This window comes from Oxyura jamaicensis, chromosome 1 (genome assembly GCF_011077185.1).
Source record: "Oxyura jamaicensis isolate SHBP4307 breed ruddy duck chromosome 1, BPBGC_Ojam_1.0, whole genome shotgun sequence".
NCBI lineage: Eukaryota > Metazoa > Chordata > Aves > Anseriformes > Anatidae > Oxyura > Oxyura jamaicensis.
The window spans coordinates 127518580-127590668 of NC_048893.1; the positions used below are offsets into that span (position 1 = coordinate 127518580).

Here is a 72089-nt window from a genome sequence, read left to right on the forward strand (position 1 = left end):
CTTATGATTTAATGTTATTACTGAAAACCTGTAAAATTGAGATAAAATACACATCTTTTATGAAATCCATTATTTCCAATAGATTAAACACCATTAATTTCTTCTTCTAGTATTTCTCTGGCACTACATGTTCAATAGTTTTCCCAATCACAGCACATCTCCCTTTGTCGTTTTGGGGGGTTTGCCTTGTCATCTCAGTGCAATCAGTATATCTTTTAATTTACCCATCTTCATTGTGAATAGGGTTGGGTTTTTCACCCCCCTCTAATGGGTACCTGCCTACTTTAAGAGTGATGGGAACCCAGTCAGCATTTGTGGGAAGATCCTTACCTTCTCTAACCACTTGTCTGCTCATATAAGACTTGTGAAGGTGGTACTCACTCTTTGATAGACTGAAGCTCTAACATCAACCTGTTTGAGCTCTAGGGTTGAGTCTGCATCATTACTGAAGTGCAAACAAGGAGTAGGAACATGGGGTTACTCATCTCACAATTCAGGTACCAGGCAGGCAGCTAAAACTAGATTCAGGAAATCAAACATTTTTAGTGAACACCCACGTGCACAAATGTATTTGGCAATGGTAAGAAGTCACCTATTCACTTATTCCAAGAACAGTTCATCCAAATAAAAACTGTGTTTCTTGGAGAATTTATCTATAAAGCACTGACTTTGGAAATGTGAAAAAGAATCAGACTACAAAGGAAAAAAAATAGCCTCTCCTAAAAAAAACAGAAGTATTATCTTAATTTAATGGTGAAAAAACTTTCTAGCTTTTATTTTCCAGTTGTGTGTTCTCTGAGGTATAGGAAATATATAAATTAGGGGGAATGACAACAAGATGCAAAAGGCATAGGAAGTTATGTAAATATGTCTAAAACAAAGAGCTTCTGTTGCCTTGAGACATGTCAGAGTGCGTACATTAACATAATTTAACTTACAAATACAACTGTCTTTCTTGCAGGTATGATAAACTTGAGTCAATGCTTCACTTCATTTTATATAAACCCAAGTATGCCATGACAATGTTTGAAGCATTCAAATGCAAAAGTCCAGAGATCTCAAGGCAGGAGCATTGGTTAGGAGTCTCCCTGCAGCACCTTAGGAGAAAACAAACAAACAAACCAAACACATTCATGTGGTGTTCAGGGAGATTTTGCAGTGAGAGGAAGGTCACTCCCAAGCCCACTGCCACAATACTTAAAGTAAGGGCAAAGTGAGCATTGAATAGCTGTTCCCTCTTTCCCTTTCAGTTGTAGTTTTAGTTCATTCTGACTTTTCACTGAGCAGACCAATCAATTTCCATTTTTCAAATAATTCTTTTTGGTCTTGAATATCTTGCATTGATAGATCACTTTCAAATAAGACTGTTGGAGTTTATCTCTTTCTGCTACATTTGTTGTTACTGGAAAGTAGAACTCCATAACTGCCATTAGGGCAAAAACTTTCCCAAGGTATTTTGTGAAACAAAAAGTTATTGGAAAGTTGTTACTTCAGTGATGACCCTTTCTGATGCACCTCTACATTCAGCAATGTTTCCAAAAGCAAATGTCTAAAGATCAAGCCCATGGGTGCCAGGCTGCTCATTCTTCTGGCAATGTTTATGTTGCTTGTGTGCAACACAGAGCCCCAGCTGGAGTATCATTGAAGGAAGCACAGACAGTGATTCCTCCCACATTTAAATTCCTTGTAAATTTGGATCACTTACCCTTTGCAATCTTCAGATTTGTCTTAGATCAAACCAATGAACAAAATCAAAAAAAATAAAAATCCAGCACACAAAACTGTATTTATATCGTTATTTTAGGAGCACTCCTGTGGTGGCATTCGAGATTGCTCTAACTTACTCAGCTGAGTCACTCAATGTATTTGTGATAGCAAACAAGCATTATATCCTCAAATATAGCACTTGAAACTGAGAATGAAGCCTGAAAAGATTTTAGCTTAGAAACAAATAGAATTTCAAAGATAAAATTACTTCTCTTTCACTTATCTAGCACTTCTTGGAGACCTCATCCTTAGAGTTCAGAACCAGAAATATCAAAATATCCCATGCTCAGCACAGCTGGGGATCATTTAGCTAATAAAACAAAGATACTCTCCAAAATTCCTAGACTGAAGATTAATACTTTTTTGACCCTGAGCTTTCAGACACTGGCAGAGTCAGAAACCTTTTGCAAAATTTCCCTCCCTCCCAGGTTTCAGCTGAAGAAAGCAATAAGCCATCATCGTTTGCTGGAGTTTCTGCAGTGGGATGAATAACCGTTCCTCAACTGAGCTGACTCCACATTTGCTCTCAGTTCTCAGCAGGCATGAGGTAAGAAATTTTAGGTTGTGTTTCAGTGAATGAAGCTTAACAAGGGAAAGTGGAAGACCAATAATTTATGGAGCAGAAAATGGTGGTAATTAACAAGCATGATAATTATCACCATCTAGCTATTTTGACAGGACATCTGGGACTATACTTAATCCAAAAGAGAGATGCTAGAAGTATGCTGGAGAGTCCTTATGTCGCTGAAACCAAACAATGAAGTTGACTGCATTCTACAAACTTTTCATGCTACCATTCTGATAACCTGAGAAACTTGCAAGAAGTTCTGGCAAGAAAGAGTGATAATTCTTCTGAAACAGGAGGAGCATATGCTTCTACATCAGGGTGCTTGCCATTGTGACTCTAAAAATACAGAGAGCTGTATTTTTTTTATTTTGTTTTTTTAGACTGAGATCAATTAAAATAGCCATGCACTTAAACTGAAAGATAGCCAGGAACTCTGAAAAATATAAATAAATAAAAATATTTTTTTAAAAAGCCTTGTAGCAACATGATACAGTAGTTATGGCAAGATGATCATGTTGGCATGAATGCATCATTTAAAAACAGTGCAGCATGTCTCTGAAGAATATAGATTAACTGAGATTTATTATGCGCTCACTGCTCACTACCCCCAACTGCTATTTTAGAAGAAAAAGCCAATATGTTAAGAAAACATTTTAGAAAGCATGAAGAACATTTCAAAGTTCCAGTAAAATAACTGCAACCTTCTAGAGTTTGCTTAATTATGCATTTTCAGTTAACCCCTAAGTCAGTGATTTAAAACTTGGACTGAACATCTGAGAAAAGCCTAACATTTGACTGGAAATAAGATTTTTTTTTCCCCACAGTAAGCATTTGACTTAAGTATTTTTGTTTTATGGGAAGACTCCGATATGTTATAAAACTACGTTGCCCTGCCAAGTTAAGATGCTTTAATTAATTTTAAAGCAGCCAGACTTGCTACAATCACCAGAGAAAAACAAAATATGAAAAATGAAGCTGCAACAGAGAAAGCTTCCTCATTTTATCAAACCAGTGATTTTGAAGTCTATTAACAACCACAGGGCCAAATGGGATGTGAAATCATTCAGACCGGTGGATCCAGAAGTCCTTTGTCACAGGAGGAGAAACTTAAAGTTCAACAGCAGATCGGCCATTATACTGAAGAACCACACTGACTACAGCCAGCCAGTGGACAAACTTTTTCTATAATATGTTATGGAAATAAGTACATTCCAAAATGCAGAATAGAATGTTTATGAGATGATTGCAGGAATAAGGTTCAGCATGCGGCAGAAATAAGCCTCACCAAGTACATACAGTCTATTTTTATGAAAATAGAAATATGAAAATAAAAACGTTAAGGATCAAAATGTTGCTTTAAGATGCTAAATTACACTTTTCCTTTTAGGGAACCTTAATTCTTTATGGATTTAAGCCAATAGCAAATGTGATAGGAAAGGTGAACATGAACCACAGGCTCTCCAGACCTAGCCACCAGATTTCCCTCACCCACCACAAGCTGCTTTCGCTGCTCTGTAGATGACCATTATTTATTTGTGAAGACATTCTCAATCTTTCAACAACATTGCTTTGACTGTTTGTCAGTTACAACAAAAATGAGTCCTTCCTAATTAACTGTCCAATTTCATATGGCAGCTCTGGTGATTGCCCATAGCCAGACATTATCTTGCAATAAAATGCATGCCCTAGGCCCCTACCAATTGAAGTCTTGATAGGATGACGATGACCTCAGGGTACGAACAGCTTCACTTAACAGCCTTTCTTCAGTATTTCCACCAAAATATTTTCCAAGTTTCTGATACCTGCACCTGTCTTTACAGATACACTGGTGAACACAGAAGCACATAAAACTTTGACAAGATTTCTCTTAAAACAAACACACACATACACATTATTCAGTCAGAGAAGCAAACAAAGATATACGGAAAAGCAAATAAAGTAACATCTGCCTCCGTATTTCTACCACTTTTCTTGGATTTGTTCAGTGTTTGCAGAGACTCCAGTGTTTTTCTGAAGCCTCATCTCTTCTTGTCCCTGCAACCTACTTGTACCTCTCTTTTTCTGCTTATAAAATAAATAAATAACATCCTTTTATAACTACTGTTCTCCTTCATCAAGCAGAAGGCTTTGATAGCCAAAACTCTGGTCATCTATTTCTTGGCTACCTGCTCATCTGGGATAGTAGTGTTCGCCTACCCTTTATCCAAGGACAAGAAACCCATACAGTTTTGTAGCCCTCTGCTAAACTCAACAGTTTTCCCAACCTGCCTTAGGTGTGCCAAATCAAAACAAGCTGGTCGTGTTGTGTACATGAAAGCATACATCACATGTGGGCAGATAAATTCAGTCACACACCAACCTGTCACATCACTGGCAGATGGGAAGTCAACAGGTTTTACAGCAAACTAATTTTGTCAGAGCTTTAGTAAAGAGAAAGTCATTGGCAAAACAAAACACCAGCCAAACCTTATTCTTTTAAAATACAGGCAATGACAAAACCGGGAATAACAGATGCGAAGAGTTTTGCTTTACTGAAGCAAAATACTGAAGTCTCTAATGCAGTGAAGCAAAATGGTTATGGATGCCTCTCCCTCAGGTATGTGAGAACCAAAGACTACTGTTAAGAAATTATTTAAACTGTTTGCCCCCAGTTATATGACATGGGGCATTGTTACATAAGATTGTTCTTGCCTCCTGGTGAAATCAGTGTCTATGGACTTGTGTGAATACATTTACATTTTTAGCATCCCCTTAATCCACAAAAGAATCAGATAGTTATCAAAGTTGCATCTTGCCCTTGAATGTTTGTGTATGTGTGTGTGTGTGTGTCTGTGTGTCTGTGTGTCTGTGTGTCTGTGTGTGTGTTCTGGTTTATTCTGTGGTTTATCTGTTGTCCCTGCTTTCTTTGTAATCTTTTGATACCATCTGTGAATTCAACTGATGTGCAAATTTTCTTCTGTTATTATTTTAGGTCATTTAATATAAGAGAAGCAAGTATTAGTCTCAACATTCAACCCTAGTGAGCTCTACTTCCATATTTTACCACTCAATTGTTTTGGTTTCTGATTGTTCAGACAGTTTTGCATTAAAAACACAATTATTCATGTTTTTATTTGTTGTTTTTTTTGTGTGTGTGTGTGGTTTTCTTTTTTTTTTTTTTCCTGTGGTTGTTGTTGTAGTTGTTTAAAAAAAAATCTTTAAATTAGATTTCCTTGATGAAATCCCTCAATTTTATTTTCTTTTGCAGAAATCTAGCTATGTTTAGTCCTTTATCTACTGAAATCACAAATGAATCAAAGAAAGCAATCAACTGTGTCTGGCTTCCCTTAGACCCATGTGGCCTGCAGCATATGAAGTTAAACTCATATATAACTGCTCACACAATTATATTAGTACTGACTGTACAGGCAGAACATATATTATATACTTCTATACATACCATTGTTCTATACATACTGTATGGATGCTGGGATATGGAATTTGTCCACAGCATAACAAAATTTTACTTCTGACTTACTACAATGATGCTTGCTTACTCTTGCATTTTTGAAGATACAAATGTTGAGGATTTTTACTATTCCTTTAATTCCTATTTCTTATCTCTTCTTCCATGTTAAATGGAAAAAGAACTCTCTCAATATTTGTTTGCTTATAAATCTTTTCTTAATATGAGGGTTCAAAATGAGGAGTAACAACTTCTAGAAAATATATATACGTTTCTAGCCAAAGTATAAGCATTAATTTAAGAACTATTCCAGTATTTTTTAATACCACATAAAGAGGTCTGATGCTGGTCAGCTACAATTTTCTCCTCTCGAACAACACTTCATTACTAAAATACAGTTTCCACCATGAAGCAGGGAGAACAGAAAGTGCTGGACTATGCAAGATCAACTGGACTCCTTGCTGCTCATATGATCTTGTGCTTTGTCAAATGTTATCAAGACAGGATAGCACAGATTTGCTCCATGCTAACCACTTGATGATCTACATTAACCCCAGTGTGCAGGGCAGCGTGCACATCTTTCTATTCCTATATGGCTATGGCACTCAGGCAGCCGTACTTACATTTTTCAAGCTACTTATCAGAGACAAAGGTGCTGACTTCTCTTTGTTCTAGCACATTACAGCTAAAGCACAATAAATGTTACAAAGTGACTGGAAAAATACCTAACATAACCCTGCATTCAAGGAAATGGTGTTGTCAAACTGTGGAAGATAAAAGTTTTAGAAAATATTTTGACTGATTTGCTCTTCTGCTTTCATGTCTGCCACTCATAGCTCCACAAGACTTGTCAAATGCATTTTCCTAAGTGGAAGATGTGAATTTTCTTCCTGTTTTGCTCGAGACAAAAATCAAGGAAGAAGGAGGCGTCCACAGGAGTTTTCTGTGATCTTTCCATAACCTAAATATTTCTCCCTCTGCACTTGGAAGCACAATTAAGAAGTCTTCATTCAGAGTTTGAATCTTTAATCATGGTTTTCCTAATAAAATCCTCTCTGGTTTGATAGACTTCACAGTAGTTCTTTTCAAGTGAACCCCAGACTGATTACTTAACAGACAGCATTATCTAATTAATTATTTAGAGAAACAACTACCAAATTACACACAGAGATTGAGCAGCATATGGCAATTCCGTTTTAATCCCCTACTCCAGAGTCTAAATCACAGGTGGAGAACTATGCTCTTCTTTTAACAGCACCATGCAGACCATGCTGTCACCTCATACAGCAGATGTTCTCCAACATCAAGATGACTTCCATAAATCTGCTCCAACCTCAACCATCCTGTGAAATTCAAACACAGGTCCTCAGTAAGATGCCTCCACTAGCCACTGCCCCACAGGCACTTCCCTCTGAATCAGGCAGAGATACACATGGGCAGCCTCTCTGCTGGTCAGTCTGTGTGCTGGTCCCCAACCTCAAGGTGTCATTGACTACTGACGTATCCATAGGTGACATCGTAGGCAAACTGTTCTTGATTAGTAATCCCTGCTTGAGTAGGGGGGTTGTACCAGATGATCTCCAGAGGTCCCTTCCAACATCAGCTGTGCTGTGATTCCATTTCAGGAGAGGCAAAGCCACAATATGAATTTTGCTCCTTGCTTTTCATCTGTTTTCAACGACATATTGCATACTCATTAACCTGTTATTTGCCTATTCTCTCCTTCCAGTTAACTGTTGCTCTTCACATGTTCTGTGTAATTTTTTATTTTTTCCTCAAGCATCTATCTGTCCTCATGTCACGGTTTTCTGAACGCTCTTGTAATGTAAGTAGGTAGTGTAGTAGCGTAGTATCTTATAAGGGGCTCAGAACAAGGGTGACATATTTACAAAAATCCTCTAAATAAAGGAGAGCAAAAGTATTAACCAAAATTTCTAGAATGCCCCAAATTACTTTGAATTTACACAGATAGCACAGGGAGGGATCATCTCACCTAAGTGTATGTACACGTAGGAGTGTCAACCTCTTTGCTCTAAAATCTCTAAGCAGCGATGGCAAAGTTGAGGCTCAATAGCCTCTTCTACACACCCAATATACCACGATCAATCACACCATAAAAGTACTACTTCTTCCCAAAGACTATAAAGTACCACTTTAGTCCACTCAGGAAGCTCACGATGTAGGCTCAGTATTCCTCACGTAATTTACTTCAGTATCTCCTAGCAGGCTGGTGACAAGGCTGTATTTGCTTCCTGAAACTAACAAGTGTCAAAAAAAATAAAAATAAAAATCCAAGAGCTACAGGGAGAATCAGAAGAAGCAAGTGGAAACTTTACTCAATAATGGAAAAACCTTATTCTCCAGGGGGATAAGGCCTCCACCTTCCAGGTCTGTGGCTCTCAGTCATTTCTGCGCAGTAATACCATGTTGGAAGCTGAGTGGAGGGTGGCCTCACACACCGTGGTCTGTAGAGTGTAAAGGATCTCTGTCAGGTGAGTAGTTATCAAATGCAGATTATTTCCAAAGAAACAGGCATCTACAACCATACAGATTGCCATACCCTACCTGGAAAGTGAAAGGTTTGGTGGATTTCTCCCTTTAGCTTGCACAGATCTGACCTCAGCACAGATTGCTCTTGAGACACCCACTGTCTTTGACAGATATGGGCCTAGGGGAGGAGTGACAATATGTTGTCTCTTGTGCTGCAACCTGAGAGACAAATAATTCAACAACAAGCAGGATTAACAACACAAACAAGCTATTATTCTTGCACATACAGCACAGAAGCTGCGGAATTCACATCTTGTTTCCTGTTTTCTTCCAATGTACAACTCCATCAGCTTCATCATCATGCACAGGGCAGTTCTGTTACTATGGTAAGCAATTTATCTCTCACTTTATTAATAGTCATTCCAAACAAGTAAAAAAAAATTGAATCTACAAATTTAGATTTATGCCTTTGGCAAAGACAGACTGTTTGTTAGATTAGCAGATAAAACCGCCCTACCCAGAAAACCTTGCTATCTCAGGCTTGTGTTATGCTCTCACAGATGTTCGCAAATAAATTCAGCCTCTGATTATTTTCAGATTAATGGCATCCTGCTCTATTAGAGCATTGCCAAATCATCATTTTATTGCCAGTCTTGCAAGGTTTTGTGCCTTTTTTTTTTCCTCCCTAGAACTCCAACTCTAAAAGATGTGATTAGCCAAAAAACTCATCTTTCCTTTCTAAAGTCTCGAGCAATTCTTGTTGCAAGCTTGACTCACGTTACCCTAGGGGCTCAAAGAACAGGAGTTAATCTTCACATTTTCTTAATCACTCTCAAGACTTTTAACAGTCTGACTCATGATTTTAATGCCTACAGTTGGCAATACTGCATATACATTACATGTGTCATACCATCCATCTGCCAGTAAGCAAAATCTTTACGAAATGTCCAATTAGCTACTACTCATAGTGTTTCTAATAGATTTTTTTTAGAAAAACACATAAATCTGATGCCAAAGAAGTTATATCACTGCACGAGTCACAGCAACAGAAAAATTCCTCATTATTCTGACTAAAAACAATTAGTAAAATCTACCTCCTACTCAGTCATGCAAGTGAAGCCTAAACACAACTGAACTACTTTGGATCTCTTAAGTCAGCAGCCTACAAAACAGAAGGCTGTAAGAGTGAAAAGTCTCACTAAATATCAGCTAAGCTTCCATCCTCTTTATCCCTACCATTAAAATACAAGACGCAACTTGCGAAGGTTTGTTCCACTTGAAGCGTCTCCCACAGCATGTTTCCTGACGCCCCCAACCCAGCAGCTGAACACCATGAGCACGTTCTGCTCAGGCTGAAGACGTTCCCAAGAGCTACAGGTTACCTTGGTTCTTCCCCCCAGGCAGACAACTTTGCCAGGTCAGCCACGTGGCAGCAGATTTGTCATAGACTGCATTTCTAAGAAGCTCCTGTAAAAAGAACAAAAAAGCAGAACATCTCTTCCCTTCATAATGCAGGAAGGTAACATTTCACATGTTTAAAATTGATGGCAAAATTTGATGTTTTGATTACTCACGCTGACATTTAATCAATTTTACACTTTGGAGAAAGGCCCTAATTTACTGTACTTGCCATCAACTGACCGAGACAAATCAGAGCCATATTTAAAATAGAAAACATTCATACACTTGAACTACTTTCAATTATATTTAAATTATCCTGCAACACCATACAATTTACCTCTCTAGTTCTGGCTTTACCAACAAAATCCAAATTATATTTAAGATGTATTTGATGATTATACCTTAAGAAGAATCAGAAACATCTAGATAGTCAAGAAACCTGTTTGAACCTTGCTTAGCTGAGTCAGAACCATTCCCATCTTCTCCGTGAATCTCATAAGCATTTATTTTCTAGAGTATTAGAAAAGCGTAAGGAAAGAAGAAAGGAGTAAAGTCAAAAAGCACTTGGGAGATCTCTTTATTTCAAGGAGTTTAAGGATTAATAAATTAAAATACTAGATTTGTAGTTATTAATAGATTATAATTGAACACTACAAAAACTTTTAATAAATTAAACATCTACTCAACATTCACAGATATTAGAGGCACAAGTATACTACTGCTTTGATGCAAGTGTCTGCTGCTCACTTTGCCAGAAACAGAACCCATTTATCTCTACATTTCTTGCTATACAGATGTTTCATAAACTTTATTCTCCAGCATCACAATGAAATATCCACATATTGTACAACTCAGAGCCTTAATTCCCGGGTTGTTTTCCCCATACCCAGCACCTTGTGTTAGAGTTATTCTCAAATCAAAACCTTCAGTCATTTCTAGCATCAAAATGGCAGAGAACTTACCCCACTCCTCAGCAGATACTTTTAAAGGCCTGCATTCATGGCAAGATTTATCAGTTTGCATCTCATGAATTTGTTCGTTTCCTTTTTAATGATGTTACCCATTTCACATGATGTGATCAACCAACTGACGTCCAGGAGGAACAACATGCACTTTGTTTTTTTCAAAAACAGATTTCTCCTTTTCATCTTTGGAGATGTGTTTATACTCCACTGATTTTATTCAGCTTGCAATAATCCTTAGCCTTAATGCAAAAAAGTCAGCTGCTATATGAATTAGAAAGGCGAAAATACATAATGCATGCAATAGAGAGGATGCATTGAGTTAGATCTTAGTAAGCATCTACATCTGCCACTCAGTCATTGCTAATAGCATTTTCCCATGGCAATATTATATTCCAAACTTTTTTTTTTTTTTTTTTTTAAAGCACCAAAACTGAAGTAGAAACTGCACTGGTAGTGTTTCTATAGTATACTTACCTGTCTGTCTGTTTTAGTACCTGTATTCACTAGTTTCATACAGAAAAATGGTAGAGCCATACAAGAAGTTGACAATCCCTCCAAATTCATTGTGTCATAAACAAGTGGGAAAAAATGACTGTGTAAACAGATCCAGACTGTGCTGATTATGGTCAAACACATCAAGAAAGTAACATACCATCAAGAACCATTGTTCCAAGGAAGCTCATTACACTGTGATGCGTTTACATAGAAAAAGAAGTAATTAGCTCAGCTTGTCAATGCAATTAATTGCAACCACCTCACACCACAAAGGAGATTCTACAGTATACAGGAACACAGCACAAAAATACACTTCCTGATGCATTTGTGCTAAGCGTACTTACACATCGTGACTATCTGGCATTTTCTCCTTGAATTTAGAAAGTAGGATTTATGTACTCATGTGAAAGCTTGCAATTTAGCTCTGCTAATAGGTCAAGGAGTTAAAAGTGATTAAACCCACAAGGCCAGAAGTTAAGATCCAGGCGGCTGCCCAAGTTTTGTGCAGCTAACTACCACAATACAGGTTTGACTTGAGAATAAGCTAATGATAAATACACATTGCTGCCTTCCCCCCCACCTTGAAAAGCTGGTGTTTCCACTCCTGTTCACATGCTTTTGAGAACACATTTATGACTTCAGAGGACATTTATGACTCCAGAGAAACAACAGATAATTTTTCAAAAACTTAGTATTTTACATATCTGTATATATCTCAACTCCGATAACCAGCTCCCTGTTGTATTTCCCAAATACCTTGATAACACTTAAGATTCAGACATGAAAAAAACAGTAATGGCTTTTTATTTCCAATCAGCTTTCTATTTCCTCTTGTGACTACAGACGGTCTCCCCCACATAACAAAGAGCAAGGTCGTCTTGCAGCACTGAGTGACAAGTTCACACTGAACATTTAAGACTTGAGGAAATGGCCGCAAGCTGTGCCTGGGGAGAGTTAGATTAGATAGCAGGGAAAACTTTCTCTCAAAGAGTGGCCAAGCCGTGAAACGGCATACCCAGGGAGGTGGTGGAGTCACTGTCCCTCACGGTGTTCAAGAAGCACCTGGACACAAGGTGCTATGAAATATGATTTAGTAGCTTAGCGGGTAGTATTGGCAATAGGAGGGCGGTTGGACTAGATGATCTTGTAGGTCCTTTCCAAGCTTGTGCTTCTATGATTCTATTTCAAACAGACCAGCTGACCACACATATGCCATTGGCCCACCCCAAATGCAGACTGAAATCCTAACATCTGCATGAGCTTTCTTCCAGAACCGGACATAAAGCATACTTTAAAATAGCACTTGGCCACAAGGGCCTTGGTCACCTTGGCAGAATAGGATGCTAGGCAAAAGCCTGCGCCTTGGAACGGAGCAATCTATTTAACAGAGTTTGAAAAACACAGCACTGCAGTACCACGATGAAAGGCAATGCAGCAACTCTAGATTGTGCACGTGAAAGAACATGTTTTTTTTGAAGCACAATCGGATGAAAGTAAAATCTAAAATTAGGAATAAGCACAAAAAAATAAAAGTTATATACTGTTAAGTTTCTTTGGCAATCTGAAAAGACTTTATATACTCAGTTTCATACTTCTGTGACCCAGCATCAAGTTACCCAGATACCTTGATGCCGACTAAGTCGGAACAAGTACTGGAATTAGTAGTATTTGTGCAGACCAAGCACCTTGGGTACGTACACTGGCAATGTGCTTCTAGGTGCCACATCAGCCGCATTACCTGCTTTTGTTCCTAAGCTGTTATTATTCTATTCTTCCCCCAGGAACAGTCAGCCAGCTTTACTCACAACCCTACGCCATACTTCCACGTTGACACAGCCTACTCTTGAAGGCAAGCACAAGGGCTTGCCTTCAAAGAAGAGATTTACCAGCAGAATTATGCCCTGTAATTACACTGGTGTAACTTCCTTGAATCACACAAATTATCCCATTTGAAACCAGGCTATGTGGGTTAAGCAGAACAGCTACGCTAGTGTAAACCATTGCTGTTTGTCAACCTGCTTTCTCAGCTCTGCTCCTCCTCTGCAGGAGACTGCCACTGAAGCCTGCTGGCAGACTTGCTCATGTGAACACTCCCAAGCCTGCTTCAGTCAGGTTTTCACATTTCTTCAGCACACTTAAGCCGTTTTGACTGAATCGGGTTAGAAAGCATTGATATGAGTAGCTCTACAAGCAGAGAATAGTGAATGGCAAACAGCTAAGTGCAAAAACCTCTTTCATCCGTTCAGATGGATATGAATCCCATCAAATATAATCTGATCTATCGAGGACATTCAAGGAGGTACAGAAGAACACCAGCAGCACAGCTATTCTATGAAGCTTCCCCTAGCCACATAAGACTTTGGATACTTCAACAGCAATTTTATGGGTATACTTGCAAGTATCTATATGATTGAAGACTAACAGGAACTACCTTCTTTCCCAATCTGGTTCAAATGTTTGAAAGTGTCTTGCACAGCCTCCAGTTTAAGAACAGGTATAAAAATAAGAAATTAGTGAAAGAACAGTAATAGTAAAGAAGGGGGCTGTCAAAGATGCATATTACTGTAATTGAATATATAAACCTAAACCTGTTTTTAAATTCAGAGATACTGTCCTGGGAGGTCAGGATAATTGAAAGTGGCAAGAAGTGCAAATGGGTGCTGCTTTTGAAAAAAAAAAAAAAACGGTTGTTATGAGAGCAAAACATTTTGTAGAAATGTATCCAGTAGCAGCTCCAAGAGAATTTTACCATAAAGTTTGTTCATATCAAGAATACACTAACTAGACCTTCAGGATTTTCTGCCCCCCTCAAGTCTTTCAGTCATCATCATGGCCTATACCAATGAGTCCATAATAACAGTACTGATAACCACTGCATGCAGAAGCCGTCATTCTAACAATTAAACAGTCACACAATTACATTTAAACTCCTTGTAACTTGCCTTGTACTCAAGTACCAACAGTGGAACAAAAATACATTTGCCATTATATACACAGACATTCCTGCAACAGAACAGATTAAGGATGCAGTTTCAGGCAGTATTTCAAGATGGATGTCTTATTAGATTGTCACCGGTATTTTGTTGAATCATCTTTAGAAAAGACTGAGGTCTAAGCCTAGAATGAAGCATTTTCAGGAAGTGGATTTTGAGATACTCTGACTCTGCTAGATTCAAAACTTCTGAAATTTGAGGAAGACTAAAGTCTACAATTTTTTTTGGTACTACAAAATGCAATTAAAAAGAGTACTACTAAACACTAATCTTTAGAAATAACAATCACGAGATCTGCTTGCACCCATGCCAAACATTTGTTTAGCAACCATTAAGTTCAACAGACTCTTTACATAAGCTTTTCTAAAGTGCAGAGCCTAAATTGCTAAAACTGAACTAATCCCTAGCTTCTCAGCTCAAAAGCTTTAACGTACACCCTGAAAAGCAAGTGAAATTGAGTGTCAACAGCAGGTTTCAGATTTGCTTTGACCTCTTAGACTACATTTTCCATTTACATTTCAAAGATGATTCCTCACAACTACTGGTTTCTGCAAAATGAAAAGGCATATTTTGTCTTTTACATTATAGTAAGTGTTCTAAAACAAGTCTTCTGAACAAGGAAGGATAACAGTGATTAATGCACTGGTCTGTGAGCCTAGGGTCCAGTTTTCTGCCTAGTGTCTGTCTTGACAAAGAAGAAAATGCTGAAGCTCTGTTGTGGAGAAGGTTTTGATAACATTCGAGACTAGGATATTTCAACTAAGTTCTACTGAATGTGTTGCCAGAATGCTAGGAAATCAGCTCTGGGTCAATTTTTATTTCCAGAACTAAAGTGTTAAAGAATGCCTCCTTAGACAGTTTTAAAGTCTGTAGAAGAAAAGTCAGCGATACAGAAAGAGTTCCCTCCCTGTTGTCGATACTTCCACCTCATCCTACGCATAATTTCAAAAAATATTAATCAAGCCCAAACAAGACATTTTAGACAGTCAAAACCACACGTTTAAACAGCAGCCACTTTGTACTTTATTAAGAAAACAAGTGTTTGCCAGTTAAACTGCCATCACTTTATTGACTTCTCCACTTACTTGTAGAAAATCTGTTTTTTCATAATGGCTCTGGAATCATTTATAGCCAGGTAAATGTTGAAGTGCTGGCAAGGCTCTCCTTGGAACTCTGACAGCCTTACCATGGCAAGAACCAGAAACATCTTTGCAAAACGCAAAGTAAGCAACACATCTTTCATTCAAGCAAAGTCATTCTTGAGACAGATGTCACACAAGCCAAACAGCAGAAAAAAATCCTTTAACTTAAGCAATCTTTTCTATCGTGACAGTTTCACAAAACGAAGTGCAATTTGTAAGATAAAAATCCGTAAGATAGCAGTTATGCATTCTCTTCACGCAATGGTGTAGCCAAGTCTTACTACTCAGGCTGGGAAGGGTCAAGCTAAAATAAAACAGCATGATGTTCTATCTTCATGAAAATGTCCTGTTGCTAATGCATCTGCTTTTGCCTCCCTTCCTTTTTAGTAGTTCTCTGCAGTCCTATGCATTAGAAGTCAGAGTGGGGCTTCTTCATTCATTGGTTCGTTGGGAGTTGGGTTTATATTCAATCCTCTAAGCAATTCAGAAGACAGTCTATACACATCTGAAAAGAAGTTCCTCATTCATTTTAAGTAATCCAACCATCAGAGAAGATATCCCCCTATTACTTCACCTCTGAAAGTTGTTTCAATTCTTTTTTTTCATCTTCATCTTGTAGCCACGTAGCAGAACAGCACTGTCATGGGCTACGTATAGTAGGATTTAATCTTTATTAATAGCTTCAGTAGATTGCTCGGGGATTTTTAGTACTGTAGTAGGCTTCACATGCAGCTACATAAGCAGATTCTGGGAAGAAATCATCATGGTATTCTGCTAAAAACCTAAGAAAGCACACACACAAAAACAGAACATGAAACATTTAAGAGAAGCAATTTTCAAATCAATTTTTAAGCTCAGCAAAATCATAAACTGCAAACTACAAATTATTAGTTTGAAATCTGTCATACAAAAGGGTTGTCCTATTTTTATTTATTGACAAGTTTTGCAGAGTGAGAAACAAATCATTCTCAAATCCAAGTGAATGAAAAAATTTTGCTCAAGCTCCATAAAAGAAATCCACACTTTGTATTCTTTTCTGATCATAGCTTTTAAGAACCATGAGACAACGAAGTGGGAAGACGCTTCTGCAACAGTTCTGTCAGTCACCTGTTCAACATACTATTCTCAGTTACTTTAAAAAACAGGGATCTCACTTATCACCACATCAGTATCTTATGCAAATGGCTATTAACCATTAAGTCAAACCATACCTTTGAAGGAATTACGATTTGTTCTTCCACATGCATTTAGGGTCACCATCCTTCTACTCTGTCTGATTTAAATGAATCTCTCAGACAAATAGTACCTTTTGTAAATCTAGTTCCCTCGTTTCAAATTTCTCCAACCTGCCCTTCAAACATTATTCCCACAGCAACATACACAATATTTTAACATGTTCTGTTCTTCTAAGATACAACTCCTTCTCTGGTTAAGTATAGAAAATGGAAAACACTGTTGCTACTAACAGCAGCAGAACAGCTAAAATGACTATAACCACCCCACTCTGTATATAGAGATGTGCTATACAAATGGGGGGGGGGAAAGGCCAAAACAGCACTGAAACCCTGAAGTACCTGATCAAACTTGACTTCAGGAAAAAAGAAACCTTCAAAAATGCCTGGATATTAAAGATCTGCATCAGTAAAAATAGCAAAATGTTAGCTACATGCTCTTTGAGTTAGTGTAGGAAGCAATGGAAACGGAACAATGTGATCTCCAGAATCTGCTTTCTTTCCCTGGCTGCAGAGGTGACTTACCCATTGGAAGCTAAAAATCCTAGCTTTGCATAACCAGCTCCAGACATAAGTCCAAATTAAAAAACAACTGTAAAGGTGAGTACAATTAAAACCAGTGTTTCTCCAACCTCGTTTGCAGTTAGACTGTCTAAACTAGGCATGTCTTTTGATCTTAAGAAAACCACAGCATCAAAGAACACTGACAGGATTCTCTATAAAAAGGAAGGCAAAATTTAAAGCAGGAATAAATTAATTGCTGAGAACTCATACAAAAAGCATTAAAAAAAAAAAATTGACTCCAACACATGCACAACCCAGTCCTTGTACTTAAACATGGCCACCAAACAATTGCAAAAGCAGAGGGACACCTGGTTATATCCTACTAATTCTAGGTAAAACCATGAGAAACACAAGCTTTTTAGAACAAGTCATTTATTTGATGTGCCACCATTTGCTAAGAAAGCACTTTGTCAACACCCCCCCATACTTGCTCGCTTCCTAAAAGTTCCATAATTAACTCAATTGAGGGACCTAGGCTGGTTTCTGATGTGAAACATTTCATGCTTAAAGACATGCAAGTATACTGACTGTCCACCAGTTCACTTCCAGAAGATCAAATGGCAGTCCGTTTTTGTTTTTTAACCATCACCCACGGAATTAATCAGAAAAGGCTCCATTACATGGCTCATAATAGCACCTAACCAAGAACCTGATTTCTGGCAATACTCAGCTGGTGTAGGTACTGCCAAAGAGGGAGAAAGATCTCTCTTGTACCTAAAGCAAGGATCCAACTGCCTCTGCCACAAACTGATACCACATAAACTATCATCATAAATGAGTAAGAGCTAAGATAAAGCTACACACATAGGATTGCATGAATGAAGATTGTGGGATAAATACTTCAGCATTTACAAGTATTCATACTGTGCTAGTTTCTCATTGGTTGCAATAGCAGCTTTGACCTTTATTTTAATAGCACAAGCAAAAAGGATTACATAATTCAGTTTGGGGAGATCATTCTGAAAAAACTACAAGAAGATATTCTGCTAAACCAAAAAAAAATATCTTTAATATTACAGGCATTGTTACAGTTGCATTATTCTAATTTCCTATTCACAGAAGTAAAGGCATTAAGTAGATGAAAAAACAGCAGTGAAGTATTTTTCCCCTGAAGGAACAAGAGAGACAGTCAACCAACACAGCAAATGAACTAAGCACTGAATCCACAATTGTTAAACTTTGGCAAGACGGTAGGCCAGAAAAAAAATAGTAACTTTACACTTTCCTGGAACTTAAAAAAAAAAAAAAAAAAGACAAATCTAGATTAGAGCCACCAATATTTGATTAACGCACAGAACCATACCAAGTGATTTTCTAGTCCAAGTCATTAAAAGCATTCACCACCTTCTTTTCCAGGCTTACCAGGCCATAAATTGCTCTAATACTTAGTAAAATGATTCCTTCATGGGATGCTAAAATGACTCTTTTATGAGATGCAGAGGTACTCCTTAGAAAGTGATCCATAAACACTCAAGAACAATTCACACAATCAGATCCTCCTTCTGATCACAGAAGCACATTGTTCATTTGAACCACACAAACACACAATCCTTACTCTAGGGAAACAACCAAGCTGGTGGCTTTCTATTGATGAAGTGACTGTATCCGTTAACAAAGGAAGACCAACTGATGTCATCTACCTGGACCTTTAACATGGTCCCACATGACATCCTGGTCTCCAAATTGGAGAGAGATGGATTTGATGGGTGGACTATTCAGCAGATAAGGAATTGGCCTCAAGGTTGCAAGTCCAAGTGCAAGGTGCTGCACGTGGGCCGAAGCAATCCCAAACAGGAGAACAGACTGTGTGAAGAACTCACAGAGACCAGCCCTGCAGAGAAAGGCTTGGGAGTTCTTGTGGAAGAAAAGCTTGACATGAGCTGGCAGTGTGCACTTGTAACCCAGAAGGCCAACTGCGTTCTGGGCTGCACTAAAAGAAGAATGGCCAGCAGGGCAAGGGAGGGGATTGTCCCCCTTTGCTCTGTCCTTGTGAAGCCCCTCCTGGAGAGCTGCATCCAGGTCTAGGGCCCCTAGCACAAGAAGGATGTGGGGCTGTTAGAATGAGTCCAGTGGAGGGCCACAAAGATGATCAAGGAGCTGGAGCACCTCTCCTATGAAGAGGGGCTGAGAGAGCTGGGGCTGTTCAGCGTACAGAATAGAAAGCTCCAGGGTGACTTCATTGCAACCTTTGAGTATTTGAAGGGGACGTATAAAAAGAGATGAGCAAAGAGTTTCTTTCCAATCAGATACTGACAGGGCAAGAAGAAATGGCTTTCAACTAAAACAGCAGAGATTTAGATTAGAGACTAGGAGGAAATTCTTCACTCAGAGCGGGGTGAGGTGCTGGAACAGGTTGCCCAAAGAAACTGTGGATGTCCCATCCTTGGAAGTATTCAAGGCCAGGCTGGATGGGGCCTTGGGCAACCTGATCTAGTGGGTGGCATCCCTACCCAGGGGACTGGAACTAGGTGATCTATGAGGTCCCTTCCAACCCCAGTCATTTACTACAAAAGAGTACTGAAATTAGAGTAATTTAGAAGTTCATAAAATACTTGAGTCATTTACTGCCATGATCTCTGATTGCAACTAGCTACAAATTATTTCACAGGTTTTCTGGATGGTTGGAATGAAGCGAGTGTGATAAGGCCTAAAACTTAACAGACTTGAGTCTAACTTTTAACATTCTGAGAATGCACAAGACTAAGATAAGCAACAAATGGAACTGAATTCTTAATTCTTCATTAACACATGTTCTGACTTCGAGAGAGAAACAATGACTGCAAACTACTGAGGCTGATCAAATTTTTAGTGACATTGCACAATGTTCTCTAAAACACAGTACCAAAGTGCTAGATTTTATGAGGGACTACTTCAAGTGTAGGTAATGGGAAACAGGTTCATTCTCTCAAAAATTTCCTGATATTTGCTTAAGATTAGTCATGAACGGCAGCTTAGTGCAAGATAAAGGGGAGAACTTTTAGCTGAGATGGTTGTGGCATGCCTACAACTCAAGGAAAAAAAAGCAGCCAGAACGCACACAGTCTAATGATGTATACCTCACTGTTCTTAATATAATAGCTGTGAAAAGCAAAATACCCCAGGGCTAGCAGATACAAATTACTTTCTGTAGAGAAGTGGTACAAAACAGCCAAGAGAACACAAGGTCAGCTTCTGTTCCTATCCCTTGTCTACCTGTATAAAAAAGCAGTCAAAAAAAGCCCTTCTGAAGCTGCTTTCTATTCATGCTGCATCATAGCGCAGAAAGCTGGCACAGAAATATTAGAAGTCTCAAAACCCTTAACTACTGGATATTTCATTAATGCCTTGCTCCTAGAAAAGCTGAAACAGCACAAAGATCAATTACACTGGCACCTGCAAGCTGTGAGCCAAGATTTCAAAACAGAGGGAGCTACACCAACTTAGCAAGCAATGTTCTGGTACAGATCTGAAAACACGCTGCTATTTAGCTATTCAGAAATTGTTTATTTGTCCCTTTACAAATCCGACAAAAAATTCAGTCACCTGTTGCATTATTATTGCCTTTTACATTTGTTTACCTTTTAAAGAGCTTGTATGCTTACACCTGAGCAGTGAAACTGCTTACTAGTGACAGTTTTGAGACACACAGTGCACACAAGCTTCCTCATATCTAAAGACCACATGCTTTTCTCCTGACAAGCGTCCACACAAAAAAAAAATCATGGTTAACCCTCATGCTCAGAACACAGAGGAAACATGGCATAATGCTGCTATTTCCCTCTCTGCCACAGATTCCTAGAAGAGCAACACTTCAGAAAGGACTTGAGATGGAGGTAAGAAAAACAGGCATACAGGCAACCTTATGTTCTGGACTTCAAATGCGGCAGTCTACACGTAGCAAGCTTACCTCAGGTGACTCTAAAGCAATAGCCTCACAAACATAGTGCCATCTGGGCTGTGAGTTATGCAGGCGGATCCACCAGAAAGAGATACAGAACTAGCATCATCCACATTAAATAGCCACTTGGCATGTATGTCAGGAATGTTTCTCAGCAAGGTCACTGAATTAATATGAGCTTTAAGAGCATCATCTGGTAGCAAAAATGTCCTTCTCTTGGCAGCCTCAATACAACTTACTACTTCAAGTTTCTGCATGAAGAAAATAACTCTTCTGGATGTCAGCTGTCACCACAAGAACAAACTAAGGGACTGCCTGAAAAGTCTGAACATCCTCAAGAAAAGAAAACCTTAAAGGACAACTTCAGCTATAAAGGTATGATATACACATAGGTGACACACCACACAGAGCAGAAAGGAAGTATTTTCAATAAGGTAACATCTTGCATACTTTTCTACAGCTCTGGCTTCTAGAAGGTAAGCTGAAGCTCCAATAATCAGTCTAAGCTAGATACTGTTTGAAAGACAACTAAAAGGCAATTGTAATGATTTATCTAAATGAATTTGCTGGAAGGGCATGATGGGTCCTAAAACTGAGTCACCTCTTCAAAAGAAATGTCACTTTCAGATTACAAAACAATCTCCTCTCCATGACTACTACTGAAAGGTAGGATTTTAAACCTACAAGGCTTAGTTTCAAAGGCGTATGCCACCACCCACCTCCTTACCCCCACCAATTGCTAGGCATGTCTCCATCTGGAAGGCTGCTCAAGCAAGTTTTGGATGTTAATTCTGATATCCAGTGTTTCAAGAAACCATCAGGTTTGTTCTGTTGCCTGGACTTTTGTCACTCATCCAGATACGATACTCCTTTTTTTTTTTTTTCCCCCCTCCATTCTCAGGAAGTCACAAATAACCTTTCATTAATTGCACATTAGCACAGACTAGTGGTCATAATTCACCACTGCAATTAAGTGTAAGATCACCACTGTTGAGATACCAAAACCAGGGATCTACTTCCTAAGGTTACTTCAAACAACTTGCAATCTTTCTAACACATTTTATCACTGCAGTCCTCTATAATTTGGTCACTTTCTGATTTGGCTCCCTCCTCATAAAATACTCAATATTGAAGGTACTTCTCTATCTATGGAGCAGATTTGCACAATAGGAAAAAGGTGTAAAATATCAGAAATAAAAATGAAAGCTGAAATGAAGGAGTCAACTTACAGGACACACTGAGTTTGACAGATCAGTGTGTTTCAACAAAACCAGGGTATTTAACTATTAGGAATGTACTTTTCTATCATCTAAAAAATTCCTATTAGCCTCACCTCGACAGCTGTATTAGAAATGTTAAAAGCATTTAAAGAATGTAATTGTTTTAATTTCCTCCCTGTTCTTTATTTCAGGAAACTAGAAATATCTATGCCTTCCCGAACCATGAACTACATTGCCTGAAATGACCTCAAAGAAAACTGGTCTTGCTGTTCTAAAAAGAATAGACAGGTAATGTTCTCCCAGCTCTTCAGCACATACTGTTTGTTGGTCAATAATCCTGAGATGACAGTTTTCCAAGTCAAGTCTGTATTCAAATCAATGGAAAGAGGAAAGCAAGAAGTGGCATATTCTTGCCTATTGTTGCTCATCACTTATGCAGCACCTGGAGGCATGCTAAGCACCTCAAAATAAGGACAGGTCATACATGATACAGAACTTACAACATTTTATTAAAAACATGGCTGAAATTATGGAGTTGGTTAAAAGGCAATACTTTTATCTCAAAAATTATGAACTCGCAGGAAGATTTAATCAGGTACCCTTTGCTAGGAAAATTACCAGTTAGTAGGCACCAGTAATTGTGCTAGCTTCCACTGTTTGGTCCTTAAGTCAAAATTGAAAGTAGAAGTGAAATTTACTGAAACCAACTGGCACGTCAGTTGCTAGACTCTATTTCAGACTGGTGTTCTTCTGCAGACACTATTAATTATTTCAGGACTACACAATTTGACATGAAGACTGAGAGGTCTTCACTTAATTTGTAAAACTAGTTTTCTTTACTTTTGCAAATTCTGCAAATTCCACAACTGAGAAATAAATGTTCATGTTCTCCATGAAGAAATTTTGATTATGTATGCTTGTAGAATGTTGCACAAAGGGTACAGCTTCTATTTAATATGAAACTCAAAAATGTATTTAATACATTCCTTTTAAAAAAAGCTGTCTGAGATCAATCTTGTCTAGCAGCAATCTGAGGCATGACTGGAAAATATTACCCATGCAGCATTTCAAAGTGAATTTAATACATCTATCAAGTACTGAGTAAACTCAATAAAACAGGCTTCCAGACAAAATGGTATATTAAACAAGTCTCAGTTTCTAAGCCCGCAAGAGATTAATCGTGTAAATGTTAAACAAAACCATGAATTTCAGCCATATAATCATAATTCAAAATTCAAAAATAAATCAGTAGCTATGCCAACACTAAATCAGTTGTGTATCATATTAAAGTTTTAAAAGTGAGTAAACAACTTTCGTCAGAGTACTCTACCTAGAATTTAAAGATGTTTCAGGAACAGTTTTATTAATTTTAACCGACAGCTTCAATCCCTTTTCTGCTATAAGAAAAATAAATAAAAGTAGAGTGGTTTAGCTTGTCACTCCAGAGCAATTCACAGTAAGAAATTAGGCAGTCTGAAGTAAACTATCTAAGGCATACAGACTGTGTAAAATAGTTCTTAGGTTTCAAAAAGTAAGCCAGAACAGAACTGATACAAAATATTCTTAATAAACATCAATTCATGCTGTCATTCCCAAAAAGGAAAAAGAATGTGAAATTTGAGGAAAAAAAATTACAAGATACCACCTCAGCCTCAAGTGTTCACTTGTGATGAGAAACAGATAAAGCAGAAGTACTTCTGCAATAAAAGTCTGAATGAGTTTCCAAAAAATTTAGTTATTGGAGCACTTTCAGACAGATATGGGACATAAAAATAAATACCCTAATGAAATACATCCTAAAGCATCACGGAAACATGTAAAAAAATAATAACAATTTGCGTTGGCTTCTATGTAATTTATATGAATATACAGAAGCACAATACAGTAATAAGAGTTAGTTTAAGAGTATTCATGACGGACCTACGCAAGATCAGATGTTTCCTACAGCTTCCTACTGTAATTCGAAATTTTTTAGGGAGGTTTTCAACTTGACAATTTCTGACAAAGCTACTGAAATCATAATTATAGAAAACAAAAAGAGCATTAGCAAAACATCCGCTACATTGGCCTAAAAAGCACTATGAAAATATGCATAGTCTCAAATATTTTGTTATACTGGATAAGCAATATCCAGACTATGCTTGCTTGGGGAGGAGCTGTAGGGGGGGCATTTTGGTTAGCTGTTCATCTTAAGCAATGAATGCCCCATAGTACTAGAGCACAGTTTCATTTAAATGTTTTCCAAAAAGGAATCTAGCTTGTGTACTGAGACCACTCTGCAATGCAACATAAAGGTAAGCAGGAACCACTGGGAGATTTGCTTCTAAAGCAGTCTTACCTGACCTAAAAATGCTGATGTGGAAACACCTTTTTTTTTTTTTTTTCCTATTTATAGGTAACTAGACATTTCAACAAGGCGGTCACTTGGAAGAGTGAAACACATATGGACACCAACCCCTATGTTTCTGCGATTCCATGACACCATTACTAGAAATTTTAGTTTTATCACTCCCCCACTTGGACGCAGTTATGTTTCCTCCTTCATCCCCGTTCCACCTCAGCTCATCTGTATAACAGGTATAAAGAAACCACATTTAAGACATAAAAGAGTTAAGACCTGCTCTGATACAGTAGAATCAGAGCAGGAAGAGGTCTGAAAAACTGATTTGATCCATGAGTTAAACATCCTAAATCATATTCACTTAAAGCAAAAATACCTAGTACCTGCTTTCTAACAGTCAATGCTAATGCTGTCCCACTTAGTATGAAAACATTTTGAATACTAGTAAGGATCTGACAGAATAGAAATATAAAAAGGAATCAGTAAAACTTTAAAATGAAGTAATTCAAAATGAAGTTTCTGTATTGTAGAAACTTTGACATTTGAGATACCTTTCATTTTCAATAACTGGTTAAAATAAAAGCACTTAAAAGTTTTTGTATGGACAATCAGCTCTCCTTGATTTAATAAAACTTTTGATATGCTAATGACATATTAGATTACTTTTCATTATGTAGCTGTTCCGAGGTATCTGACCAATGTTAAGTTACAAGTTCCATGTTTGTTGGAACCATTTTAACATTTACAATGCTTTCTTAGAAGTTTTCCTTAGGAATTATTATTTTTTTTTTTTTTTGCTGTGTTGATGCTGCAGTATGCAGTGCCACATTAGATATGTAAACTACAACTACAGTGCAGAGATACTAACTAGAGTTCTGACAAAGTGGATCATGATGCAGGTATGACTGCATTATCTCCAGCTGTAGAGTTACTGTGGTTAGAAGAGTTTAAATACCCCTACAAACCACTACACCGTGCAACAGAGGAACCCTTTGATTTAAAGGCTGGACTAGGGCAGACTTTTCTGGGAGAGAGAAAAAAAAAAAAAAAAAAAAAAAAACACACCAACAACCACCACACTACTATCATGTGGAACAGGTTTTAAAACATAAGGTTTTCTCCCTGCTAACACTGATGCAACATCAAAACTCTCAGATTATGCTCTCAAGAACAATGCAGGGTTTGTGTTTCTTCATAAAACGTGCTTCTTGACATTCTCAGCAAAATCAGACTTGTCACTCTGTACTTTCTATCACACAAGCTTTTATACTTCAGTTCTCTACCAATGTTTAGTAAAGCTTTATGCAGAGAGTTTGGATTCCCTTCAATTTGAATTCCAGGAGTAAAAAAATTAATTTTATCATATTCATTTCTGTAACCACAAGAACATCTTCTAAAAATCCCTCCTAATTCCAGAACACTTAAATCTATGTAACAATGCAATCGCTACGGTGGTAGATTGCGTCACATTACCTCAGAAACATTTCGAAGTGTTTTACTAAAGCCTTTAGGTTTTTCTCAGGAAAGCACATCTTCCCCAGTATTTCTGGTAGCTTTACTGTAAAAAGAGAAAAATAATGTTTACACATTTTATCTACCATAAAGAAAAGAAGCAAGCAAGAATATCTTTTCACTGCAGCCTCCACTACTCTTTACAAAATGTTCAGTGATTGTCCAGAAACTTGTAACCTGTTCAGTTACAAGTTCTGTAACTGAATGCTGTCTGCTTTAACAATGTTTGATAGCGTAGTGGAAGCAATGCTTATTTACGTGTTTTGTTTTTGTAAATCAAGTAGAAGATAACTGAATTTATGAACAACCTTTTAAGAATTTTAAAGAGATTAAAATGTACATTTCTCCAAAAAGAAAACTGTGATAAAGCAAACGGAAAATCATAGATACTGCTACTGAAAACAAATAAGCCATTTTGATTCCAGAGAAGTTTACCAAACATCCGTAGCAAATGTTGAGATCCATAGATGTATGATGGAGGTGGTGGTTGATCACTTGGTGGATAGTTCTCTGGCATCAGTTTCCAGGACAAAACCTAAACATAAAATGAAAATACTGGTTATGAAATCATTATAGCATCATAATTAATTCAGTCTATACAGAATTAAAAAAAACAGATGAGATAATCTAAACACCTTTTCTCACACAGAACTACTCTAAGGTCCACAGTATCTTTAATCATTGAAAGAAGGACAGTAGCATAAAAATCTCTTACTTCATTCAATTCATTGTTTCTTCTACCTTCAAAGCCAGTAAAAACCGCACTCCCCTCTTTGCTAGGGGTCAAAGTTATAGGTGAAGACGATCCACTATGGACAGGGGTTTCTTCAAAAGGGAAGCAAAAAAAAATATATTTATTTAATAATCTGTTTTGTGGAACTACAAGACATTAAAAGGCAACTAAGGCATGCTGGTAAAACATTGAAAGCCTTAAAATACTGTAATTCAGCAAATGCTATCCTAAAGTAGGCTCACAGATATCCTGTGAGTAGACTCAAGTAGCTCCTTGAATTCCGTTGGGAAATACAGCAAAGTATTGTATTTCTCCCTCTGGTATACAACTTCAGAGATAAATAATTGATACAGTAAGTAATGAATTCCCACTTCGATCATTCAGTTACCAGTCCACACAACATTAAAAAAAAGGACAGGATTTAAAATCTTGTTTAGAGTACCAACTGTAATAGCAAAACCTACTTTTTTCCAGGTGCAAGAAGAGCTTTGGCATAGAAGCTGGGGTGTCAAGATGCCGCCGTTTCGGCTGTGGGGAAGCACTACTTTCTGACAACCTGTCACAATTAGAGGTATGGCGTGTAGAACGTCTCAGCGACTGCAGAATTTCAGGTTCAGCTTTTCGCCTTTTTGGTGTGGCTGGCTCCCCTGCTGGAGGCTGGCTGTCTGTTGACTGAGGTGTAGGTGGGTTGAGTAGAGGAGGACTTGGGGAAAGCTCCTCCTGATTTCTAGGAAATAATGGCAACTTTACAGAACTGAATATGTCCAATGCTCTTTCCTTAAAACAGCAAGTTTCACAAATCCTCTTACTTATTCAAATTAGTATTCCCCCAAGAACAAGCAAAGTAATGCAACCTTCTTTTAAGAGTTGTTTTCCCAAAGAATATTCATTTGCAAATTTAAAGGTTAGTGAACATAAACTTACATTTTGACGCAATTTTATTTCACAAAGTTGCAGAATAGCTCCACACCAGTCAGTGGAAACACTTCTTTGGAGTTAATCACATTGAAATTCAGAAATCGTATTCTGAATTCAGGCAAGCAATTCACACAGAAGTCGAATGTTTTATCAAAACAATTTTTAAGTCAAAGCATATGAGAAATCACAATATTCTGTACATATAACCACTTACAATTGCATTTTCCTCACAAGATAAGCAGTATTAGACTCTTTATAACCAACCTACCTGTTAGTATTTGTTGAGTTTTCTTTGATGGGAAGAAAGAATTTTGATGAAGTCACCTTCTTAAATTGAGCTTGCTCATAAGGATAGAGCAAAATTAATGGAAGTGTGAAATCAAAGGTTATTCTCAGCCCATCGACCATCTCTTTACATAGCTCAACACTACAGGGAAAGAAGGATTATGAATTTCCATTTTCAATTTCATTTGCACACCAAAATTTTCAGTGTAGTTTTAAGGAAATGCCCCTTAAATGCAGATCACTAACATCTTAACTATGATATGCTCATTTCATCGCTATGTAATAATCCTTTAAAAGCATACTTGAAAAGACACTGATTCCTGTTTGTAACTTCATTCATACAAGTGCAAACTTTAGACAGCCTGCTTAATGAACTCAAAATTATACAATTGTTTTATTTCTATTTACTGGATTAATAAAATCCACTTTACAATAAAGTCAGACAGATGTTTTCCACATAAGCAGTATTTTTTTCCAAGTTTACTGTGCTCAGATAGAAGTCACCTGTCAGAAAAATGCTTAGTATTTAGTACACTGAATGCCTGACTAAAAGCCATATGCAGAATTTGACCTATAGCAGCTAACTAAGATGCAGGTAAGGCTATTCTTAAGACATCTCCAATGAATCAACAGAAATGGATACATTTGCATTGGAAATCAGCTTCCAGTGTCCTGCTCCTGGCAACTGAAGCATTGCACTTAGAAGCTACTAGGAATTTCTGCTTTAGGCTTATGTAAAACATTCACAGCATTAGGTGCTGGGCAGACGCAGTGGTACAAGAAACTAGAAATGGGTGCAGTCTGCCTCCAAGACCTCTAACCTCTATGAAGGTAATCACTTCTCAGGTCTCAAGTGCATATACGTGTATGGCAGCATCAAATAATGTTATCAAAGCAACCCACATTATGAAGTCTATACCCCCCATTACATCCTCGTAAGATCTCTCTTAAAGGCAAAAGTGAACACTATATTGGGTCAGGGCAGCACCACGTGCAGAAATTCCATCACATTTTAAAAGGTCAGTTACCTTCTATGCGTAAAGGGCAACACAATAAAGTTGTCAGCTCAATCTCTCCTACTTAATGGATCACTGAAATCACAATCATTTTCCCTATTAAAGCATCTTCTTTATTGAGAAAGTCGCAAAAACATACACCTTTAAAAATCATAACATACACAACCTTTTGGTCATGTTTCTCATGTCTCATCTAACTTCTCATTTGGGAGATTAATTACCCTTTCCTTCTTTCTAATATAATCTGTTAAGTAATGAATGACACCCATACAAAGTGAAACACATCAGCCAAAATACTGCAGGGAACAGCATAATTACGCAGTACTGAAATAAATCTTGATTTTTGTTATGTTCTATTTTTGGAAATTAAATAAAATGAAAAATTTCACCCCAGTATAGACTTACGTAAAAGAATAGCGTCAACTAATATTGAGAACCTTTACCACAAAAAACACCATACAATACCCCCCACAACACAACAAATATGCCGGGTTAACACTGCATTTATAGCTTGGTAGGAGACTACACAGCTCAGCTGAGAAAACATACTAAGATGTAATCAATTTTAATAAACAGGATTGGTACTACTACACATATTGTTTCCTTGTATTTTTACTCTAGGTTTCAAGATCATATGTCATTAAAATAAATCACCTCCATTTGGAGTTCTCTACTATAAATGTCTGTGTAAAATGTTTATAGAATTTGAACCTGTTCGGTTTTAGTTCAACTGGGAGAATATCTGGTAGGAGAATTCCCTGTTGAACTAAAACTGAACAGGTTCAAATTCTATAAAAATCTTCGATCAGACAACAGCAATGCATTCTTCCAGAACAGGTCACAGTATTTACGAAAACTTACATGACAAAAGGGGATATTGATGCTTTTGCATAATGACTCCTTCACTGATAAACAAGTTGTCAGTGCTACTGTTCTTTAGAAACTCGTTAAATATTTTAATCCCAATGAAGGGACATACATCACAGTATAAATTCACGAAAATGAACAGCCTTCAGACAGAGCATGAAATGCAAATTAATTCTTCTTGTGACAACAGCACTGGGCTAAAGATTACTTACTTCTTCTCTGGTGGCACATAATGAATATTCATATTAGCATGTGGAGTCATCTGATGATGCCGAGACCTTTCATTGGCTGAAAAAGCTGCATTAATAGCAAAATGTTTCACATATGACTCCAGGATGGTTATTATATTTGTCTGGCAAGGAAGCTTCACCAGCTGAAAAAGAAATGATAAACTGATGTCTTATAGAAATATTAGTAAGTGTAACAACCTAAAACAGGACCTAATGAGTTTAATGAAGCATAAGGTTACTTCAGGAATTATCATTTTCAACCTGTACACTGCATTTTTGATCAATCCATTATAAGTATTTGGAGAAAATAAGGTAAACAAGTGCACTCTATTTTCAGCTTTAAAGACAACTTGCACTCCACAACACAACTAGGTATTGCAGTGTTACAGCCTTAAATACAATGACAACTCACTGTTTTAGCTATAGAGAAGTCTGCTCCTCAAAACTTTTTATTCTTCCTTATGTTGTCTAAAGTAACCTTTGCAATAAAGCTCAGAAGAGGGACTGTTATATGCAAGAAGTATTTTTGACCCACCCCATGCATATTCATTTCATAGCTTTTATTTCATACCCGTTTTCTTCTATTAATATAGTAACAGTCTTCCTCAAGCTTCTTTTTCAAGACTTCAGGAATTTCAATGTTTATTGCTCTTTCTTCCATGTCCCTTTTTGTATGAGTGTCTTGTTCTTCTTTCTACAACAGACCAGTGCAAAAAATGATATATTGCTTGTGCTTATTAGTATTAATTAAGAAGAAATACAATAACCAGGATACAATATAAAAATGAAGTTTTGTTATGCAAAAATAAAAGCGTTTTTATTAAAATATTATTTTTGTATGTACAGTACAATATAAAAATATTTTTGTATATACAATAACTATTTAAGTGTATGCTAGTCTTAACTGTAAGCAATTTAACAATACTGTTTTCATGTCATCTACAAATTCAGTTTTTAAAATTTGTTTTTAATTTAGCATTCGCTTAAGCATTTAATACAAAAGAACAAACAGGAACTTCTTAGGTTTTGCTACTTCAGATCACCTCCATGGTACTAGCTTGATTCTACAAACCTTCAGAACTACTATTTACCCTGTACTTCTTTTTGCTAATACAGAGAAAGATGTTTTTTTCTTGAAGTCAACCTTCTACATTTAAGACCAGAGTTGATAGGCCCATTTCACAGTTAAATAAAAAAAAAAGAAAAAAAAGAAAAAAAAAAAAGATCCTACTGCTATGTCCAACCTGAGTAGACCAATAAGATTTTATAGCACCTATAAACATGGGTAATCTAGTTTGCTAAGTTTTCTTCATATAAGCCTTACACATCAAAAGAGAGGGAAAGATGCAAATGTGTATTGTTTGATTAATGTCTTATTCTTGTAGAATTTTGGTGTTTTCTTTAACTTTCAAAAACTCAACTACAGAAGGCACTAGGAGTGAGAAAAATATGCATTTTAATTCTGGCTAAATAACCAACTGTGGCCTATATTTAATCTATTTAAACTTTTCCAGTGTTTTATATACTGATTTTTAAATTCTATTAACTTAAGGAAGCCATGAATATACCATTTCTGTCCTATCTTCTATGTCACTGTCTTCACTTTTTATTTCTTCATCTGTTCCTTCATCACTGTCATCAGAAGAACTACTTATAGCTGCGTAAAAGAGATTTCAGATATTTATCTCACACTATCACATTGCACAGAGGTTCAGGCCAAACAATTTCAGGCCTAAATTAAAAAAAAAAAAATAACAACTTGTTATATTTAATTCCACTAGAATTATTCATTCTTATTAAACACACAAGTAGTATTTACAGCACAGTAGCAACTTTTGGAATATGGAAGACAGTAAGTTTAAAGGAAGTATTCTTGTATCCCTTCTACTGATGTACACTCACAGATAATTTATATTTTTATTGTACTTTAGTACTGAACAAGGGGTTAATGCATTAACTATTCAATTGGGAGCTCTGGATATGTGCAGCAACTGTTGCCAGTATGTACATCAGTTAAGCGCAAAAGGTCCTGCTAGCTTTCAAGCTACAAAGAGAAGTGCCATGAAATCAAAAGAGGCGGCTTAAGAGTGAAATAGGTCAGTCAGACTGGGAGGAAAAAACATATAGAAACATTGGAAAGGAAAGCATCTTGTCTGCTAACACCAAACAAGAAAACTGCGGGCTTCTTGCACCTAGTACTACTACAGTAAAAGCAGCACTGAACTCTGGTATCACCAACTGGAATACTTTTGCTGAGGTGACACAAGGAAAAGCCTCTAGAAAACAAAAAAAAAAAAAAAAAAAAAAGAGGAGATGGATTAAGGGAAACTTAACATTAAACATTACGCTCACCCTTCACACAACTGCTTTGGTATAGTTCCAGTAAGGCCATGACACTCATGTCACCCTACTAGCAAGTTACAGCACTCACTGTACCCCTAGCACCAAGTTAAAGGCATCACGCCAGTTACTAAAGAACGAAAACAAGCTCACAGTTTTCGCTACTCTCGTCATTTTCCTCAGCAGGAAGGCTCTTTAATACAGAGTCAACACCAGGCAACCTGCAACGTCTCTTCTTTCTTCCTTTTCTTCTCCTAAAGAGGATAAAATAGTTCATTTAAACTTGGCTAATTTCATTTAATTTGTTTATCCTACCTAATGACATTACATATAAATGCACAGGAAATGTATGTTTGGATTATTTTCATTAATTAACATTGAAATAATTTGGATAATGCTTATTTTAGAGTGGATACCTTAATGTCTGTACATTACCTCATATTTGTGTTCCCAGGCAGATCCTCAAGCCATGTCTAACCAATATTAGATTATTGCCTTTGGCTGAAAAATACCTCAGGCTTTCCTAAATTCTTTTTCAAGTACACTTCCTTTGGAAGATGTACATTGAGCCTGTACACGGGCATTTCACAGCAACAGTTAAGAGTGACATACAGTTACTAAATGTGTTGGTCATTTAGCATGTTGTTTAATGATAACAAGTAACTAGCTTAGTATGAATGTACTGACTGTAGGTATTTACCATGGACATTGTGAACTTACAGACCAAAATCACTTGTAGACACCTGGATGTACCTGTTTGAATATGAATCTCTTATTTATCTTGAGACCAAAAAGATTTCTTACATGCGAGCCACAGCCTTCCGTGCCAATTTACGTTGTAATCTGCGATTTTCGTCTGTATCACGAAGAACATGATCTTCAGCTGCCCATCTATCCCAGCTAAGGATTAGTAAAAAAGAAAAAACATTAATGGCTCAAAATATATTCCATTCATGATTATTGAATTAATATTTTAATTCAGCAATTTAATTTAATTCAGCCTGGTGAGGCCGCACCTCGAATACTGCGTTCAGTTTTGGCCCCTCGCTACAAGAAGGACATGGAGGTGCTCGAGCGAGTCCAGAGAAGGGCTACGAAGCTGGTGAAGGGTCTGGAGAACAAGTCTTACGAGGAGCAGCTGAGGGAGCTGGGACTGTTTAGCCTGGAGAAGAGGAGGCTCAGGGGTGACCTTATTGCACTCTACAGGTACCTGAAGGGAAGCTGTAGCAAGGTGGGGGTTGGTCTGTTCTCCCATGTGCCTGGTGACAGGACGAGGGGGAATGGGCTAAAGCTGCACCAGGGGAGGTTTACGTTGGATATTAGGAAGAACTTCTTTACTGAACGGGTTGTTAGTCACTGGAACAGGCTGCCCAGGGAAGTGGTGGAGTCACCATCCCTGGAGGTCTTTAAAAGACGTTTAGATGTAGAGCTTAGGGGTATGGTTTAGTGGAAGATTTGTTAGCGTTAGGTCGGAGGTTGGACTCGGTGATCTTGGAGGTCTCTTCCAACCTAGACTATTCTGTGATTCTGTAATATACATTAAACCTAAAAGGTAGCATTTCAATGATATTCAGATCAACTTTGAGTTGCATGCTTCTGTATTCACATGGCTTCAAATCTCACATTGCTGTCTAAAAGCTCTCAAACCTTAACATAACACGACAGAATTTGTAGTACCAGCACATGCTATAAATCAGTCACAGACCGCACTCATGTACTGACCTTGATAAGCAAACAGTCTAGGCCTAGATATGACAATACACAAAATCATTTTTTTAATGAAAAACCTAGGTGCCACAGGTATATGCCAAAGACAGATAGCCCATAAAATCTAAACTCGAGACCGTCAAACTAATCCATTGATATTTATAGATACAAGGCAATGAAACACGAGAAAGCATATTAAAGGCATTCACAAACCAAACATACTCACATAAAGTCCTTTGATATTCTGGGTAACATCTTTCTTTGCAAAAATAAAATGGAAGTAAAGGAAGAACTAAAATTGTGCATACGGGTTCTTACCTTCTATTCCAACCATTAAAATGGATCAGATATTCTGGAATCTTTCTGCCTTTCTCATCTTTTCCGACAATAATATCAACAATCTGAAACAAACAGTGAATAGCATGTATTAAAAGGCTTGACAAAAAGTGAACTTTCTAGCATTCAGGGAATTTATGCACACAGGAAAAAAAAAAAAAGTATTAATTTACATAAATTCCATACACCTAGAATTTTGCCATTGAGTATTTATATGAGCAGAAGACACAGATTATACTCAAGGTGATAAAAAAAACTTTTTTTCCTGAGTGCTTCTCAAACAAAGGACTGCCATCTTTATCATGTCCTCAAAAGTCAATACTTTCAAAACAAAGATGCAAAACAATGAAGTATCACAACAGGAACATGTAGATACATCACGTGGGCAAATAACATTTGTTCCTGAGAGCTCTCTCTTCAGGTCCTCAAAGCAGGAGAAAACATAGTGCTATATGTAAATCTCAAACACTGTTCTCTTGAACACGCGATCTGGCCAACAAATATTAAAGTGGCTTGTAAATATCTGAGCCTTTGTTTCTTCTTCTTTCACCCCTGTAACGTTGTCCTCTTTAGCACATAAACACAGAAGTCTATATTGACCAAATCATGATGAGTAGAACCAAAAACCATGATTCTTGCTAATGGCATTTTCTGACCAACTGTTTGGGCAAGAGCTCGCTCTTGATCTTTTTCCCAGTGGAAAGATACACAGACGCACTACTCTTGGTCTCCCTCTTCCCAGGAAACAGCGATTCAGCATTTAAAAAAATGCATAAACAGCCAGGCTGAAAGAGCCTGCACCTCAAAAGAAAATGGTATTTCACAAAGGATCACTAAGATCATCAGGACTAGCAAAAACAGAACAATCAGTGGGTGCACTATGTATCTCTAGGTGCAGCCAACAGTTAGGCCATGGGAACGTTTAACCTGAGAGCTTGTAACTTAACTATTGCTGAGCCAGATGGAGCCGAGGGCAGCTTTGCTGGAGCTCAGTGTATATAGAAGTAAAGAAAAGGGACTAATGATTTTTGGCACACAGGTTACCTCTAGGGACAGCCAAAACAAAGGCCTACATGTGCAAACAAAAGGGCAGCTCAAAATATTACAGGAAGGGAGAGATCTTGATCAAACATGTTTAAAAAGCAAAAAACAACACAACAACAAAAAAAAGATGTACACCACTAAAAAAATGAAGCAAAAGTATGAATTTGGACTGGAATCCAGCTGAAATCTGTTTTTGTCCCTCAGAGAAGAGAAAACCCAAACCAAACAACCAAAGAGAACCGTGTTTACAGGTTCAGTACAAGTCACTTAGGCTTGTAAAAATGAGTTCATGTCCACCGCTACCCCGAAACCACACAAGGCTTACATCAAGCTCTACAATTACTGCTGTTACGGGGCACAACAGGCCCAAGCGAGCAGGCCGTGAGGAGGAAGCGGCCGCAGAAAAGCGTCGCCCGGGGCCCGGCCGCGGACGAGGCAGCAGCGCCCACCCACCGCCCGCGGGGCCGGGCTCCGCTCCGTGTGCCAGCGGGCCGCGGGCCGGGCTCCGCTCCTCCCTCCCGGCGGCCGGCGGCCGCTCCCTTCCCCTCACCCTGCCCCGGTGGCGGCACGGCCGCCTGGTCAACCCCCTCCCTCCCTCCCGCTCCTCCCCCGGCCCCCGAGCGGGCGCGCACCCGGAAGGCGGGCGGCGGGGGCGCGCAGCGCGGCGGCAGGGCAGCGTTAACGGCCGCCAAAGGCCCCGCCCCCCGCGGCGGGGGCGGGGGCAGGAGGGAGGGAGGGCGCGGCGCGGCGGGTCACCTTGGCATCATAGAGCACTTTGGCCTTGGTGGGGTCGGGCTCGAAGCAGAGAACTCTCTCCCCCCGGTGGAACTTAAATTTCATTCCCCGCGAGGTCATTTGTTCATCATGGCGCAAAGGAGAGGCGCCCCGCCCCGCCCGCCGGGGAGGTGCCGCCGACGGACCCGCCTCTGCCTTCCCCTCTCCTCCCTTCCCTTCTTGTCCTTTCCCTCCCCTTCAATGCCCTCACCTCCCTCCCCTCAGGCGGTGGCCGTGGCCCCGAGCCCGGCTCCCTTAGCAAACAACCGTCCCGTGCCCCCAAGACGGCAATTTCTCCACTGTCACCCCCCTCGAGGCTCGTTTTCCTCTCTGTTCCTCAGCCTTGCTACGAGAAAACAAATGGGATCGGGGACTAGGCACTCGATTAGCCAGAGCTCGATTTATCTTTCCGATGTTCAGTTTCAAATTTCTCGGAGTCTTGGGCAGGATGCAAATAGTGGAAATAAAATCAACACACTTTTTTTTTTCCAGCTCGTGGACTTTCTGCTGATTGATGCTTGGAAGGGTCTGGGGCTCAGGACGAGAATACTGTCATTTCCCACACAATGCTCCTAGGTGCTCCCTCAGGCTGTTGCAGTTTTGATGCTAATTCTGTATTTCTGATTTACATAGCAGAGCCAGGAGACCCAGCTAAGGCAGCCTTTGTAGGTAGACCAGTTAGTTTGTGATCATTTAGCATTTCTGAAGCTCCTTTTCTGTAAAAGTTGATCTAGAGCAGCATGACTCTGAACAGAGGAAGGTCTGTCCCACTGAGAATATGCTAGTCCAACCACACACTGTCTGGTGCTAGTGCAAGAGAGGTTTAAATCCTCTTTTCTTCCAGTGCCTGAGGCTGATTAACAAAGCTGGAGGCTGGCAGAAATGCCAACAGGGAGCTGCTAGTGTATTACCAGGCAGTTTCCAAAGGAATGGGGTGATAGAGGATACCCGGAGAACGGGATTATGTGAGGATTACTGCTCCCTTATGGAAGGATGTACTCAGTGCTACATTTCTGATGATTCAACTTAGGTATTTCCCATAGTGGGAAAGAAAATGGGAACTTGCTGATAAGATAGAGTGGAGTGAGAGAAGTGTGAAAAAATTAAGGGAGTATTCTTGAAATTGTTCACAGCTCACTGCTGCTCAGGTTAAGAAACAGGCTCCAAAATATGCGGATGCAATGTCAGTTGCAAATGTCAGTTGCAGAAAGGCAGAAAGCGTTAATTGAACTTCCTTTTTTTTTTAAAAAAAAAAAAAAAAAAAAAAAAAAAAAAAAAAAAAGGAAATGGTTCTGAGTATCTGTAGAACAGCTGTTTTAAAGGGGCTACCATGCTTAAAAGAAGCAACAACAGCAGAGGAAAAACTTCTGCTTGTGTCCTGGCCTCCAAGCTGGTCTGCCGATTGACAAATTCACACAAGGGGATAAGGGGATCGATCCTTCAACCATTTCTGCCCAAAACAGCCTTATGCATTTCCATGCTGTCTCCTAGGTTCAGCCCTTTCCCTGCCTCCCCACTGATCTGTTTCCAGAGTCTGCTTCTCGTTCATCTCCTCGTAGCCTCTCCTCATTTGCCCTAGCCCAATTCCATGGCTTCCAACCAGGCAACTTTTCCTTTTGACTCACTTTTCTTCTCATTAAGGTTTCCTCAGAGACAGACGGCCTTTGCCCTTATCTCCCTTAGCCACCTGACCGTGCCTCACCCATGCCAGCAGATCTCCACCGTGCCAGATCTCTCACCGGCGCTACTGGAGGATTTTTAAAAACCTGGACGTGGGGTGCACTTAACAGAAATCCATCCAGAGGGAGCTCCGAGAGAAGAAAGGGGGGCACATTTAGCAAGCACTGACTCTGTGATAGTGTTACACAGGAGATGCCTAGATCTTCCAGAACATTAAATACAAACAAAAACATCGGTTCTCAAAGGTACCAAGTTCTCCAAAGCAGTGGATATTAAAAAAAAAAAAAAGTAATTTGGAAAATAGGCTTTGTGCACATGCATGTACATGTTGCATCTGCAACATTGGTCAGTGATGACCTTGTCATGTATAGCATATAAGCAGAAGCCTAATGAAAAGATGTATCAGATTTAGCAAAGCTCAAAATAGAACTCCTTGCTTGTATCCAGCAAGTCCCTTGAAAATAAATAAATAAATAAAAGCCAAAGGCTGTGCGGCTTTATCAGGTTCATTTTCTTTGGGGTCAGTGTCCAAAATGCCAGAGAGGGATGCTGGATGAAAGCTGGGAACTTCCAGAGGCGCAGTCCTTGTTTCAGGTCTCTGAGCCACGGGCTGAGCTGACCCGCTGCACGTTTCGGTGGATTCCCAGGACGCTGCATCTCTGGCAGGGAAGGAATTCGGCTTTACAGCCCCCCTGGGACACAGCGCAGCCTGGGAGAGGAAACCCTCGCCTGGACACCCCTGCCAAAGAGCGCCCCGCGGATCACGAAGGGTTTCTCGACGAAGTACTTCAGCTCCTGGCTGGCGGCAGGCCGCGGGCAGCCCCGCGGTCGCACAGGCTGTGTTTTAACAGCGCAACCGCCGCTGCTCGCTCCGCCGCCGGGCACACGGCTACGGCCCGCGCCCACACCGCACAAGATGGCGGCGGGCGCACGGCATGCTGGGAGATGTAGGCCGGCCGGGGGGGGGCGGAGAGCCGTGGCCGCCCCGGCTGGGGTCGCGCTCTCTTGCCCCGCAGGGAGGAAGGGGCAGGGTGCCGCGGGGATCAGCACTGGGGGGATTTTCCTGCCGTGTCCCTTTCTGCACAACGCTCTGGGGAGGAACGGGGGGCCAGGGCAGTGCCCAGGGGACAGAGCGGAACAACAGCAGGCTGGCTTCAGGGCTGGGAGCCTCCAGAGAGGGTGGCGGTGCCTCAGGGGGCCTGCGAGACACAAGGGTCTGAAACACCCGTTCCCATTTCTTTATGAACTCACCTACATTGCGCACTAAAATCAGCGAACATCACTCACAGGATGGCAGCTGTTGGTTTGTAGTTATACTAATGATCATACGTTTCTAATTTCTTGTTTTCGCTGTGGCAGTATGTACAACCTTATTTTACTCATTGCTTTCTCTTATTAGTCATCTGGTTTTACTGATATCTATTTGTTTTCCACACCTGCAGGAAAAAAAAAAAAAAATAATGACTGTCTTAGAATACATCTTAAATATCTAGCTATGTCCACGGTCTTAGAGTCATAGAGATTGATTTTCAGTCAGTCAATATTAAAAGGTGAAAGTAATCAGCCAAGCTCATTTTGGTTTCCACTAAAGAATTTTCAGAGACCCTGCTGTTCAAGTTGACTATTTAAATGGTATAGCGAAGGTCTTGTGTACCTAGAACACAAATTGCAAAAATGAATTTCCAGAAGCAACGGTAGAGACACATACACTTGGCTTATAGTTAATAGTGAATTATGCAGTAATTGTAGGTTGATCTAAATTGCATTAAACTGTGGGATATGGCTGTATCTCCAAGAAACAATATGACTGACTCTCAAACACTAGCAGACCAGCAAGCAAAATACACATATTTGCAAGATACATATTGGCTCAGTGGTTCGCTACCTATTTCATCAATGTTTTCTTCTTGTCTGGAGGAAGGAGTACTACATGAGACATGAGTAAACCCTATGAATACAATTACATCTTGAAAGCAGAACTCTAGGGGAAGCCTTTCCAGCAAAATCCTTGCTGAAAAGGATGCCTAAAGCAGTGATCAAAAACACAGCCTTCTGCTGTGTTTGAGATGTTGTGAGTAATAAACAAACAGCTTTGTCTCCAAGGGGAACCAGTTTCATCAACAGCTTCTCCTAATGTGAGCAAACTGCATTTTCTTATATATTGGGTAAATGCTTAGATCAAAAAGAGGCAAGGCATGTAGCAGGAGTCTGTCATGTATGGATATTTTTATAGTTGAATTTGTAATATCCTAAAGACATATGCAATTACTTTGATATGATATACATAGGCAAAATAGTTACTATTGTTTTAATCCTCCCTGAGTTTCATTATTTTGCCTGGGATTGATGTTAAGTTGGCAGGTGTGTAGTTACCTGGGTCAACCTAGTTGGTCCAGTGCTTGACCCACATGCATTTCAGGGCAGTAGAGGTGAGTGGTAGTGCTGGCATGAACTGGCAGTGCTGGCATGCTGGCAGTGCTGGCATGAACTCCAGCATCCACAGTGTTAGTATGCTTCTTATAAATGCTGCTGAAACATCAGCTCCATTATGCTTAAGCATTGTTTTTTTTTTTAGCCCTGCAATGAGTTTTTCTTTAAACTTCCTCCTCTGTTCTTTCAAGCCAGGAGGCTGCAAGCAGAAATTTTTAAGTGTTCTAAGAGTGTTTTGGCTACATGAGTCTCTCATCCCATTGCTTAGACTGAAATCCCTTAAGATTGTGTAATTTTTTTCCTATACCTTCATTTAACAGTGGACATCGGCAGAGTTTGTTTGTTTGAAAGCAGAATTATTTGTTTTGGGGTTGACCAAGGGAAGAGAATACATTATTTTTGGCAGAGTGACATTCTTCCTTTTTGCCCACTCAGTCTTTCACATGTACTTATAACCACTAGTTTTAGTATTAGCATCATGAAAGTTTTCCCATTAATATTACAGGGCATTCCAAGGAGTATGCAGAGGAGTCAGTTAGAATCAAAGCACAGTTCATAAGAAACAGACCAATCTATACCCTTCAAAAGTATTTTTACAGAATCACAGAATTTCTAGGTTGGAAGAGACCTCAAGATCATCAAGTCCAACCTCTGACCTAACACTAACAGTCCCCACTAAACCATATCCCTAAGCTCTACATCTAAACGTCTTTTAAAGACCTCCAGGGATGGTGACTCCACCACTTCCCTGGGCAGCCCGTTCCAGTGTCTAACAACCCTTTCGGTAAAGAAGTTCTTCCTAACATCCAACCTAAAATTCCCCTGGCGCAACTTTAGCCCATTCCCCCTCGTCCTGTCACCAGGCACGTGGGAGAACAGACCAACCCCCACCTCGCTACAGCCTCCCTTGAGGTACCTGTAGAGAGCGATAAGGTCACCTCTGAGCCTCCTTTTCTCCAGGCTGAACAAGCCCAGCTCCCTCAGCCGCTCCTCGTAAGACTTGTTCTCCAGGCCCCTCACCAGCTTCGTAGCCCTTCTCTGGACTTGCTCGAGCACCTCCATGTCCTTCTTGTAGCGAGGGGCCCAAAACTGAGCACAGTACTCGAGGTGCGGCCTCACCAGAGCCGAGTACAGGGGGACGATCACCTCCCTAGCCCTGCTGGCCACACTGTTTCTTATACAGGCCAGGATGCTGTTGGCCTTCTTGGCCACCTGAGCACACTGCTGGCTCATATTCAGCCGACTATCAACCATCACTCCCAGGTCCTTCTCTGCCTGGCAGCTCTCCAACCACTCATCTCCCAGCCTGTAGCTCTGCTTGGGGTTATTGCGCCCCAGGTGCAGGACCCGGCACTTGGCCTTGTTGAACTTCATGCAGTTGACCTCAGCCCATCGGTCCAGCCTATCCAGATCCTCCTGCAGAGCCTTCCTACCCTCGAGCAGATCGACACACGCACCTAACTTGGTGTCATCTGCAAACTTACTGAGGGTGCACTCAATGAAAACATAGAAATCTTTCAGGATTGTGATGCACAGAGGATATGTTATCTGCACCTTGATGAAGTAATAGCCCAGTTGTGCTCTCCTTGAAGTTAGTAAAAATTAACTTGAACACCAACATAACGCTACCCCAGATTCTTTGATATAATCCTCAGAAAAGCTCCAGTGGTAAATGTTTAATAAAGGGAACACAAGTATTCATGATCTCTGTGAACTAGGTGTTTCATTTTATCAAGGCAAGCCCTGCTCCTTTCAAATCTCCTGAAGTTAAGCCCTGGTAGTTAGTCTCATTTCAGCTGTTTACATTGGCTTCATAAACCTTCAGCCTAAACAGAGAAAAAGAAGGAAAGTTTCTTCCCATGAAACAGCTCTGGAGAGAAATCCTAACATCAGTTAAATGAAGTGTACTTCCTGCTTCAACATAATTAAATTGTGAGATATTAAAAACACACACACACACAAAAACCCCACCTAATTTACTGTGAAGCTACAGGCATCTCTGGCAAAGTGCTTTGCTTCTGTAAGCTACAGATGGGGAGGTTATCATTACCTACGAATGATATTCCTCCTAATGTTCTCATTTGGTATCTGTTTCAAATTGAGATGTTTCAGCCCAAACTAATGGTTGCCCGTAGGGACAGAGCTCACATTTGTTCTGCTCAAGGGAAACCAAACAAAACCAGTCCTTGTCAGTTCTGACGCCCGCATGTTAGAGCAAGGATTTCAGGAGGATGGTGGGCTTAGCATCACAAATGTGTCCTCTGCCATCCCTGTGAAGCCAAACGGGCTGTGTCTGTAACGCTGAATAAAGCCAGGCAAGGACCATCCTCCGGCCAGCTGCCAGAACCAGGCCACATCCACGTTACAAAGCAACCGTTTCCCTCCTGTGGTCTGAAGAAGTAATTATTATTTTGTTTGTGCTATTGTCTTGGCTGTTTCTTTTTAAGTTCCTGCAATAAATGCTTAACAGACTCATTTTTTCATCTGAAGCAGAGAATATTCACGATGTGGCCTAGGAGTGTGAGGGTGGCAGAAACAGATAGGGTGAGGGAGAGGGAAGGGAGGGAGGTTTCTGTGGCTGTTCCCTGGTTCACGGTGCCTGCTGGACTGGGCCACAGCATATGGCATCTCCTGGTCTGGATACTGTCTGGGACAGTGCTAGCTGACATGAGCGAAAACCTATCCAGGACACATGCTTACAATTAAGCATAATGGGCAATTAGCAGCCCAGTGCTTAAGCTCCTTTCCAGGCCATGCTTTTTCTAGGGTTGTAGACATGGCTTCAGAGACCTTTGGGCAAAAAGCATTATACTGCATGTGATCAGTGGAGACTTTAATGTTAGAAGGTCTCAGGCCAGGGTTCCATAAAGCAGCTTAAGAAGTTTCTGGTTTGGGCTCTTTTTTCCCTTACTTCTGCCAGCTGTCCTGGCACAACTGTGTGTGCAACAAGGAGGCTGGTCTGAAGAAGGTGTTGAGACCTTATAGCTGTACCAAAACTGAGTAAGAGCCCGTGCTGAAATACAAACAACATACAGTAACAAATAGTTAGTAAAAAAAATCAAGACTTAAATAACTCCAGGACATCCCAATTATACTTGACATCAATGCTTTTGCCTTGGTTTCTGTCTTGTAAAATGGTGATGATACTTAAAGGTCAGAAGGGAGCTAAAACTCTGTGTTCAGAACAGGTTCTAAACACATGCAAATAATGATGCACGTTTGACAGCACAGAAAAGCAAATGCAACAAATGCACTACCTCAAAGCTTTTCAGTCCGCTTCCTACATTACAAACCTGGCTCTCTGGCAAGATTCTCATGTGTTGTTTGGTGCTGCCAGTGGCCTGGAACACAAGTCCTGTGAGGAGCAGCTGAGGGAACTGGGGTTGTTCAGTCTGGAGAAGAGGAGGCTCAGGGGAGACCTCATTGCTCTCTGCAACTACCTGAAAGGAAGCTGTGGGGAGCTGGGGGTCGGCCTCTTCTCACAGATAACTAGTGATAGGACTAGAGGGAATGGCCTCAAGTTGTGCCAGGGGAGGTTTAGGTTGGAAATGAGGAGACATTTGTTCTCAGAAGAGCAGTCAGGCACTGGAACGGGCTGCCCAGGGAGGGGGTGGAGTCACCGTCCCTGGGGGTGTTCAAGGCAAGGTCGGACGTGGTGCTTGGGGACATGGTTCGGTGGGTGACATTGGTGGTAGGGGGGTGGTTGGACCAGATGGTCTTGGAGGTCTCTTCCAACCTTAATGGTTCTGTGATTCTATGAAAATAAAGGCACTAGCAAAGCAAATGTTTGAACTATATAAGTATAGTCTTAGGCAGAAAAAAAATTAGGGCAGCTTATGGCCAGGTGCAGGGGTTTTGTAAGCAAGACCAGACTATCCCAAGACTGATTTGTCTGCCTTACACCAATCCACAACTCCAGCTACTTCAGCACCCTTCTGGTTTAAACAGACTGTGCAGCAGTCATGGAGTGTAAAATGGTGAAGGCATCAAGGCATGAAGCCAGCAGGCATCAATGCAAGGACTGTACAGTCCTTGGGCCTTCAGTTTGTATCTGCCATTTTATCTTCAGATTTGCCCTCCGATGGCCCAAGACTCTTAGGAGACTGAGCACACTTGTTCTGAGACAAGCTTGACCCCAGTAGCAGAGTGGGGTTAATGAAGATACAGAAGGATTTGGGGGGAAAAAAAAAAAAAAAAAAGTGTGAAATATTCGTAATCAGAAGTAACTAAATGGCTGTTCACTGAGGCTTTACACATGTGCAACCCCACTCAGATAGGGTAAATAAATTGAGCATATATAAAATTTTGCTGTTTTCCTGTAGGGGTCTGTCATGATTTTGCATGGCTATGGAGGACAAAGATTACAGAGGAAGAAAGAGACATAAGGTATTTATACATACCACACCACATACCGTGGAAATGAATTTTCTGCAGTATAAAATGCCATCTTTCTGCATGTTTTGCATGTGGAAAAAAAAAAAAAAAAGAGAGAGAGAGAGAGAATAAAAGATGCTTTCTTGGAATGTAAGCCTGCATTATTCCTGGCCTTCACACTGAGGCATCATAAATAATGCAGAAAGCTGCTGCCCTGAAGTCAGGAGCTTGGAATGGAAAAAGAAAATACAGCTCCTGTGGCTGCCTCGGTGTCCAGAGAAATGCTGAGCAAAGCAGTGTGTAAGAGGGCACGTGCGGCTTGAGTGGGAAGGGAACAAATCAGGTCACTGCAGGAGGGCTAGGTGGATAAGCATTTTGTAGCAAAACGAGTCGAGCAGCTCGCTGAAACTAAAGTCCAAAGCAGTTCTTTCTGGATATATGTGGCTCAGCCGGGCCATGGACCAGGGAGCATACCAAGCTGTTGGAGGGGGTTGTCTGGGGTGTGAAGGAACTGCCTTAGGACTCAGCCTTTTCCACTCTCCAGTACTAACAACACAGAAGAATGATTGTTTGTCATTTGATCTTTTTTTAATTCACTCTGTGGGTATTGATGCTTGCAGAGAGGCAGTCCCTTGATGTGGTCTGCAGAAAAGTCTTGAGTTCAGCCAGCTGCAGAGACTAAGGTGAAATCCTTGACTTTTGGAGGAGACCTTGGGATGCACAAATGGCTCTTGTTTTCCTCTTTCCTGTGAGTTCTGCAACCCCAGCAAGCCTTCTTTTCCCTATTCCCCCATTTCCTATTTGACATTTTTGACACTTTGCCCTCTTGCATTGCATCATTTTTTTCCTTTTTTTTTTTTTTTTTTTTTGGTGACCCACAATCGTTTGTTTTTCCTCAGGTCTTTTTCCGACCCACCTCCCAGCTTTGTGGGGCAGGGAGAGATGAAATGACATTTTGTTTTAAAAAGTGGGCTTATATCCTTCCCTGTCATGGCAAATCAGTGAGAAATTTTGCATCTGCATTTTCACCTAAGCCTCTTCCTGCTCTGCTTTCCAAGTGAGAAGCTTGAGAGCGTTGCTCTGATGCTTTCTACTAGTGCTCATGAAAGACTTCCCACAACATAAATTCGATGTAAGATACTTCCACCCTGCCCATGCCACAGTTTCTAGCCTCCTCTCTTATACTGCAGCTCCCCACACCTCCTGCTTCCTTTCTTGGAGCACAAGTTCTTAGAAATATTTTTTGGATGTTTTTTTCATGACTCAGAAAGAGGCAAGGGGGAGCCCATGCACAGGGTCAAGATTTTTCCTCATGTAGCTGTAAGAGTATAAATTGGCAATTCATTAAAGTGTCCGATACTAAAATTTGACCCTGTGCGCTTGTTCAAAGAGTGAAGTACGCTAGGCAAACCACACTTTTACTCTTGAACTATGAAATCTGTTTTGCAAATACAGGCATGTCCTTACACTGTCAAATAAACTACATATCTTTAGTTTATACGCTGATATAGTAAAATCCTTCCTTTCATAAGTCCATTCTTTTTCTAAGCTCTGTTCTTTCTGGTTATCTGATTTCAAAGTAGAAAGGGAGAGAGACTTCCAAAAAATCTTTTTAAAAATACTTCTGATAACAAGATACAACATGCTTTTTTATTCCGTAAGGTCATGCAGGGAACACCTTCTGTTCCTCCCTTTACTTCTGTACCTGTACATTGAATGAGTCAGACAAAGCAAAGTGCCAAATATCAAGAAGCAGAGTGCCACTGAAAATGATTCAGCATTCTTTAAACGTTGAGCTGTCTCTAGTGCAACAAGATCTGGACTACTCAATTTATGGTATATCAATGCAAAAAAAGCTAGGAAGGTAACCTTTGGAAAACACTAATTACAAGACCAAGAATAATATAGAATACATTCCCTGGGGCATTCTTAAAAGTTTTTCATTTTACCTGAAAATGGAATTTTTAAACTATTTCTAAAGATATTGACATGGAAAAATCCATACTGAAAATTTCTTAACTTAATCTACTTTTATTCTATTCATTAAAGAAATAACAGCATAGGTAACGCTGGTTTTAAAGTTTTAAATTCACACTTCCATGTGTTAGTAATTTTTTCCCGTAGTTTGTTATTTTTCATGTTTTATTTGACCCATATGCTTTTAAGTGACTTTTTATCATTCACAAAAGTCTTTTAGGCATCTCCTGACTTATTTAGTCCCTGAACAAAAATTTCTGTAGTTAAAGCATTTTGAGGACGTGTGTTTTCTTTTCCTGCTTTCTTGGATAACCCCAAAATAACTTTAGTTTGAAACTTGGCATGTAGTTACTTTGGAACAGAATGTAATTTTTCCAAGTGCTCAAAAAAAAAGAAAAATCTCTGTTAAACAATAAAGCCCTCCACTCTGTTCCCCACATGATGCATATTTGCAAAGGAGTCTGGTAGTTTGGGGTGGCAGTCCTGGCTTCATGGGAAATAACCAGGAACGGCCTTTGCTGTCCTCAGAGCGAGGATCTGACTAATGGGTTTTGGAAAAATAAGTGTAGGAAGGGGTGGAGTTCTGGGAGCAGCTACATGGCTTCCCACATTATATTCTGCTCTTCCCAAATTGGTGGATTAAGCTGAGACAAATTGCTGTGGGCAGACAATCTGTAGCTCTGGTTATGATTACCAAATGCGGGATATTTGGCATGAGGTAGAGGTTAGAGGTGAGCTTATGAGTCAAGGACCACGAGTGGTGAGCAGCAGATGGTGTGGGAAAGAATTCGCAGATCCATGTAGATCTCTGCGCAGTGAGAAACTCCACCCTTCAGCCCTTCTTTTACTTCCAAGCTGTGAGTGGTTTGGAAACCAGTTCAGAAACAGTGCACATGTTCCCCATCCCTTCTGCCCACTCAGTCCATCCTAATTAAGTTATAAGGAAGGCTAGGCAAACCAATCTGAAAGTGGGAGTGAAAAAACAAAGCTTTTATTTTTCCCACACCCTCATTGTCAGAGACTTTCTCCCATTTCCCACATCCAGTACTACAGGCTTCTGGCATCCTTCAGGCTTCTGTGGATGTTGTTTGACTGTGTATAATAATACTACTGTGGAAACACTGAAGTGATTGGGAATGACTTTGCAGGCGGGTGGCTGGGGCATTCTCTCAGGAGGTAGGACCTGGATCTATGCCTGCCCTGGTCACCGTTTAGTTATTCGAAAAGTGTCAAGAGGAAAAACTCTTATTCTAACCAAGTCTAGCAGCTGGTGGCTGCAGCATTTCCTCAGCTTTGGAGAGAGGTCAATTCAGATAGCTAAGGTAGAGAAAATACGACAGCCCCAGACTATCCAATCTTGAGGGAGTGCTGTTCAATGAACTAGGAGTAAGACCTCTTACTCTGATAGTTCTGTTTTTGTTTGTTTTTGTTTGTTTGTTTGTTTTTCCAATAAAATCTGCCTAATGACTCAATACTTTAATTTCAGTACAACAAAAAAATTAATTTCCCAATTAATTGTATTTTTTGTTTGTTTGTTTTCTTTTATTTTGTGCAATTCCAAGTCTAAGCTTTGTTATTATTTTAATAATACAAATGTTCCCACCATGTTTCGTTAATAAAAATCAGGGACTGTATACACTTAATTAAAAATAAGCAACCACCACCAACAATTTCATCTTTTCTATTACTCAGGCTGCTATCATTGTTACACAGCAAATTAAAATTGTCTTTTCATATTCTGTCATGCCTTGAGTTATTCCTTTCTCAGCATATTTATTTTGTGCTAAGAGTGTATCTTTGTTCCTTCTTGTCCCTTCTGCCTTCTGTTACTAGCATGCCCTTGACTAACAAGGCTTTCCCAGGGAAGAATGGTTCATCTAAAGAATGCACAGTGCAATTTGTTTACCACTTGCAAATACGACTGTCAGATGTAATACACCTCAAAACGAGAAGCAGAAAAGCTTCCCTGCTGGTGGCCTCATCTATGGTTTTTGGTTGTTTTGCTGGAGGCCCAAAAAATCAGCAAAGCACATAAGCCCAGCTATGAAATTCCCTATTTTGTTGGAAATGAAGCACAAACTAAACTCCGTTCCTATTCAGCAAAGCATATTAACATGTGGTGAAATATTAGTATCTATTTAAATGTTGGGTTTAAACTGTGCCTAAATCTTTAAGATTAATTCATCTTTTAGAAAGAGAAAGCTTCTTAGCTGTTCTTCTTGTCATTATATTTGTGTGCATAATTTAGGGGAGTTTAGAGGCAATCTGGGAAATGCATATGCCCTGGTTAATCTAGATTTACAGGAACACTTTGAGGCACTTCCATTTAAACTAGTTAAACTAAAGGCAGCGGGGGATCCTGCTTCAACCATGGGAAAGAATAAAAATCTTGGCTATAAGACAAAACAAAATACAGAGAGGAAAAATGGATTTTCACCTAATATGGAGAAAGAGGAAGCACTGAATGATTTTCCTGTAAACCCTATTGTTACTACCTGTCTTTTTAATAACATTTAGATCTTGAGAGAGACAAGCGAGTTACAGTCATTAAATTCATATTGATCTAGAGCCCCTTGTTGTTGTAGGGGAGTGAATGGGTCAGCAAAAACTGCCACTGTCAGACCTGTGAAGTTTTGAGGCAACAATACTTTACATTATGTCTTTTATCTGTAGGTAAGGCTTTTCCACTTGACTTTAAAAGGTGCAGAAACTTAAATACCCAACTTAAGTGCCCAGAATGCCATTGTGGGCCTGGAGCATGTTTGGCTGTCTGTCCACTGTGGGACCTTCCCCACCTGGGCCCTCCCACCACCCTAGGCCTCTTGGCTCAATCTGCTTCTGCTCAGGAAGAGGCACAGGACCATTATGGGTTCTGGGAGGAAGCATTTGTGAAAGGGACTGTGGCTGGGTGCCTGAGAAGATGTAACACCCAGCTTGTGTGTCCGACACTGCATCACTATGGCTGCTGTAGGAATAAGGGGACTAAGGGCTTGAGGCAGACCTAAACAGAAACTGAGGAAAGTAATGGAAGCTGTAGGGCCACCAGTGTGACAGCACTGAAGGCACCTGCTTTATCACATCCAAAACCAAGAGATGAACATCATCCCTGAATACTCCATGGTTCCTCCTGGGAGCCTTAGGGCCTCCCATTGGTTTTCAGGACAGGGGAACAGAAACGAGGATGATGCCAGACTGTAGGGGACAGGGCAGTGAAGGTGATGTGGGAGGTTCTTGGTGCTCTGCTGCCTTCAGTCACAGGCAGACACCCAGGGGTCAGAACAAACAGCCACGCTAACAGGCACAGAAAGCAGCTTGTAGGTCTTTTGCTCATTTTGTCTGTCTGTTTTTTGGGTGCTAGATCTTGGGTGCTGTCTTGTGCTGTCCCATCAGCCTCATCAGCCTGCCTGTGTGATTCAGTCCGTCCCACTTTGGTGTGGTCCAGTGACAGGCATGCAAATCTACACCTTCCTCACCTGCCCCGTTGTGCTGGCTGTGTCTGGCACCTTCAGCAATTCATCACCCACCTCACATGGCAGAAATTTAACAAAAAATGCAGACAGAATAAGCAGTAATTTTTTATTGGTTATGTGTACAAGTCTGTATTAGTTTTCTTAATTGTTTGTTCCAAAACTAATTTGCTGTAGTGAAGTAAAACTGGAAAGGACCCATTTGATCTTTCTGGCAAGTAATTATCAGTCCTTCTTTGATCCGTACACAGTGTGCTGTGTTTATAAAACTGAACTGAAGGTATTTAAGTTCTACCAACATCTACCATGGCCCTGTGTAGGTTACTTTTGACTGTCCAGAAGTTCAGGTACTCATGGATACCCTGTGCTTTAACAGTGTTAAGGCACACTGGTCTAGTTACCCCTGGACTTGGGTAAGACAGTTTCACCACAAATTAAGGGACAAATTAATATCTTAATTTAGTCAATTGTGAAGAGCTTGTCCCTTCTATAAAGCTATGTTTAACAGATGTTTTACTAACTAAGGGGGAAAAGGAGAAGTACAGTGGATCAGTAGCCACTGTGGGGAAACAAGGCCAGGGTGGAACTTGTTGTAGAGTGTACCCAAGACTGGGAAAAATGTGAAAATCTTTGATGGCGACTGAATTTGACAGCTTGCTAGAAAGACAAAAAGAAGAATAGACGAGACATAAAATGCCAAGTGTACAAGATGTGTTCTGCTTGGGGTTTTTTTGGGCATGTGTCTGTAAAGAATGACTAAGGGTGTCTGGCCTTCTAGTGCCCAGAGGAGTACACGTCCTGACTGCTGGTCCAGGTCTGTTCTTGTGATGCCTGACATCTCAGTATATAAAGGCCATGGGGGGCTTGCAGGACTCTTCTTCATCAGACATCGAACACAGGCTTCCCTGGCAGTTGGTGACAAAACCTGCAAATTCAGGAGAGTTAGAGTTGGCTGCAATCTCTTTGGTGGGCCATAGGGACTGAAATGGATCTTGGGGTCTTCTCACATTGTGAGGAACATAGAAGGAGAGCTGGAAAAGGCTGAATAACCTATGAAGTGGATCGTTTCCAATTGCCTGGAAGATTGGTCTTTTTGATACTGCCAGTGGACAGGCAGAATGCTGGGATTATAGAGATGCTAGTTGGAGTAAGTGGCTCATTCCTATCCCATATTTATACAGTATTTGGCATCCAAAGGATGACATTTTTCACTTGGGTTCCTGTGTAAACTAAATCACTTTACATGACACTGCTGTTTTCATATTTCTACTTAATTTATTTATTGAAGTCAAATGTTTATATCAGACTACTTGTGTAAAGTCCAAACTTCTTCTGATCATGTATACTAAGCTGTTAAGCAGAATAGCCTTGGCTATTGAAAGCAGCATAAATTTACATCTTGTGCATATCTGAGAATACCAAGGACTAGAAAAAGGTCCTGAGAAATTGTTAAAATACCTTTGGAAAAGGAGATATGAGAAAACTGACTTACACCTATAGAGCATAATATACAGAGGGCATGATTTATAAGAAGACTATGGTCTTTTTATAAAGCATAAACTTAAAAATGAAGACTGAAGGATGTCTTACTGATGAAGCTCCAGAAAAACTAACAGATGGGAAAAGATATGGGTTACTTAAAGGCTGAGAAATGAACAGAAATACTATCAGACTCCAACAATATTTCAGTGTATAAACAAATCCAATCCTTCCGTCACAATCAAATCACATCATTCTAATGCTAAACATGGTCGGAGGTAAGGAAAATGCTTCATCTGATTATATCTCCCATCTCTCACATTCCAGTGATAACATTTAAGTGAAAGAATAGAAGTGTGAACAAGAGAAGAATAAAATTCATCCTATTCACAATTCAAAAGAGGCTATGATTGGTTACGGAAAAGTTAATCGACTATTTCCTGCAAAACAAACTTTCCAGGGAGTTCTGAAGCCCATTCACCGGCCCAGAAATAACATGAAGAGGGTCTGGGTTTGGGACATCCTCTCTTCCTTGGGATTTCTTTTCTGTTCAAGAACATTTAAATATCTGATTATCTGCAAGGCTTAAATCACTGCCACCGATTTCTTCTTGTTCTGATATCAAACGAGTATGGTATTTAATCGAACTTTTTGTAACACGCTAATTATCCCTCTCAATTAACAGGGCTGAATACAGCCAGAAATATCATTTTGAAAGTATTCAACCTCAGCCCAACACAGATCTGTGTAGCTTCAGGTGTCATTTAAGCATGCAATAATATTCCCAGGAACCCTTTACAGAACCATTTACAGATGATGTTGTTGAGAAGAGGACAGCATTTTTCAGCTAGGTGATTTCTGGTGCACATGATTTGCAGAGGCGTCCTTGATCCCTTTTCATGGAAGCATTTGCAAACATTCTTCCTGGTACTTGACTTCTATTGAAGAGCCAAGCAAGGGGCTTAAAAGCACTTCATATTTTAACAACAGAACACTCTTTCAGAATGTGCCCTTTTCATATTTTCAGGTACTAAGTGCAACTCTGGTACTGCTGAGAACCTCTGGACCTCTCGGTGCATGAACCTCTTGAGAAACTGTGCTACCCAGATTGAACAAACGTAATAGCACCAGTGCTTCGACCTCAATGTACAGAAAGGTCCATCTTGCTTTGTATTTCCATCCAAGGGTGGAAAGATTTCCTTCTGACCTGGGATGATTTCTAGGGTATTAGCTAAACATTCCCAGGTTTATGGACAAACAGAAATGTGTAATGGATTACTGCCCCTTTTGTGCAACTTCTCAGCTAATTACTTAATTCTGAGTACACAAAGGTTTCCCCTGGCCACGTGTATGTTTTCAGATGAGATTACACTATGTGCCTGTGCTTGTAAGATTGAAAATTTGTATGAAATAGCTTGTTATATTACATGCTTAGGCTGTGGTTTGACAAGACAATTTAGGGTGTCTCATACCATATCTAACAGGCACAGATTACAAAGTGCTAGACAAACTCACTCTGCTGGTTGATACTGGTTCAAAATATGTAAGTGGGAGGTATGTCTTCTCCTAGAGACTTGCACAGTCTGTCTGAATTATTATTACATAAGCTATAGATAAGGTATTATGTAAAGCATTGGAACAACTTATTTTGGCTGAAGTATTGTTTATCCTCCTGCAGCTGGCATAAAAAAAACATACATAACATATTTAGCACTCTGAGTCAGCATAATGCAGAGGTGTTCACATCTAGCAGCATCAGATCTGTACTTCCAGGTGATCCAGTCATATGGACTCTGTATTTATTACCATGCCTAAAATTGCTTTTATAGGAGTGTGTAATGTAAAAATCAGCAAAACTCCCCCTGCAGTTAGTGGGCTTCAGATCAATTTTGTCTCTCATTTGCTTTGTTTTCCCCGGGTTGACAGAGATGGGCTAGCGTAACTGGTTTTAAAAGAAAACTTAATTTCCTAAGAAAACTGCTTTAACTTAATCTAATTCTGGAAAACGTAAAAGTGTCTTTCCCACAAATAAAGTGCAGTACATTAACTTTTAAGAAAAAATATTTTGTATTTAACAATGCCATATTGTAACTAAGTTTTAAACTGATGTATCTATGGTATTTTTTAGCAAGAATTCTTATGAGTGGTTATTCTTTTGTTTGTGCTAACGGTGGGAAGAGCAGGGAAGGAACGTGTGATGTGGAGTGGAGTGATGTGGTACCTGGTATGAGATCAGTTGCTGGCTTGAAGACGATCCCAGCCTTCCAAAACAAGGGAGTGTTTCAATTTGGCTTTGCTTTTCACATGGCTGGATTACAGTGACATGTTAGCTCAGCCTGCTGCTGTTTTTTCTTCCTGGTAGCAAACCTGAATGCACACATAATTCTCTTGACAACGATCCTGTTCCCAAACTTGTATCCACAATAAAGCATGTGACTGAAGGGAAAGACAAAAGCTACTCACCAAGCTGTCTCAGACCTTGTTGGAAGCGTGTTTTGGTTCTTGAGGTACGTTTCTCTAAGATATCTTTCAGAAGGTGAGCACCTGCCTTATCAAGATGGCCCTGGAGGCTGGGAGGTTTCATGTCGCAGGTGAAACAGCTTTGCCTCACCTTTCCAGATAATCATTCTCCTGCCTGCACACATGCTGCTGGCAGCAGACCTGCGACGCAAGATATGTTGGAGTCACAAAAAAGTCTGGAGGTTGCTGTGGGCACAGTTGATGTTGGGAAAGCAACGAGCAGGTGCCTGGAGCACTGTGTATGGGTGCTCCTTCTCTGTGACTCAATGCAGCCCCTGAGCCCTGCACTGTTAGATGGCAAATGGGGGTGGAGGCAAAATGAGCTGTTTTTTGCTTTTGCAGTCCTATATCTGCTCCTACAATGAGGCCATAGCACACATCATGAATTTCTATGTGCTAGAACATAAATTAATAACTAATAACTAAGAATAACTAATAACTAAGCAGGAACCGTTATACTGAGGTGACAAGGACTGAGGACTAGCTGGATCAGCCAGGTCAATGCCAACATTCATTTTTCCTCTGTATATGCCATGCCACAGTAGCACAGAGCTACTTGGTGTTCAGTATTTCTTCAAGTCACTCTTAGTGGTTTCATTACACTGTACTTGGTGAACATGCATTTTTGGGGAGGGGGCAGCAGTGGTTGGAATTGGACTTGAGAGCAACAGCAAAATAGCACACATCTCCTGGGGAGAGACGCTGCAGATAATGGACTTCCAGGCATGTGAAACAAAAAGGGGAATTGCCACTTGCCCAAGAGAGGTTATGACAACGGAGCAAAAGCAACAGGTTCAAGGAAGAGCTCTGGTTTGGTTTCTTGACCACAGGGGCCATGGAGCCATAGCCCTGAGGGCTGGAAAGTCGAAGGATAAAGTTAAGCCGGATTAGGTAGTATTACAGCCATATGGGACTCACTGTAAAAGGAGATTACTGAACGATGGTAGTGCTGATTAACAAAAGCTGTGTGCAAAACTGAGTGTCATTTCTTAGAATCATAGAATCACAGAATGGTTTGGGTTGCAAGGGCTGTTAAAGACCATCTAATTCCAACCCCCTGCCTGGGGCAGGGACACCTCCCACCAGACCAGGCTGCCCAAGGCCCCATCCAGCCTGGCCTTGAACACCTCCAGGGATGGGGCATCCACAGCTTCTCTGGGCAGCCTGTGCCATGGCCTCACCACCATCTGAGTAAAGAATTTATTCCAAATACCCAATCTAAATCCCCCCATTTAGTTTAAAGCTATTCCCCCTGTCCTACCACTGCACTCCCTGACCAAGAGTCCCTAGGCCCCCTTTAGGTACTGGAAGGCCTCTCTGAGGTCTCCCCAGAGCCTTCTCTTCTCCAGGCTGAATAACCCCAACTCCCTGAGCCCGTGTTCATAGGAGAGGTGCTCCAGCCCTCTGATCATCCTTGTGGCCCTCCTCTGGACCCACTCTAACAGGTCGATGTCCTTCTTGTGCTGGGGGCCCCAGAGCTGAATGCAGGGCTCCAGGTGGGGTCTCACAAAGGCAGAGCAGAGGGGGAGAATCACCTCTGTCGGCCTGCTGGCCACGCTTCTTTAGATGCAGGCCAGGATTTGCTTCATCTGCCCTCCTTAGTCCCACAGCGTATCATCTTACCTTTGATATTTCCAGTAGGCCAAGAGTATTTCCACCCTTTCTTTGCTGGCTCAAGCCATGGAATTCATGACAGACCTATTTATTTATTTATGAGAAAAAAACAAAAACAAAACAACAAACGTCCACCCATCCAACCTGTTTTTAACTGGGTCCCAAGCTGCTTAGTTAGGCATGCCAGTGAGTAAAAAGGAAAACGCAGAAGCAGCAGAAAGGAGCCTCTTAGTTTGAGGGTGAGCTGGGATAGTGGCCCTAGAGTAGAGCAGAGGTGGGTGGCAGGAATGTGGGGTCTGGTCTGGGATGGGGGCATGGGGAGCACAGCACAGTGGGGCTGAGCACGAGGGACACCAGAGGAAAAGGGCAAACCCATCCCATTCAAATGTACTGGGAGAAAAGAGAAAGTACAGAGTAGGAATATACAGAGCTGTGGGCACAGGGAGAGGAGAGGATGCTGAAATGGGGAGCTGGGGTGCAGCGGGGCTGTGGTGCATGGGGCGAGGCGGCACTTGTAGGACACCGAGTGCAGGCTGCAGGCTGCAGCCGTAAGGCAAGGGAGGAGCATTCACAGCGGTGTTGTGTTTAGACTGAGCTGAGCTGACTCACAGCAAGAGGAATTTTTAAAAACTAAAGCAACAATAAACAGCAGAGGAGGAAAGAAACAAACAGGGTAGGAACTACATGTAAAGGATAGAAAGCTCACGAGAAACTTCAGAAGACGAATGCTTCAGATTTAACAACCAGTTCTGTACTATAAGCCCGTATTGACAGGGAGCATATGGTGTCCTGGAAAGGTGCCTCCTCTAATGTCATGTCTCCCTTAACAGATAGAAACAGTGCTGGGTCTATTAACCCCCTCTGACTCTGCCTAATAATGTTTTGTTTAATCTGGAAAACAAAACAAAACAATAAAGTAAAAATTGAGAAGAACAGACATTCAGTTCAAACAGACTGATAGTGTTTTCTTCTTTTCAACATTTGGTTTGCTACAAAGAGATGAAAAATCAGTTTGAGACTCAGCCCAAGCAGCTACAGGTACCCTGCACGCTGCAAATGTCCACCTTTCCCCAGGGCACGCTGCAGCACATCTCCTTGCATGGGGCAGAGCAGGCGCTCGCACAGCCTGCAAGCATGCCTTCATGCCACATGGAGTGGCTTCGTGCCAACCTGCTGCTCCGAGGCTGGCCCAAGGGCTGCTCCGAGTCGTGCTGGATTGCCGTAGGGATGCCGGTGCCAAGGCATATTTCAGCAGTGCGCTAACCATGAGCTCTCACCTTCAGCAGGCACTTCTCGACCATGGCTGGAGGCCAGGCGTAGGGCCAGCTCTGCTGACTCATGTAAGCCAGGCACCCTCCCTCACCGGTGAAATCCTCGTCTGACCTGTGAGCATTGCTATGGGGATGGATCCTAAATGCCTCCACTTCCTTTTTACAGTATTCATTGATATCTTACCAGTTATTGATGGGTGCATATGGTTGAAACCAAACAGCAGAGCTGGCACATTTGTGAGGTTTCAATTTAAGAGCAAAATCAATATCTAAATTTAGTGGTAATAAAAATGATTAGAATTAACAATATATAGAATTAACCATTTCAATGCATTGCCCATTGGTTGGCCAGGACTTTCTAACAACATTTAATGGAGTTGGTCAGGCAGGCAATTATTAGAAAGAATGGGCAGATTGTGTGTTCTTTCTCTCGATTTAAGATGTCAAACTACAACACATACATGCAAAGAAATACACTTGGATTCTGCTTTCCACTTCAGACAGCTAATAACTCACCATTTCCATTCCAAATGTTTATTTATTTTGTTTATCTCTTCCCATCTTTTTCCCAGGACACATGGTTGATCTCGGAATGAATTTACCCCCTTAAAACTGCAATATGTTAGTGCTCATTTCTCCAGCCAGAAGGACAAGATGTGTAATATTTTTTGCGTTATGAAAACATACCATCTAGTAAGAGTTTCTAAAAATCTAAGCACTCATTTGTTATCTGCTCTGTAGTCTGCTGGGAGATCTCAAAGCAATAAATGAAAAGACTGTTAGTGCCTCAGGAGGATAATGAGAACTTTTATTGCCTAGGAAAGAAAAGCTTATAGTGAAGCTTTGTGGATACCAACTCTGTCCATGTGAAGATGCATTCTGTTTAAAAACATGACATATTTTTCTGACAGTGAGAAATATTCCTGGGATACAGAATGATGGGCACCGGGAGAGCGATTGGAAAACACTACATCTTACAAACTGCTTTTGGTCTATTTTTCTGTCCTCACTCCATGTACCTAGATTGGTCCAATACTAGATGTCCTGAGTTTGCAGGGCTGAAGCTGTTGAGATATCAGCTGCCCCCCTGAAGTTCAGATTGGGGCTGCTGCTGCAGTTTGTCCGTGCAGCACCTCGGCAGTTACCAGCAACGCAGCACGCGAGGTGGCCGTCTTGCAGACAGATTCCCTCTTTGCTTGAGTAACAGTAAAAGCCTGGGGACTCCAGGAGACATTTCTCGACTGCATAGCAGAAAATGTGTTTTTGAATGAAACAGACACAATGGACATTTATTCATTTATTTATGCTTAGACCATTAGAATACATTTAGGGCTCGTAAGTGAAATTAGCTTTATATTTATTTATTTATTAAATGTACTTACATAAAATTAGCTTTATATATCAGGGGAAAAGAAGAATAAAGGTAGTCAAGCACATTAAACTTAGTCACACTCAGGTCTGACTACTGCTGCCATTAGGACTGGTGTGACTGCATGCCCAGGCTGCTGTATGAGTCAAGTCCTGGCTCTAGCCCACGCTAGAGGTGCACATCTGCCTTGTCCAAAAGTGACAGACAAGCAGCTGCTCTCCTGCTGTGTGCTGCTGTCTTGTCAGGGGCGGTTTGTAGCAAATTGATGCTGGAAGTCCTACAGGATTTGGACTCGGCAGACCTACACAGCCAGGATGCTGCCAGGGCTATGTGGTGCCTAATCCTGGGATTAGCTCCGCTGCCTGTGCACTGCACATCTCCCTTCCCTGTGCTGAGTGAAGCTGCATAGTGCTCTCCCATCCCAATGCTATGGTCTGGCATGTGCCACGGCATCAGCTTTCTTTGCTTGGCTTCTTGGCTGCACTTGCTGGGATTTTTCAGGTGCTTTTTCTTCATAGTGGCATTGGAAAGGCATAGTATTATTCTTCTTACAAGTCCAGATCAGATAATTTCACTGCAACAATACCAAGGCACAATACAGCCTAACTACTCCAAATGCCTCTTGAGAGGTAGCATGTTACCATCGTGAGACATTTGGTGCAATTTATATCCTGGGAAGAGTCAGGACATTGTCCGACAAAAGAATCCAACCATCTGGAATCACTTGTATGACAGCCCCTCATTTCTAAATCCCTAAGCACTAGATCCTACAGTCTGTGCACACCCAAAAAAATCCCATTAATATTGGCCAGAGAAATGGCTGCAAACAATCTTGAAATGAGAATTTCTTCATGTTAAAGACAGATGAAATTCCAAGTTTAAAGTGGCAATCAAGCTTTTAAATTGCTTCTTTCAGCTGTGGTTTGTAAGAAGTAGAAAATAATTGCACAAGCACTGGTTAATTTAGAAAAGCCTATTATGTGGGGAGATTTTGCAAAATGTTAGGAATAATAGAAGAGCCATTTTTAAATTGTGCCAGAAAAACTCCAAGTTAACAAGGAAGGTCTGGCTCCAAGCCGGACCACCAAAATAGAAACTAAAGACAGTGCTACAGATTGGTTCATATCAGTTTGGCTATCTTGTTAAATGGAGTGAGGAATAATTTAAAATTTCTGATATAATAATGTTTTGAAAAATCCCACTTGTAGGCTATTGCTGTTAATGGAAAAGCCAAGACTCATTATTTTGTTAGCACACACACCTTTATACATTAAAAGGCTGCACGTAATTATAGCAAGACAGTCATGATGTACTTCCAAGGCCTTGAAGTAAAATGAAAAATTTCAGTGCGAATTCCAAGATCGCTAGATTAATCTATTCTCCTTTCACATATTAAAAAGGAGTATTGTAAAATAATTTATATGTTTTCTGCACCTTTCTGTCCTACGGAAATTGCTGTTTTCAATCAAACAAACAGCAACGACAAAAACCAAGCAACCAAACAAGCTTTCTCACACTGCAGTTTGTTAAAATAAACCTTCAACAATGAAAACACTCCACTGGAAATACTTTTTAAAGTAAATAAATATACACAGGTGTGATGCTGAACATACGGGGCCCATCTGTTGAGAAAGTTTGGGATAATTATTACCTAGTCCCTGGAGGAGCAGCATCACTTTAAACAAAATGGGTTTAGACGTATTTTTTGGCAGAAAGCTGAAGCCAAGGTCACGTGGCGAAGCTTTGTTTTAGGAAGATGAGAAGCAGAAGCTTGTACTGTAAAGAATAGCACACTGTCTCGGAGGACAAGGGACCTAACAGGAACAAAACAAGCTAGAGGATACAGAGGTTGAGCTTCTCATACACGCTAGCTAGCAAAGGGATTTCGAGATGAACAGAAGATTAAAAGAGAACAACAGTAGATAAAATCAAGCATAAACAAAAGCGAAGTAGCACACACGGAAGGAGACCGTGAGCATGTTTCAGAGGGCTCTAAACAGTTTCTACTCAGGGCACCGCCACTGCCTGCCTCCTGGGAACTTCTGCTCCAAAACAATCCCAACCCAACCCAACCACAGACAAAATTCCAGGACAAAGACTGGAGCAGAAACCACAGCAGGAAATACAGTGAAGAGCTATTTACACAGCACACTTGACAATTTGCCCTGTGTAAAGCATCTTTACCATCTCTGAGCTGCGCCTCAGTATCGACTGCCTTCAGCACAACATGCAGCCAAGGCCGACAGACTCTGCCGTGTCCTCACTGTCTGAGGAAGGCTTCTGAGCAAGGAGTAGGCCTGTTTCCTGCAGGCTAACATTGACTGTTTTTTCTCAGGCAACCTGATGTTCTGCAGTCACCATCTGTAAAACCAAACTTTCCTAGGCATCAACAAAATTCCTGCTTCTGCCACCGGCTCCCGGAGCACGGCCAGCTCAGGCGGCCTCCCTGCAGCCATGGTCCCACATCACCCCGCCGGCCTCCAGCCGTGGTCGCCTGCCCACAGCTCTGAACTGCTCTGCCCATGCACCCACGGGGAGTGGTGAACAGACACCTCCCTCCTCCCAAATCCTCAACAGCAGGCACTACAAAGTGCCAAGAAGGAAAAGCAAGAAAATTACAGCCATCCCCAAACCTCTTCCCTAGAGGGCTGTGTGACCTACTAGCGTGTGGTGTGTGTGTATTGGCATTCCTGTTTCCTGCTTCCCCCAAATCCTTACATCACAGTGAAGGTCATCTAACTAAACATTAGGACAGGTCTCCCATCCTCAGCTGTCCAAAATGGCTTGCCCTTCTCCACTGGCCCACCAGGTACTTCTGGCTCTTTGACTCTGGTCTGGCCTATTTTCACACAGTATGGCTACAAGGGGAGGATCAGGTAAACTGAACTCTATGAAATCTCCTATATAGCTCTAGCCTTTGTGTTGGTATCTGAAATCACTCTCCTTTTAATAACGGCATGTCTCACACAGGGAAAAAATAAACAGAATAATAGGTCCTTTAAATAGATTAATTAAATTAATGCAAATGCTGGAAACCCATGGTGGATTTCCACAGGCATTAAAACAGTAATAACAGAAGTTCATTGCATTACCAGTAGTTTTGAGCAGAACACACTAATGGGCGAAGCTGTCAAGAACTAACACTTCAGGGCTTTCAAGGTCTTGCTTGACCAGGCTCAACGTTTACAACACTACTTTTAAAAGGTTCACTACACTGAAGAGGCACATGTGCTCAAGGTAACACCCCAAACTCAAAAAAGTCCCTTCTGCATCCTGAAGAAGAGGTAAAATACATTTTACTACCCGGTGGTTTGCAAGGTTAAGCCACTGAGTCACGCATCTCACTGGGACACATTTAAGGAGTTTTCTCCTCCTACCACAGCCACATCATCCCATGCCATTTTGTGCTGACACACAGAGTGTGTTGTCATAAACTGCAAGGCAACACAAGCCATAGCAATAACACATTTATCTTGTCTGAGCCTCCACAGATGTGACAGATGAACCAAACTATAAGCAACATTTCCTGGGGTAGGTTTAGTAGCACTCATTGCATTTTCCTTACACTGGTGAGGAGAGGTTTCTACCAGCCCTCTGCACCTTACTCTTGGTTGGATCCAATTAGTCCTTCTCCCAGCAGCTTCACAGAACAAGGTCTCAAGACTGGAGCTGCAGGAATACCAGGGTACGGAAAAAAAAAAAAAACTCAAAACACCAGAAAATATGGGTTTCTTTGTTTCCATGCTCTGTGGAATTTGCCCATTCCTGTGGGCTGGAGAGATTAAGAGAAGCAAAAAGATACTGTGCATCTCTAAGCCAAACAGTTCCACTGAGGCTCCAGCAGAGCACCACGTGGCCCAAGGTCTCATTCTCAGCTTCTTAACTTTGGGCACAACTCCTTGTTAGCACATTCCTCACATAGAGATGGGTAAAGGATGCTCTTATCCGATCCCCTCCCTTCTGAAGGAGAGCCACTGAGATCACATGTACCTCTGTGCAATTCAGGGCCACAAGCAACTTGCTTTGCTCTCAACAGTGCAACAGTATTGGAACATGCTAAAAGTTTGTTTTCAATGTTTTCAGCACTGATAACAAGAATACATGTTTTTAAATGTTTGTTAAAGCCAAAAAATATTTTAAGTACTTTTAATGCACTGGTAAACATATCATTCTCTACCTTCCTTACAGTTAAAGATTCAACTCAATTCCTTTTCATTTGCATGCAGTCAAAATAAAAAATGCATGTTTTCAGAAATGATGCATACCAGTTACCCACCCACTCTCCTCTCCAAAAACCATCTGCAACCATAGCTTATATGTTATTGTTATTTGTTGCACATTCCAGTCATATAAGCCAAGCACTTTCTGTGTCTCTTTTTTTTTTTTTTTTTTCCAAAGTATGCTAAGAGGCTACACAAAGAGTGATCTTCCAGGCTCCCTGCTTGAGCTCTGTAACCAGTTCCTTGAAGTTCCCTCATGCTTAGTGGGTCGGCATCACCAGCAGCCTGCTCACCTCCACTTGCCGGTCTGGGCTCCTTTTTCTGCTCTTGTATTGACCTGCAAGGCACTACATGGCAGTAATGACATGCATATTTACCTTCTGGTACCCAACCTCCTCGAGGTACCCTACACATAGCTTTTCCATTGGCCTATAACATATTTAAGTGGTGTGGCTGAATCTGCTTATCCTAAATGGGGAAGCAGAGAACAGATTGGGCCCCTGAAGTCACATTTTTGCCCTTCAATACCACCAAATGCATTGTGCTTCTGGAAAATCTCTGTACTTGGAGATGTAAAAAGTTCCTCATTCCTTTTAACAATCCAATTTAATAGACTGTATCCACCAGTAGCTGATAACAGAGCCACTCATCTGGCTTGGGAGACTGCTGGTGAGGGAGAGAGGACAAGAAAAATGACACAGGAAGAAAATGAAGTGCTTTTCTCAATCCAGAGCACTCTGAGAAGCACATTGCTTCAAATCTTTGTCATTATCTGCGTAGACGCACCAAGTGCAGCAAGATACACACCTGTACTCCCTGAGCAGAAGAACCCCCCCACATTTTCCAACCTTGAACTGATTTTTATTTCATTGCCAGGAATTCAGGACTGCAAACATTTCTAACCCCAGAACCTCTGATAAGTAGTTGTACAAACCTCATTCCCCAGCTTTAAGGGCAAAAATCTCTTTTTGCTTAGCACTGTATGGAAGAGATGTATGTGGTAGGGAACCATCTGCAGCTGCTAGCGGTATTCCTTCCTTCCAAGCATCAGCATGAGTGACATTAGACTGTCACGGAGTGGGGAAAGAAAAACAACAGAGGACAAGAGGAGCTATAGTGGAAAATAAAGGCCAGAATGTCGAAGGGGAGGGTGGACAGTCTCAGCAGGGCAGGTTCTGGGTCTGCATCACACATTTCAAGGAGCTGTCTTGCCCCAACTATAGAGGAAAACACAGGTTGTCTTGCAGCTTACTGATGACAGCCCCATCAGCTACAAGCAGCACACCCTGCCCTTTAACTATCCGTCATTGCCATTGAAGAGCAAGCCACACACAATAACGGGTTAAGCCTTCATATGCAAATAAACTTATCAGTCTATCCCAAACACTTCATTATTTATGGGCACTATGAACAACTCAACTAATGCAGAAGGTGCTTGTAGTATCTAAAGTAACATAAACCATTTTCCTGTTTTTAAACAGCCATTCCTGACTTTAGATCATTAAGACTGTCATTTTAAGTGGTGAGTGACATTTCTGGTATCCACTGCTGAAGGTGCAAATTGCACTAAATGCAATTTGAGTTTTAGACTCTGCACAGAATCTACAGAATTAAACTAAATACTGACAGAGTTAAGTGGAAAGGACTTTATTGGCTACAAATGTTTGCAATTAAAAAAAAAAAATCAAAGAAAAATGATTTTGTTTGGACGTAAACATTCCCTGCTGCCCTGGAAATACGAACACAGAAACACTGGACTGAGACGCTGGGAAGAAGAAAATGTTCTCTAAAGTAAAGAAAGAACCACCACCACCACAAAAGGTAAAAGTGCTTCTTGAAATATTTCAAGTTTATGAACATTATAAAGATACTGCACGTATTTCTACTTTTTAAATCTCATATGCCATTTAGCTGATTGCGCAGTAAACTGCCATAATACAAAGATGCCAACTGGTTTGGACGAGAATTCCCAGTTATAAAAACGTGAATGAACAGTAAGAGTGCTTGACCTAGATTAAATGCATAAAAATATATGTGCTGCATTGGGCTGGACTAACGCACACTGAACCCTGGAACAGCATGACAGTCAAACCTGAGGGCCAAAATGAGAGGGGAAAAGGTAAGATCTAGCTTTGTTAAACTTCTCAGCAAGTTTTCAGGGACAAACAGTCTGTAGGAAGAACTGCCAAAAGCTCTCTCATAGACACTGGCAATTGTTGTAGTCCCTACTACACAGATGGTCCAAAAAAAGTTTGATAACTTTGCTAGGCAACATTTCCACAAACACTTCAGCTGTTAGTACTGCGTCACATCCCTCTTCTCACTGGTTACAAGAGTCTCTGGGCTTTTGGTTTTGATTTTACTGTGAGAGTTGACAGAGAGACCTGTGGCCAGCTGCACCGGCTTCTCAAAAACAGATGAACCTTGCAGGCAGCCTGGAAGTCTCCCACGTGCACTCCATCCAGGCAGTTAGATGCAAGCTAATTTAGATGCTTACAAAACTTCATGCTAGACCACAGTAACTTGGCAAAATGACATACACGAGTGTGAAAGGCTCTGTGCATGAAGACACTGCCTGCTCCTATGGCTAAGAACACTGCTGCTGTGTTCACCAGATTTTTATAAAGGAGAAAACCACAGCTGACGGGATAACAGGAGAAAGAGCGAGAGGGAAAAGCAACAGTTGAGGCTTAAACTGAAAGTCACATTGAAAAACTGACAGGATCTCATCAGAGCTCAGAAGTAGTAATTTTGCTCAACTGCAGATGCGATGAACTATCTCACAAGCAAAATGTTCTATCACCTCACTTTTAAGATCCATCATTACACCGGTAAAGGGCAGAAGAGTAATAACAGGCTCATTTTTCAGATGCTGCAAGTATCTCAGACCTAAGTGCTGCATACAGGTGGAAGTTTGAAACACCAGTGATCTGACTCTAGCTTTGCTGAAGCTTGACTCTTCCCAGCCGTGTCAGTTTGCCCAGGTTTACACAGTGTTGTCTTATCCCTTCCCAAGCTGCAACACATTTGGGGCTGTCAAATCACTCTGCAGTGCTTTTAATTTGCCCTTTGTAACAAGACCATGTATCAACCCAGCCTTTAAAAAGCACAACTGTGATAAAAGGTACCCCTGTCTTGCTGGAAATCTTACAAATAAACTTATCTGAAATTACCCCCAGAAGTTCATGCCAGAACTCTAGTCAACTAACAGAAAACTATTCTTCTATTTAACATGTTGGTCCTCCCAAACAAATCGGTTCCCACACATTTTAGAAGTATTCCTACCCAGAAATTCCACCAGTCTTCCATTTTTGCTGCAATTTTGTACAAACGCTTGAGGTGCTTGAGAGAAGCTGTGGATGCCCCATCCCTGGAGGCGTTCAAGGCCAGGCTGGATGGGGCCTTGGCCAACCTGGTCTGGTGGGAGGTCCCTGCCCATGGCAGGGGGGCTGGAGTTAGATGATGTTAAAGATCCAACCCAAGCCATTCTATAATTTATTATGAGTAAAGCATAAGAAATACAGTAACACTGAAGAGAGAACATCTTCCCATCCTATCTAAGTAATGGACTTACAAAAACAGTATTAAAAAAGTGTGTATTCACGATTTCTGCTGCAGATCACAGTTAGTGTATGGGTATAAAATCATGATTAATTTCTCCTCCAAGCCTCTCACCTACTGCGTGCTGTATCTTCACTCGTCACTCAGTTAAATGGTTATCTTCAACATCTGCTTTCAGACAGCAGACACCAGCACCTCCATGCTGTCCGCTGTACCATGTAAAGGGCAGCAAGCTTTGCTTGTAATCACCAGAAGAAATCTACTCATGAATCAATGATGAACAGAAGATACGTGGTCTTGCGCCACCCTTTCAGCACAGCCAGCACGCTGACTCAGCAAGGACACGACAACCTCAGGAGCCGTAAGGGCAGGATTCACCCAGCGCCAATGCCATACGCGCATCCATGCGGAAACGAACTGCTGGGAACCGAAGAAACCTGTTGAAGCCAAACACTTCTAATGAGAAACTAACGGAGAAGGAGTTTTCATGCAGAAGCTTACAGCATAGCCACGAGCAGGGTAGCACACGTGCAACAATCAACACCAGAGCAATGACATGCAGTGAAATTACCGGGGGGCTCAAAGACGGTGATGAAGGCCAAGTTTATGAAGGACTAAAACAAAGCGGGGGGTGTTGCAGGGAGATCCCACGTGTCTGAAAAACACCACTGCTAATACTTTGCATGGCAAGTATCCTTAAAAGCAGGCAGCAATTTAAAAGCAGCCACTAACACTGGAGAGCAAGGCAGAGCCCTGGCAATTGTCTCCAGCACACAGAAGACAGGGTGGTCTGGTCCAGCATCAGTAGCAACCAGGCAACTGGGAGGTGACAGAGTGCCAGGAAGGGCACCAGACTGTAGGAAGACTGGAGAGAGTAACAAACAAAACCAACAAATTCTTGGCAGAAGGACTCAGTGACAAGCACTAGGAAGTGCTTCAGACTCCAGCTGGGTATGCTGCTCCCAAGCAGGACAGGAAAAACACGACTGTCGCTGCTTTACTGCTCTGAGTCAGCAGGTTAAGACACACACTTGTGCATCTCATCACTGGGAGAGAAGGGACCAACGTCTGCTCATCCTTCCTTGCTTCTCCTGCCACCCAGTGCCCTTCCGCCCCCGCTTCCCCAAAAGCCCTGCAACTATTACAGAACTTCCTCAGGAGAAGATGCCTGCAGCGATTAGCGTCTAGCAATGATGGTGAAGAGACGCAGCACAGACTAGTGAGTAACAGAACTCAGATTTCCTGGGAAAACAGGACAAAGGTGAAATGATGCAAGTGATCCAGTGACTGAGCTAAAGCACCTTCTTAAAGACTAAAAACTTTTACAGTCTGTAATTATACCTGTAAGATAGTTTTATATTCTACTGTATAGAACACAAATTTCAGCGTTCAGTGGACCAGATTCCCATTTTGGAGGCCACTAAAATACTGGTATTTCAATACAGCAGCCGTTACGTTTTCAGACAGACTAAGGCCTGATTCCTACCATTGCCTCAACAACTGGCAAATAAACCATGACAACTACAGTTAGAACATTATCAAGTCTTTATAAAACAAACATTGCAAGCCAACTTCAAAGGCCAATTTGTTTCTTGTCAATAGTTAAGATTCTGTTGTGCTTTCTTAAGTGGAAAACCAAAAAAATCTGTAAAAGGTCAGGGGATGGAAACCGTGATTACAAAAGGCGAAGTGATGATAAAAGAGCAAGGGGGGAAAAAAAGACTAATATTAAGAACGGTATTTAAATATAAAAATTTATTTAGGTGAAGTCACAAACATTTGTTTTAAATCAATTTACAAACACTTCATGTTATGCATATTATTGAAACTATCAAGGAAAGGTAAAGAAGAGCAGATAACGGCAGTTTTTTTTGTGTGTTTTTTTTTTTTTTTTTTTCCTGAAACAACTAAAGGCATACCCTTACCATCATGCGCCTTACTGGATCATAGTATTACCTTGATCATACTCCCTAGTATGCAAGGAGAAAGGAAAAGAAAACAAAATACTGAGATGTAAAATAATTTAACCATGAACCAGTGAATATGATTTTCATGAACAGCAGACAACAAAAGTGAAGTCTGATGCTCAGGATCCTAAGCATTCTATGAGGATAAAAATAGAATAATAATTTGGGTCAATTGTTCTATCTGATCAAGAATTTTGTAATGCACAATTGGGCTATAAATTACTTCTGGCAATGACAGCAACAGTTAATCCATTTCTCAGAGACGAATGAAGAGGCGATATCCAGCCTCACAGAATTATTTTCTCAACAACCTGAGTTATACCAAATGTAGGATACTGTTTCAAGTCAAATATACATTTATGTTGCAGATATTCTCAATGAAATGGTAAAATTAACAGCTGTAACAAGACAAGTTATGATTTATTTTTTAAGCAAATATAGTACACAGATTATTTTTTTTTTCTTTTTGAAGTGTCCGGTTGTGATCTGCAAAGATCCAGGATTGCACACAGGTTTGCTCAAATGAGAAGGGTTAATCTGCGCATTAAATTGGCTTATATTTTCAATGTAGTATTTTAGGGCAGGGTTCTCCTCCGGGAGAATGTTCCTGACCTCATTCAACCAATGTTCAATTTATTCACCTTCCTGAATCTTTGCCCTCTTTGGATAGTCTGTGACAAGTGCTGCGCTGCAGGAATTCCTGTTTTCCAGCAAACTGGCTTGCTCTGCAGGTTTGTAGTCCACTGTTACAATTGCTGATTGGGTAAAATGAATTTCCTACGTCTTCTCTAGCACAGCTTGCAACGCAACAGAAGCAGAGGTAAAAGAATGCACTAGAATACCAGAGCTCCACTTAAACACCAACGGAGTCAGGCTGTTGGCACCAATAAGAAATTCTGTATTTAACAAATCTGTAAATATTTAAAATCCAAAGTTAGTCAGTTTTATATATAAACTCACCCACTTAGTCTGACTGCCATTCCAACTGGCCTTCTGTTTTCATGGAGTCTGAAATAAAAAAATAAACAAACTGAGAATTGTCCAAAGTTAACTCACATAAATTTGCAGGAACAAATCTCAGCTATGCCAATTACTGCCTTCAAACTAAAGCTAGGGTTTCTCACTTCCGTAAGCTAAAGCAAGTTTATACCTCTCTACTGTTTCCCCAGAAAGGAGGGTTAGCTTCAAACACATCCCTTTGCTGTCTTTGACTTTGTTTTTACTGGTTAACCTTCTGTGCAGAACTGGAGAGATACAGGCACTGCAACAAACTGAAATTTACGAAGTGTTCTACTGAAAGGGGAAAATGAAATGGAGTCAGGCTGCCCAAAGCTGTCCTTTGAAATTACGAAAACAAAAATCAATTCAAGCAAACCATCTGGGAGAAAATGTCTCTGTAAAACTTCTGAATAATATGAAGGTGAAAAAGCTCAGGTTCTGGTCAAAGTCTGTTGTCTATCAAGGCCTATTCTCTCCCATTTGAATTCTCTAATTCTTTTATCCAAATGCAAAACCACAACCCTTTACTTCTCTGAAGCAGTTTTAAACAAGATAGTTAGAGCTCAGGAGCAGAGCTGGGGTGAGGGGGAAACCCACAGGTCAACGTTTCCCTGCTGCTGCCTTGCCAATGATAAGCTCATGCATTATGCTAAGCCTCATCTACATTTAACAGCTGCTCAGATGATTGCTTCAGTTAAGGATATTCTTCTTTCTCAAACAGTTATAAATTAGTACGTGTTACCAATTAAGAAGTGCTCTAATAATAGGCAGGTAGTTGAATCCACACTTAATGGTTATACAGCTTTTACTTCTCATCACGCTGTTATTAGCACTGCAGTTTCTATGTTCAAACAAATCATTAAGCTAAATTTGGGTGTTTTATAAACTATTTAGCTAAAATAAACATGTTTCATTTTTCTTTCCGCAGCTTCTGACTGGCTCTTCAGATGAGAGGAAAAGTCAACGTCAGTATTAAAATCAGTTGGAAAATTTCCACACGATCAAAGGGGATCGAGACCTTTGGTGTCTAAGCAGCCAGCAGTCCAAAGCTCTGCACTGACACAAGTTATCATGAAAGTTACAAGTCTGGTTAATGTTACAGGCTGAAGATCCGACTGGGATGAGATGAAATATATGAGATATTTTCCTTCTGGTGCTCACATAAGATCTGCAGTAAAATAAACACTGAGCTGCTGTTCTCGAGAATGGAGAGATCTAAACAGAGATATCAGAACAAGTTACGTAAATCTAAAACATCAACCACAGAAAGCACCAAGGCCACATGGCTGGCACTGGGACCTATTACAGTACTCGTTACGCTGTCTTTGTTTCCGTTCTTTTTCTGCAGGTTGACCCAGAGATTCTGATAGGTAGAGAAATCAGGGCTTGGTGATGCACTGAATACTTGGGATATCCCCTGAAAAAGGTCCTCCCTTTCCAGATCTGACCAAGAGTCCAACAGTTTAGCCACTCCTCTCTGCTGAAGATAACTGAGAAGTACAATGTCTGATGAGCCAGCAAAACCCCTTCAGGAATGGAAAGATCCTTCCTATGGATGTACTTTTTTTTTTTTTTTTTTTTTTTTTTTTAAGAAATAAATACGGGCAATATAACAGATCCCTTTAACCATCGTTCAGCTGGCATGAAACTCAACATTTAGTGTCCAGGATTTTCGGCTGTGGAGATTTGACAGATTACAGTCACCAATATTAAAAACAACAAAAACGAAAAAACAAACCAAACCAAACAAAACCCAGTACAACCCCAAATATAGACAGGCGGCTCTCTTTGTACCACTGGAGCTTGCTGTCACAGCTCAAGCAGCGGAAATAGTAGATTTGCCTGTGTATGTTCGGGGTTTTGCCAACTCAGTGACACTTGATGCCTGTAATAAAAGCAAATCCTTAATATACACAAAATCTTCCCTGCCTCCCCTGATCATATGCATCCTGCAAACAGGTCAGAACTCGTGGATTAAATCTACTGAGGTCCAAAATAAATTAAATCTCCGAATCACAGTAAGCTTGCACACCACGGCCATTCAAACAAGCTTGTCATTATTTATGTCAGTTTTCCTGGCCTCCCACACAGCCTGCAACTACCCAATGTTCCTACTGCAACAGCAGAGTCTGTACTCTGAGTCCTGGTACTGCTGAGAAAGTTAATTCTTTTAAAGACAACACAAAGTACAAGAAACGCCCTTCTTCTGATGACTTTAGGGAAACACAATATATCCTCAGGGATACATTGCATCCTCAGGAGGGAATTACCAGGGTTCCTAACTCCCAATGGCTGGAGACCTAAGTATTACACAAGCAACTGTTTGCCCAGGGAGCACTTTTTTCCCCAGCAGTCTGACAATTCCCCAGCACACCTCCCACAGCAGCTGGCCAGGCACCTTGTGTGGCCCAAGCAGGTGTGGCCCATGCCTCACAAACTGATGCTCGGCCCTACGGTGGGCATGTGCTCAGGATCAAAGCCGTGATGTGGGAGCCCGAAGGTGTCCCAACTGCCCGTCCACTTTCCTTGCCCCTTCTCCTCTTCCCCTCCACAGGGGCACCACTGGGGCCAGGGGATAGCACCGCCGCGGCCGCCGGCCTGTCACACCTGGCTTTTCTCCTCCTTCTTGGGGCTCTGGGACGACGATGAGGATGGTGGTGGCGGTGGTGGCGGCGCGGCCTGCGGCTCGCTCTCGGCACGCTGGTGCCTGCTGATGAGCGACTTGAGGGGAGCCATCCACTTCATCCAGAGGTCCAGGTCGACGTCACCCCACGGCAGGTTGGGGTCCTTGGCCGCCCGCCGCCGAAAGTCCTCGTCATAGCTCATCCACGAGGTGCCCCCGTAGGTGGCGTGCAGCTTGCGGATGGTGTCCAGGTACTTGAACATGGCCCCGCAGCGC

General features: G+C 40.8%; 1 protein-coding gene across 2 annotated transcripts; it reads right to left on the reverse strand.

Moving 5' to 3' along the window:
* Positions 1-15123: 15123 nt before the first annotated feature.
* On the reverse strand, positions 15124-36407 carry MSL3 (MSL complex subunit 3). Of its 2 annotated transcripts, XM_035340237.1 has the most exons (13): positions 36245-36407; positions 34427-34509; positions 33206-33301; positions 32555-32655; positions 31630-31718; positions 30633-30755; positions 30044-30204; positions 27932-28090; positions 27210-27472; positions 26728-26837; positions 26448-26547; positions 25974-26058; positions 15124-16048 (listed from the first exon to the last, which is right to left on the reverse strand). In XM_035340237.1, exons 1-13 carry the CDS (start codon positions 36341-36343, stop codon positions 15949-15951), a joined length of 1569 nt encoding a protein of 522 aa, XP_035196128.1. In that variant the 5' UTR covers positions 36344-36407; the 3' UTR covers positions 15124-15948. The 2 variants fall into 2 exon arrangements, with proteins under 2 accessions (XP_035196128.1, XP_035196219.1); XM_035340328.1 differs by lacking the exons at positions 31630-31718; positions 34427-34509; positions 36245-36407.
* Between the last annotated feature and the right edge of the window lie 35682 nt (positions 36408-72089).

Bases quoted from the DNA above. Each gene is read 5' to 3' on its own strand.
- MSL3 (XM_035340237.1), bottom strand. From the start codon at position 36,343: ATGACCTCGCGGGGAATGAAATTTAAGTTCCACCGGGGGGAGAGAGTT. The intron at 34,510-36,244 runs GTGACCCGCCGC...TGTTTGTTTCAG, and splicing joins AAGTGCTCTATGATGCCAAG to ATTGTTGATATTATTGTCGG. The intron at 26,838-27,209 runs GTAGGTTTTGCT...TCCCTTTTGAAG, and splicing joins CTTCTTGCACCTGGAAAAAA to AAACCCCTGTCCATAGTGGA.